Source organism: Malania oleifera, chromosome 11 (genome assembly GCF_029873635.1).
Source record: "Malania oleifera isolate guangnan ecotype guangnan chromosome 11, ASM2987363v1, whole genome shotgun sequence".
NCBI classification, from domain to species: Eukaryota; Viridiplantae; Streptophyta; class Magnoliopsida; order Santalales; family Ximeniaceae; genus Malania; species Malania oleifera.
Genome location: NC_080427.1, coordinates 31,748,478 through 31,813,428, shown reverse-complemented (window position 1 = coordinate 31,813,428; position 64,951 = coordinate 31,748,478). Strand labels below are relative to the sequence as shown.

The following is a 64,951-nucleotide window of genomic DNA, read 5'->3' as shown; positions in this document are numbered from 1 at the left end:
GCGTTAATCGATATCTGTTACACAGAAGACACGCGTCCCCCCCCTCTCGGTTCTCACGACACACACGTTCTCCCTGCGATTTGTGCAAAATGCGGTGATGATATCCATGACACACGTGTCGCCCTCGGCTTGATTCTCGTGACACATAATCGTTTTCTCTCTTCCTCTCTCTCGATTTGTGCAATGCGTTCTCGATATCCGTGACACACGTCGCTCTCTCTCGATGTCCACAACAAAGCGGCGCCCCTTATAAAAAGGGTACGCCCTCCTCGAACTCTAAGCTCACACCAGTTTCATCATCGTGAACAATCACATTTCGGTTTGTATGAATTAGCTCTGCCCAACTTGTCTCTTAGTTGTCTCTTACTCGAAAATGTTGTCCAAATCACCCAACCCCCTAAGTTGTGAGAGCAGCACTATCGTTGATTTCAAAGCTGGAAACCCGGTAAGGCACCCATGCTGGAGATTCTAGAGGAGGTCTTCCACAACACAAGGGGAACTCCCTTCAGTGGAGCAGACTAATCTGCTTGGCAGCACAACTCCGACATTATGGTCCCATCGAGCGAAAAATACGCTTTTTTGGTTTTGAGAACCGTAGCGTAGGCGGGATATTTGAGAGCCACTATCTCAACTACTGCCCCAACAATTCTCCTATTACCCCCCCAGTCTTCCGCCACTAACCGGGGTAACGCAAGTAGTGCCCCTGTCATTCTTCCAACCCTCTTCCCTACGAGAATATTCCGGCTGTGAACTTACAACTAATATCTCACCAATGAGCCCTATCCCTTACAATGCAATTCGCAGTCACCCACACTAGGGTTTGCGGATAATCTGGCCTACTCACACCATTTCACAATCAACCCGATTCGCCATGAAGACTCCATATATGGCACCAATAACTCGGAGAGAGCATTCTCTTCCTCCTTCACCGACCAAAGGAATGGGCGTCCGCTCCGCTCTCCCTTTTTTCCGACCCAAGCCGGCGACATTATAAGAGGTCACTCTGGCCAAGAAGGAACCCAAGCGGTTAGCCGTGACACCGCTAGTGACTGGCCCATGATGTTGACGTTGATCTAAGGCTCTAAAGGCCAGCTCTCGTAATTTTTTTTATATTTATGTTATAGGCCATGAACTATAAATACATATATAGATTATCCTTTTTCCACATCTTCTTAATTTCTTTCTTTTCCATTTCAAAACGCACTATTTACCGATGAATCACCACTCAATTTCCCAAAATAAAATACTGGTCGTCACATGACTCTTAATCTATTCTACGACTTAAGTAAATCATTAATCGATTTACTCTTTCTTATAGCGCAAACCAATTTACCAGTTACTCATTTTAAATTTAGCAAATTTTCGAGGACGAATTTTTCTATAAGGAGGGGAGATTGTGATGACCCAAAAATATTATTTGATGATTAAAGTACAAATAATAAAAAATAATAAATAGTCATTAATTTAAGCAATACAGCCAGACGTGTTTTTCTGTAGGATCCTTGATTCCATGTTTGATGCCTCGAAGCCTGGTCTTATCGCGTAGCTCCACCAGAAGACCAATTGTTGCGGCTCAGTCGCCCCTGGAGGTCGGACCTGGTCAAAATGAATTTTCATAGGATAAACAGGATAGCCGATTTTGTAACAACGTAAATAGTATATATACATAAAAATCGTTTTGACAGACCTCATTTGTAGAAATACATAATAAGTTATAATAATACTATGGTATCATATGTGGGGCCTCACAAGACTATTTGGGGTCCCACGAGTCCCGAGCCACAAGACACTGTTATGTAACTAATAGTACTAAAAATATGTTTTTAAACCTGATATTAAGTTGGAGACAGATTGATCAAAATAATAATAATAATATAGGTATCTCTATGCGGGGCCCCACAAGACTGTGTGGGGCCCACATGTGAGTCCCGAAGCCGTAATGGAGGTTTCACAAGTCTCAAAGTTATGTAGGATGCATAAAATCGTATAAGAATTATATCGAGTTACGTAGGATCCATTCGGGTCTCGAAGTTGTGTGGGGCCCACAGACCATGTGGGGCCCACATGAGTTTTCAAATTCAAATTTTATTCTTATTCAAAAATAAATAATAAAATAAATAAATACTAAAAGTAGTTTAAAATTAATAACAATGAATAATAATGATAATAATGATTAGAAAAAAAAATAATAATAATTAATTAACTAATTGATTAATTAATTAGGTAAGTGATTAATTAAAAATTTATTTAATGGGAATGGTGGCAAGCACTCCCCACATGGCCTCCATCCCCATTCCCATACTCAACCCAATACCTTGCCATCCCCTTGCCCATTCTTTAATTTTAAAAAAATTATAATTTCACCCATCTCCCAAACTTTTATAAATTCCATTTCTTCCCCAAAATTTTCCTATAAATAGGGAGCTCTCAACCTTCATTTTCACAACAATTTTCCAGGAAGAGAAGGATTAGTGAGTGAAAGAATTTGGTGGAGAGAGAATTTTTGAATAAATTCTCAATCACCCACTTTTTCCGATCTCATTTCTTAAAGATAACTATTGTGTTCGTAGCATACGGTAAAGAAGAAGGTAAGTAAATTTTGATTATGTTAGTTTCTTTTTATTTTAAATTCATACCCGAGTTTATTTTGTACATAAATTTTAATTATGTTACTTAGTTCCACAAAATTCCAATGAGTTTATTTTTAACGCATATTTAATTATACTAGTTCTATCTTTAATATACTTGCATCTATTTTTGGGTTAAGAAATGTTCCAATCCCCTCGGGTAAATTTTCCGCATTTCTTTCTATTCAAAAATAAAATTATATATATTTTTAACACAAAAATTGTGTGGCATGAGTTATTTCTATGTTGCATTTTTATGAAAATATGAGTAAAGATGAGATTTTCACGATATTATTTTTAAATTGCATAAATTATAATAAGATGAGTTTAAAAACCCCTTATGGCAACGAAAGTTCAAAGTTACAGATGCTCGGTACCGCAGCTTAAAGTTTATACGGATCAGAGTGCACCCACACTGTTTACAGAGTGGTTATTTATGTTAGTGGATTTCTCCTGAGTGCACACCTGGTTTAAGTCCAGGACTTAATAAGGAAAATCTCACTTAAAGTTTACGTACGTTGATTTAGTTTGGTCGGCCAGCCAGCTAAGTCCAGTCTTCGGACCGCACAACCCAGTTATGGGGGTAAACATGACTTACGGCAAACAGGCCTAAGGGTGGGTTTACAATATATGTTTATACATATTTAATTACGTGTACAAAGTTACTGATGATTGAAGGAAAAGTGTAAGTTTACGTGAAAAGGATCATTTTGGTGGCTTAAATGACGATCTAAGGAAAACGTATAAGGAAAAGTATATGTATGTTTATCATTAAATATTTTTACAGTTTTAAAGTTAAAAGTTTAATTTAACAGTTATAGTATATGATTGTAAAAATTTACTGTTAAAATTGATGACAAAAGTTTTATGCAGGAATTGTTAAATTTATGTTTATTCTAAAAGCAGTCTGAAGTTATAGTATTAAATATTATTTTACGAAATTCTTTAAAGCTCATTTTGGCCACACACTAATAATAATCTTATTTACTTACTGAGCGTCGTCTCACCCCAATCATATTTTATTTCAGATAACTCTGAAGGACATGTCGGAAATCAGGCTTAGCAAGCATGCGGGTGGGGATTAGAAAAATAAAGATTTACTTAGAAACATTAGTATGATTTCAGATATTTACGTTTGTGTAATTTTCTTCTTTTGAAATAAATGATTGTAATATGGAATATTAGTGCTCTGGTTTAATAAAAATTGAGTTTATTTGCTTCCGCTGTAAATTAGTAGTAAAAAGTTAATATCCCAGGCCCCTCGGGGTCGGGGTGTTACACCTACATTGAAATTATGGCCAATTTAGTTGCCATATTGTCACTGAGCCACCACATAAGGTCATTTCTGCCACCATTGCTAGTAGTGTTGACTGTGGTGGTTAGCAACCATCATGCATAGTTGTGATGAAAACATACACACAATTGAGGGTGAGGGGAGGGGAGAGGTTGACATAGTTGCGGGTATTGGGTGATGACAACCCGTCCTCATTTCCCATGGAAAATGAAGACAAAATTCAACGACATATGTGGATGGTTAGGGGCAATGAGAAGAAGAAGACCATGATCATTGCTATAGGCGACGCCAAACAGAGAAGGTAGTCATTGTTATAGGTTGGGGGTGTCGAAGAAAAACGTGATTAGGAGCAAATGTTGATGAAGAAAATGTGCGGGGGGGGCATCCTTGTCCCTTTTATTATATTTCCTCCTTTTTTGGACTGTGAAGATGGTTAGTCCTATCTCATATAAATGGGTTAAGTGCCCCTCTTCTTAGCCAGTCTTATTCACTATTGTGTTGTCCTAAATAAGGACCATGGATCCATAGTCTAAACTATTCTAACCTATCCACCAAACCATGCACCCTTATGGTTCCAATAAAGAGCAACAAAACTATATAAATCTTAATCTTCAATTTCATCTTGAGCTTCACTCCTAGAATTTTTAGTGATGGTGAATATCAAAATTTTGGATTACAAGACTACCCAAAATAGGTAGCTACTAAAAAAAATTTTAATGTCTCATTTCAGTTACAACTATTGTTTCCCAAAACTGTTTGTCACATGAGTACAAGACACTTGCATAACAACACCAAAGAAGAAGAGACTACAAAGTTTAGGAGGGAGAGAGTAGAAAATGAGAGTCTCTTGTCTCCTACTTGCCCCTTTATATACTTGATCTTTTTTCTCCCTTTGGAAGGAGGGGGTGGTGCTAGCCATCAAGACTTCATGTTTCATAAAGGGTGTGTTAACAATTTAGTTTGGGGGGCAACACTTTTATCAATGCCACGTGAGAGTCATGGATTGAATAACACGTTATCATACTCACGAGTGAGTAGAGTCAGTAGACTCCCTTGCGTTGCGAGAGGGCACATCCGAGTTGAACTCTATATAGGGGGTACCCTATCTGGGAAACACATGGCTAACAGATTTGTGACATCTCTTTGATTCATTCCCCTCAATCATGTCATAGGCATGGGGCTGACGTGACACGTGCCTCTCCTCGATGCACTCCTATGTCATAGGCAATCCTATATTTGAATTGCAACACTTGTTGGGTAGGTAATCATTCAAAAGACCAAAATATTCATTCTGGATCTAGGTTTGGAATCATGACTTGAGGGTGCCTGAATTGAAATTATGGCCAATTTGATTGCCATATTCTCACTGAGCCACCACATAAGGTCATTCTTTTTTTTTTTATCAGTAAATGTTAATGTATTCCACACTAAAATATGTACAATACACTGGGCATCCCCAGGATTACATGTTTCACAAACAAATCATGAAAGGCAAAGCCTACCTACAATCTATCCTGGGCATACCCAAGGCCAGAACATGCCTTCAATCCATCATACTTCATTTAAGAGAAATGAATCTACATCAAGGGAAAGCCCATTCCTACTCAACCCCTTAACTCCTACAGGTATGGGAATTTATCATCAACAGTTCTATATATATGCATCTGGATATGTTTTATGACAGCTTCAATAGGAGTATCCTTCCCCTCAAATTTTTTCATGTTCCTAAAATGCCAGATCCCATAAATAGTAGAGGCCAAGCATGCTCTTTTTGCTACAGTTTGGAATCCAGACCCTTTGACTTCCATATGCATCCATTTCATTACTGCTTTCAAGGATGACATGGTTCTCCTCCATCCAAGCCATCTTCTCAAATAATTCCAAACAGTGCTTACCTTGCATCTGAAAAATAAATGATCCACTTTCTCCAATTCAAAATTACATAGAACATAGGGCTTGTCTTTAGCTTCGCCCGTGAATTTGTCACTTGTAAGTAGCTTGTTTTTAGCACTCAACCATAGGATGAATGAATGCCTTGGAGTACACCCCATTTTCTAGATCAAGGCATGCCATGGTCTTTTGATTCCTTTAGCTCTCCAAAACTGGTAGGCTTTCGAACAAGAAAAATGATCACCTGATGTCCACAAGTTAAGTTGTTGTACAACACCCCCACTGCCACTGCACTGTTGCATTAGTATGTTTTTTAGCTCCACCACTTTCTTAAATAAGGGGGAGTCATCATGCCTAGTCAAGGCATCCCATACACTCCCCCATTTGAGGTAGACCTAATTTATCCATTTCAAACATAGGGAATCCTTTTTCATATGGATGTTCCATAAAGTCATTCTTGCCATCATTGCTAGTAGTGTTGACGTGGTGGTTAGAAATCATCTTGCATGATTGTGATGAAAACATACACACAATTGAGGGTGAGGGGAGGGGAGAGATTGCCATAGTTAGGGGGTATTGGGCAATGACAACCCGTCCTCATTTCTCATGGAAAATGAAGACATAATTCAAGGACATATGTGGATGGTTAGGGGCAATGAGAAGAAGAAGACCATGATCGCTGCTATAGGTGGCGCCAAATGGAGAAGGTAGTCATTGCTATAAGTGGGGGGTGTCGAAGAAAAATGTGATTAGGAGCAAATGTTGATGAAGACAATCTGCAGGGGCATCCTTGTCCCTTTTGTTGGCACTGGAGGAGTTCATGGGTGGGCTTGATACGCATGAGTGAGCACCAAATTGACCCAAAAGTTTAAACATATTGGGTGTTGGGCCCAACCATGTATATAAGCACTATCCACTCAATTTTTTCAATGTGGGACAAACTCACGAGTAAAATTCTCAACAATCTCCCCCTCACTTGTGAGTCGCAACTACTCCTCCTTGAACGGAAACCGTCTCCCTTATGGGATTAACCTCAATTCCTCAATAGTTGCTCAAGTGGGTCTTACCACCGGCACCTTAAGTGTCTCGAATTGCATTCCACATGCCTCCAAACCAATCCTACCTCCCACGTCTTGACCATATTCGGATCCATCCCAAACCTAGATGATCCTTATTGGCCTCGACTACACACTTGGTCCTCCAAGTATTAGCACGTCAGAAGAATTAACTCCACGTCTCAACTTTTTTACAACGTTGCTCACCCAGAGTTATGAATCGTCGGTTCTGATACCACTTGTTGGCGCCGGAGGAGTTCATGGGTGGCCTTGATACACATAAGTGAATACCAAATTGACCCAAAAGATTAAGCCTATTGGGTCTTAGGTCCAACCATATATATAAGCACTCTTCATCTACTCAATTTTTTTAATGTGGGTCAAACTTACAAGTAGAATTCTCAACACCTTTTATTATAATTCCCCTTTTTTGGATTGTGAAGATGGTTAGTCCTATCTCTCATAAATGGGTTAAGAGCCCCTCTTCATAGCCAGACCTATTCACTATTGTGTTGTCCTAAATAAGGACTATGGATCCATAGTCTAACCAATTTTAACTTATCTACTGAACCAAATGCACCCTTATGGTTTTAGTAAAGAGCAAAAAAACTATATAAATCTTAATCTTCAATTTCATATTAAGCTTCACTCCTTGACTTTATAGTGATGGTGAATATAAAAATCTCGAATTACAAGACTACCCAAAATAGGTAGCTAATGAAAAACTTTTTGATGTCCCATTTTAGTTACAACTATTGTTGCCCAAAATTATTCGTCACATGAGTACAAAACACTTGCACAACAACACGAAAGAAGAAGAGACTAAAGAGTTTAAGAGGGAGAGAGTAGAAAATGAGAGTCTCTTGTCTCCTACTTGCACCTTCAAATACTTGATCTTTTTTCTCCCTTTGGAAGGGGAGGGGGGGTGCTAGCCATCTAAACTTCATGTTCCATAAAGGGTGTGTTAACAATTTAGTTGAGGGGCAATGCTTTTATCAATGCCATGTGACAATCATGGGTTGAATAACAATTAACTCATATTCACGAGTAGAGTCAGTAGACTCCCTCACCTTGCAAAAGGGCACATGTCTGAGTTGAACTCTATAGAGGGGGGTACCCTATGTGGGAAACACATGGCTAACTGATTTGTGACATCTCTTCGATACATTCCCCTTAGTCATGTCATAGGCATGGGGCTGACGTAAAATGTGCCTCTCCTTGATGCACTCATGTTGGTAATGTGAAAAGTAAGTGACTGACCTAACTTGCACCTTTCCTTCACACATTTCTCTTTATTACATGGGAGTCAATTAGTTGTTACATGTGCCTCTCCTTGATGCACTCCTCTTAGGCACATACTAGCCATGTTTTGGGCTTGTGGGAGGCGTCTAGTTGCCGTGATTGGGAGCATTGGGTCCCATTCTCCCTTCTTCAAGAACTTTGATTGGAGAAATTACATACCATTGCTAAGGCATCCCCTTCCAAGACACTTTAAAGTTGAAATTTAGAAGAGCAGTAATTTAGATTTCTTGATATCTATCTTGAAATTATATTCATAACTCATAAAAAGTCAAACTTAAAATAAATCCATGGGTGTGAACAACAAAAGATGATGAGCCACATACACCTCCCATGCACACAATAATAATTGACAATGATACGAGAGAGAGAGAGAGAGAGAGAGAGAGAGAGAGAGAGAGACTAGCTAAATGGTTTTGCAAAGCATACATGTAATAGACATGGTAGAAAACCGGAGACAAAAAATAAAGTCAAAGTCCCAATTTTGACTTTGGACATTGTGATTCGATGCGATTGAACACAAGCTGACAATCTATAACCAAAAATAACCAAACATGGGCATTGATAACTCACATTTCCAGGGGGTTCTTGGCAGCCCTTATCATGCCACTTATCGATAGCCATGCACATGAAAGGGAAAAAAAGTGCTGATCCAAAGGTTTTCCTTAGTCTTCAAAGTGACTAAAGTCTGGTATAACTCTACTTCAAACTTTCTGATGTCTCCAATATTTCTCGTTAAATGCCTGGGTTGTACTTGACCCATAAATGCAACCACCTGAGATCATTTTGCAACAATCAAGGCCAGCCAAGAGTTAAGAACAGTAGTTTTTAAGCACAAGGATTGACAAATTGGCTCCAACCATCCACCTTGTCCAGCTCCCTAAACTATATGACACGCTTTACTTCAAGGCATCAAAATCCTAAACTTGATCTCATACCCAATTTGTCGATGTGATCTCCCAAGGGCACAAAACCTGCTTAGCTTGAGACAGTCCCCAACTAGAACCATTCATACAGAAATTTCACCATTGTTAAGTTCAAAAACAATTCGCCAATTAGGGACTTCACTTTTTTGAGACTTCTGCATATGTTGACTATTAATATCCTTATTCTTCGTCTCGATACTGTTGGGTCAATAATGGAACTATTGACCTGTGCGAGATTTTCATGCTAAATATCAATCACTTTGTATCTAGATCATGGTTCATCCCTCCAAGAAAAAAGAAACATTATCATCTATCAATTAAATTGGAAAAGGTTAGTGCACCAAGTAGAACACTGCCAACACAATAGACAATTTTGTAGTGGATAATAAAATTTTGCAGTGGATGATAATAATGGAAATACAAAGTAAGAACATAATTATATTCCAAGGACACAGGAACAACCAAATGAAGCTATAAATGATTACTTATAATGCTAAGAAAAAAAAAAGCACTTCATATTCCATCAAAATACAAGAACAGACAAATGAAACTAAGTGAAATGAATGTGCGTGTAACGGAGCAATGAAACCGGTAATGAGCAACCAAAATTTTTTGCAAGTTTCTACTCTGAATAGATAATAAGCCATGAAAAGGTAATGAGGCAAAAAAGTTTATCTTTATTCATGGTGCTCAGGTGGACAATGAAGAACAGTACCAACTGCTGAACCATATAGACAAATAAGATAGATAAATGTTTCAAACAAAACTCAAAATAGATAGAGATTCATGGCATTACAGAAATGGCATTCATTGGAAATTCTTGCAGCAAATGCTAAAAGATGTCTCTAATCAGCAGCAAAGATGTCTGTGATCACTGATCAGCAGTATCACTCAGGAGCAGCACCCGGGGCACCGAACCAAACCGTTCTCATTGCATTCAGGGCATCTTTTCAATTGTTCTTCTTCTTCCTCGAACACCTTTCGACTACCATTACAATTTGGGCATGGCATGAATCTTGCATCCCCACAGCCCTCACAAACAAATTTTGGATCCCGAACCGGAAATCCTTCCAAAAGTTTCTGCAATTCTCCAAGCTCATGAAGTTGTTTAATCTCATCTGCACCTCCAATATGCTTCCCCCTAATAAACACCTGCGGCAAGCTCACCATTTTCCCTCCAACCGCACTCTGCAATTCCTTTCTATATGCCGAATCCATTGAAATATCCCTCTCATCTACTGCAACTCGAAATCCCCTGAGGATCATCCGAACTGAACTACAATCTTCATGAGTCTTCCTAATTCCTCTCAAGCTAGTGAAGTACAAAACAATTCTATCTTCTGCACCGGGCAAATGAAACCGGTTAATGGAAAATGGAGAAGGCAAAGTAGAAGACGGCACTGATCTACTTGGTTTAGACTGCTTAAACCCGAATTGCCTGGACGACAATGCTCGCAGATAACTCGAAACCACGTTTGCGTCCATCTTCGCAAGCATGGATTCCTCGGACAAGTGCTTCCACAATGGCTTCGACGGTGGTTTCTCCGGCAAATCTGAAAATTTCGCCGATTCAAACGAATCGCAGAGTTTCTCCACAGACACATTACGATTCTGAGGCTGAAACGAAGTGGGTTTCTTCAGGGGTTCAATCTGCTCCGAACCTAAATCGAGGTCGTCGAGGCCATCCATGAGTTCCCAAGTGTTGATGACAGAGTCTGGAGACAAGGACTCTTTTGGGTCTGTCGCGGATAGGGTTTTGCCGGCGACGCAGCGGGATGGAGACGGAGAACGGTCCTGCCCGCTCAAGCTAGGGTTAGGGTTTGTGGGGTTGAGGAGGAGGAGAGAACCGTAGGTGGTGGAGGTGAGGGAAACAAGGTGATGGGTGTCGCCTTTGCAGAGGGGCGGGTGGTGGACTAGAGGCGTCGGAAGAGAAAATGTTCTGGTGACTGGTACTGGAGACTGCTGTGAAGAAACATGCGAACAAGAAGAAGAGGAGGAGGAAGAAGAAGAAGAAGAGGGTTGCTCACTGATTTCCGCGACAAGCGTGCTGGGTCTTGAAGCAGAGCAACCCATGAATGAAGCAGACAGAGGAATGTGAAGAAATGATTTGTTCCTCTTTTTGTCTGTCTCTCTTTCTCTATCTACACAGCTTCCTATTCCCTCCCTCCCTCTCTGGTCTAAGGCCTTTAGATGATAATGGAGTGCGCTTGCAGATGTAGATGGTAAGCGAGACAGAGAAAGAGGATAAGAGTATAGACTCACTGTATAGTATAAATACACAGAGAGAGAGAGAGAGAGAGAGAGAGAGAGAGAGAGATGGTACAAGGGAGCTATCGCAGGGGTTGGGAAATTAAAGATTAAAAACGAAAATCAAGGCATTGAAAATTTGAAACCATCCCTGCAGTTAGCTAGGGATATTTCATCGTTATTTATTTTATTTTAAATCAGTATTTTTCACTTTTTTGATAATTTTTTTTTCATTTTTATAAATTTAAAATTCAAATGAAATTCTCACTTAACAAATAATTTTATAAATTATTATTTGTAATCTTAAAAGTTTTTTTTATCTATATAATTTCTTTATTATTCTTTTAAATTTACGACATTGAGTTACATTAAATAAATGTGGCCGTTAGTTTTTGACAACAAATTTCATCTAACTTCTTTCAATGCAACAAAAAATAAATAGTAAAAAATTTTAATGCATTTACTAATTAATATGCATTAATTAGTACTTCATTAACTATTCATTTAAATATATTATTTAATTTTTTTATTTTTATATCTATAGTAATTTATTTTTATCTGTCTGCCCTTTTAATTTTACTTTTCGTGACAAGCATACAAAATTAAATAATAAAATCTTAGTTAATAACAATTTTTTATCGAACATCTAACTATTTTTATATCTTAATTTCTAGAAAAATATAGGTGCCTATAGAATTCTACTTTTAACAAGTGCAATTGTAGGTTTGTTCCTATGCTTTTAAGAAAAACTTATTTAGGTAGCCCGTACTTTCTTGAAAATGTAGGAGTAAAACAAACATTTCACGTAATGTGTATACCTATAAATAAATTTATAATTTTGGCTTTTATGTTCGTAGTTGTTACACACATGTTATACAATTATAATGTTATACATACACACAAATATATATATATATAATTTATTCTTCATGTTTGTATTTATTATTTTTTTATAATTTAGTTAATTCTTTACGTTACTAATATTTTACTCTTTATCCCACCATAAACTATTTTAAAAATTTTATACGTAATGGTAAAGTTATCGCCGTGTGACTTGAAGGTCAAGGATTCGAGGCGTGGAAATAATCTCTTACAAAAATATAAGATAAGGTTTCATACTATAGATCTATTGTGGTCCGCCCCTTCCTCGGACCCCGCATATACGAGAGTTTTGTACACCAGTCTGACCTTTTTTATAATAATTTTTCGCTATGTGTTAATTACAAGCTAGTTAAGATTTTATATATATACACTCAAAAATGAAGAGTAATAGTGAAGTGAAAAATTCTTTCTATAGTAAGAGAAAAACAAATTTGAGTAGTTCTAGGGATATTTTAAAAATAAACTAAAAAAATTGTTATATAAAAAACCCCCTTCATAAGAACACACACACACACACACAAACATATATATATATATATATATATAATCGAGTTGATTAAAATTTACCAACAAATTTTATTTTATTAATTAAGAGGGTATTCATAGCTTATGAGACATATAATATTAGAATTTAAAAGTTCTATATTCAAACTTAGAGGGAGTGAAAAAAATAAATGATATGTAAATAAGCTATCCCCGACATTATTTAAACTCAAAAAAAGGGGAGAAAAATCGGTCTGATTTAAATGAACTTAATTAAGAACAATCTAGCTTTAACTTTTGTCCTGCATGTTTTAAGAATGTACAAAACCCTAATTTTCTTTTTTTTTTTAACATTTTGGAATACAAAACCCTAATTTTAATTGATTCCTACAACCACCACTCAATTTTCTATAGGAGAAAGAGGCTTCTTTGTACAGGCTGGTGAAGAAAACTGAGGACCACCCAAGACAGCACATTTCTTTTTTCTTTTTTGTCTTATGTATTAAGTACACTACTGATTTAAAAACTGTGTTGGCTCTTTTCCTAAGTCAAAGCAATAAAAGTACCAAGAAGAAAGTGAAAACAGAAGCACACTTTTAATGTTTTTTTTTTTTTAGATTTGGAGTTTATTAAAGCAACTCCTTTCACTTGTCAGCTAATCAAAGTTTCTTCATGGTGGGTTCCTTCCCTAACATTCTCATTATTAAATTTAAACAACAATGAATAACCCATGTGCAATTCAAAAAATAATAATATTATTAATAATAATTGATGAATAAAGACAATTTCATTTAGGTTGGGGGGAGGAATGTGATGCTAGTGCATAGGCACATGCATTAAGCCGTATAATGTGATTCTACTTTATGCAACTTTTGTTTGTGATTTCTCCACAGAAAAAAAAAAGTGTTATCACTTTTATTTTGAAGGGTTTAAGGTTGTATCTTGAAGAAGTGGAAAGAGAATATGAGATAGGAGATGAAAATTTTATGATTGTAACATTTAGAGTTGATGTATATTTATGATTAACCAAAAAAAGGTAAATATTATGTGTGGAGAATGTTATACGGCAAGAAATTAATGAAATGCTCCTATCAATACTACGAAATTCCATCAGGGTTTGTTGGTAGGGAAATGTAAGCTTAATTTATCTCTCTCTCTCTCTCTCTCTCTGTTGCTTTTAAGAAAGTGAAAATAAATTAATTGATGTTGTTGTAAAAATTATTTGGTCGCTTAATTTGTTGTGTAATGTGCGACAATTATGATGAATAGTATAGAAAAAATATAGAAATAAAGTAAAAAAAGCACACAGGTTTAACATGATTCGGCAATATGCCTACATCCACAGAAGTGAGTGACAGCTGAATTTCACTGCTTCAAAATAGGGTTAAATCATATGTATTTATACTAACCCTAGTCGTACAGAGGTATTAGAAAAATTCCTCAAATACTCATGTACCATACAAGTAGGGGTGTTGCCCCTGCACCCCCAACCCATTAATCGTCCCAGCCCATAAAAAGATAAATTACAAGCCCAAAAAACTGATGTCGTTGTTATGCTCTATTCTACTTCTGACATTAGTCTACTTTTTCTTTATACGTGTTCCACTCAATATGAGTCACATACTACAAATACGCTTGTAATTAAAAGGGAGTCGTTATAGTGAAAAATTTTGGTCTTGACTATTTGATGAAAACATTTCAAATAGGTGAATGTTCAAAGTATCGTTTAAGAAATATAATTGATATATAAATAATTTTGTAATATTTGAATTTTTTAGGCTTAATTTGACTATCGTATATTTTGTAAATAAATTTTTAAAAATGAATTGATAAAATGAGTTGATTGAAATTGTTGAAAAATTTTTTGATCCGAAAAAGGAGTTACTATAAAGAAAAAACTAATCTTGAGCATTTGGTAAAAAGGTTGGAAGGTGTCTCTAAGTATTGAGAATCTCTTTGTTAAAGAATATATTAATGTATTAATATTTGTGTAATATATATTTGAAAAAAAAAACTAATGACACTCATGAAATAGATTAATTTGTTAGAACAAACTTAAAAGTTTCAAATTTGTAATTTTTAAAAACTCCTCAAAAGGCTAACAATAACAATTTTATTTTTAAAATATTGAAACAGCAATTAACCAAACTCATTGTTCAACTCTAAAAGAAAAGGTTTCTCAAAAAAAGTTTGACGTCAAGTTTTTAAAACTTAAAATTTTGCTTTCAAACTAGTTATATATACTTTTTATTTTTAAAATAAAAAATTCATCCAAATAAGATAGATTAATATAAAAGGAACTCTTCGATTAGGATAAGGATAATTTGGAAAAGAAAATAAAGATTGGATATCTAAGTCATAAAAGCTGGGAGATTGATCCATAATGTATTGCATGTTAAAAAAAATTTGTAAAGAAGATCTTCAGCTTATTTTATGACCTATAATCGAGAAAGAATAAGGAAAATAATTCAAAATAAACCGTATGTCACTTCCGTCAAGTTAATCGAATTTCGACACAATTAACTCTTCTTTCCTTTTATTCCTTTGATCAACTTTCTATTATGCAAAAAACTACTTGATCTTCTCTCCCCTTAACCATTCTTATGTTTGACTTATTAATAGAGATTTTATCAAACTTGATTGAGTGGTGAGAGGGACCAAAACCCTTTATATAGAATTTTATAAGTGATTAAATTCAGCAAAGAGTCATAAATACATTTATATGACTTTTCCTTCCTCCAAGGTCATTCATTACGGATACATTAGTTATGAGATTGTATCTTTATTTTTACCGGTGTATCTTAGAAGACTCTTCGTTAACCATTAAGGATACATGACTTTGGTCATTGTATCTTCTTCTTTTTTTTTTTTATTACATAGGAACTCCAGCCACCAACGAGTCATTCGGACCCCCTAGTACAACACCAAACCTACGGATCAGCGTCCTCCGCCCCAGGTCTCGCTAATCAGGATAAAGTCCAACTGTGGACACGGCCTCTGTGCATTAGTTGGATGTTCGACCAACCCGACCCTCAGGATACATCTCCATTACTATCCACGGTCCCCGCTGGCTCACAGAAAACTCTCACCATCCACGGTTTCTGCTGGCTCATAGAGTGAACTCTTATCATCCACAATCTCTACTGGCTCACAGAGTAAACTCTCACCATCCACAAGGACCGCATGCTCCATAAGTGTATCTACCTGAAATTGAATCCCCGATACTCCTTCTTACTTACTAATGTCTTTCCACCGCACCATTTGGTCATTGTATCTTGCCACTAATAAACGAGATACTTGACTTTGGTTAGTATACCTTTCTATATTCATTAATAAATTAAAAAATAAAGTTTAGTCTTTAATTAATTCTTCATTTGTAGACATACACACTATGTGATTATGAAGATCACACACACACACACACACACACACACACATACACTATGTGATTATGAAGATCACACACACACACACACACACACACACACACACACACACATATATATATATATATATATATATTTCTAACATTCTCTCACTTGATCGAATGATCACATCAAGAATCACATATATATCTTTTAGTTTGATTTATACTTGAGCTATACACATAACAAATTAGTGATATGGATCACAATGGTTTTATGTCAGTTATCTAACATAATTCCTTCCATGTATCACATGATTAGCATTTATTTAGATAAGTCATAGTCAGGAAAAACATAAACTATTCACTAATTATGTTCATATCGTAAATTGGTCTCATAATAATGTCAAAAATACCATAATCTTTCATTTTCAATGTGCACATATATAAATTATAAAACATAAGGCAAACCTATTGAATTTACATGCTCATTATGCATATAGGCGCCAATACTTAAATCTATGGGTCTACTTATCATCTTGGCGCTTAATATATTTAGTCAACACATTTTATCTCGCACTCTATCTCCAATAATAAGATATTTTAACTTTATGTGTTTTAACTAATTTGAACACTTGTTGTTTTTATAGAAATAATAATAATCATTTAATGCTTTGATAGACCTTGAAATAGAATCTATTATTCAAAGTTGCAAATGAAATTCCTCAATCAAATTACTTGGAAGGTTATGAAATAATTTTAGCTTCCAATGCATAACAAAAATCAGATGTAACTACATACATGAGCATAATTTATGCTTCCAATTGAGAATGTAAATGGAATAATTTTCATTTTCTTTCATTCACTTTAATTGGTAAAATTTTGATTTTCAATTAATCTGTATTTTTTCACAATAGGGCTATAAATATTAAACTTCTAAATAATTTTTTTTTTTCAAATATAGGTCTTTAGAGATAAATCAAATATTCTCTTAAATCTATCACGATAACTTTCAACACCTAGCATAATGATGCATCTCCTATATCCTTCATTCCAAAGATTTTAAAGAAAACTCATTAGCTTCATTTAGTAAACCAATATCATGACTAGTAAATAATATAACATTCATATAAAAAAATATAAAATACAAACACGCTTCCACTAATCTTTAGATATATATACATTCCTCAGCAATATTTACTTTGAACTTAAAGGAAGTATAGTACCATGAAAACTTAAGATACCATTTGTACAAAACTTGTTTAATCCCGTGTATAGAATTCTTTAATTTACATACAAGTTGCTATTATGTGCTATCGAACTATTACCCCATCCTATTTTTTAATTGTTGAATTGTAAACTCATTTCTAGCATTCAAAGTCCAACATAGGGGTTGTACTATTCATATGGTGGCTACACTATTCAATTGGTGGCTGCATAGGTTTACAAAGGTGGCTGCATTATTCATTTGCTGGTTGTACTATTCATATGGTGGTTGTACTTAGGGGTGTATAAAAATTACCGAAAAAACCGAAAATCGGATCGAAACTGAACTGAAACCATAAACGGTTCAATTTTTTGATTTTCGGTTTCGGTTGTGGTTTTCAAAAATAAAAATGTTCGATTTAGGTTTCGATTTTATGTTGAAACCGAACCGAAAAAAACCAAAAAATTGATTTATATAAGATATATATATATATATATATATATATATATATATATATAATATGGCTAGTAAAAATATAGCATGCAATATAGTCATATAGCCACTATAGAAAATAAAAATTTTCAATAAATTTCTAAGAACTTTATGTAAAATAAAGGTTAATTTTGTTAAAAGTGCACAACAGATTTTATTTTGTTAAAATTATGAGTCCCTATAAAAATTAAAATACTCAAAAAACTTTCAACAACTTTATGAAAAATAAAGATTCTTTTTTTTTGTAAAAAAAATCGGTTTAAAATTGAAAAACTACAACCAAACTGTCACATTTTTAGTTTTCAATTAAAGCATAGTTTCGGTTCGGTTTCAGTTTCGGTTTGGAAATCCCAAAATTGAAAATTTCAGTTCGATTTTTGGTTCTGGCCAAAACCAAACTGCACCGAACCATGTACAGTCGTAGTTGTACTATTTATTTGAAGGTTTTGAAAAAGAGGCTTACAAAACCCTTATAAATAGGGAAGTGGTAGTGAAGGAAGACATCATCCCAAGCATCTCCAACTCCACCTTTAGAGAGATAAATCAAATACTCCCTTTTTTTTTTTTTTTTATTACACACCCGGTATCCACATGTCCCTTTTACGGTCCACGTGACTAATCCTCCACCCCTTGAAGTTGACCCCACAACTCCAAAGGGAGGGTAAATTCAGGAGTCCAGGGACAGAAACGAACTCGGGAGGGTTTGAACACCTGACCTCATGAGAGGCACTCCCGCAGCCTGTACTACCACCTGAACCACACCCTGAGGGTAAATCAAATACTCTCTTGCAAAGTGTTCCTGTTGTAGCCTGTGTTTCTAATTTTTCCTAATTTTAGAGAGAATTGTATACTCCTAATTTAAGAGAAAGGTATCATTGTTCTCCTCTTGTAATTAAAAAAAAGTTGTATCATTATTTTTCATAATGGATTCCTTCTATTCTTACCCGTGATTTTTCCCTCGATTTGTTTGGGAGTTTTCCACATAAATCTTGATGTCAATTTCTATTTTCTCATTTCTTATTTTAACTATGTGATACTGTTCTTACCTATTTTTAATCAACATACTTAGAAAACTTCTAACTTTCATAAGACCTATCTTCTAAGTCAAACTTGTCAATCGTCTTTTTAGTTTCACTTGAGACATAAATTTAAGTATAAATATTCTAACATAATGAGAATTTGTTCATTCCAATTTGGAAATTGGAACTCTCAACTTTAAAATATTAGACAAGTTTAAAAATGAATTTGAAGCAATAACTTAAAAACACATAAAGAGTAACCTAAAAACGTGTCGAATCACTAAAAAACTAATGTAGCATTTAACTATACTTACATTAAGCAATCCATGCATTGTCATATCCACCCTTTGGATTGAATAATGACATGACACTGTAATACCTTATGACTTTAATGTCCTAATTATTTTTTTTAAATTAAAGCAAAATACATAATGACATAACTCCTTTCACTTGTCAGCTAATCAAAGTTTCTTCATGGTGGGTTCCTTCCCTAGCATTCTCATTATTAAAGAAATGCTACCCTTTTTCTATGGTTTAAGCCATGCAATGTGCTACTACTTTATATGCAACTTTTGTTTCTGGCAGTTGGGCACTTGACTTTTACACAAAAAAGTTTTATCACTTTCATTTTGAAGGTTTTAAGTTTGTATGAGTGAAAAGAGAATATCATATATGAGATGAAAATTTTATGACTATATAATTTAGAGTCGATACTAAGAAATTTAATCAAGGTTGTTGGTAGGAAAATGTAAGCTTAATTTATCTCTCAATGTTGCTTTTAAGAAAATAAAAATGAATTGATTGCTGTTGTGGTAAAAATTATTTGGTCCCTTGTAATTAAAAGGGTGCCGTTATAATGAGAAAACTTGATCTCAACTATTTGATGAAAAAATTTAAAAAGGTGAATGACCAGAGCGTCTTTTAAGAAATATAATTGATATATAAATAATTTTGTAATATTTGAATTTTTTTTATGCTTAATTTGACTCTCGTATATTTTGAAAATAAATTTTCAAGAAAGATTTGATCAAATGAGTTGATTGAAATTGTTGAAAAATTATTTGATCTCACTCTGAAAATGGAGTTGCTACAAAGAAAAACCTAATCTTGAGCATTTGGTAAAAAAGTTAGAAGATGTCTCAAAATATTTAGAATATAATTAATGCATTAATATTTGTGTAATATATATTTGAAAAAAAAAAAAGGTAATGAAACTCATGAAATAGATTAATTTGTTAGAACAAACTTAACTTTTAGATTTAAAAGTTTCAAATTTGTAATTTTTAAAAATCCTCAAAAGGCTAACAATAACAATTTTATTTTAAAAAAAAAATTGAAATAGCTATTTACCAAACTCACTATGTTCAACTCTAAAAGAAATTTACAAAAGGATGCTAAAGGGTTTTAAATTTATCATTTTTATCAAAAAAAGTTTGAAGTCAACTTTTGAAAACTTAAAATTTTGTTTTCAAACTTGTTATATCAAATTTTTATTTTTTAAAATTAAAATTTATCCAAATAAGAAAGATTAATATAAAAGGAACTCTTTTGACTAGGATAAGGAAAATTTAGAAATGAAAATAAAGATTGGATATCTAAGTCATAAAAGGGAGGTTGATCCATAATGTAATGTGTGTTAAAAAATTTTCATAAAAAAGATTTTCAGCTTATTTTATGAACTATAATTAAGAAAGAATAAGGAAAGTAATTCAAAATATACCGTATGTCACTTCCATCAAGACAATCAAATTTCGATACAATTAACTCTTCTTTCCTTTTATTCCTTTGACCAACTTTCTATCATGCGGAAAACTACTTGATCTTCTCTCCCCTTAACCACTCTTACGTTTGACTAATTAATAGAGATTCTATCGAACTTGATTGAGTGGTGAGAGGGGCCAAGAGCCCTTTATGTAAAATTCCATAAGTGATTAAATTCAGCAAAGAATCATAAATACATATATATGACTTTTCGTTCCTCTGAGGTGTTTGTACTTTGATTAAATGTAACACATTCATTACGGATACATTAGTTATGAGATCAATGACATTGACCAATGCATCTTTATTTTTGCCGGTGTGTCTTGAAAGACTCTTTATTAACCATAAAGGATAAATGACTTTGGTCATCATATCTTGCCACTAATAAATGTGGTACCTGACTTTAGTCAATGTTTCTTTGTATATTAAATAATAAATTAATATAAAATTTAATCTTTAATTAATTCTTTATATGTAGACATACACACTATGTGATTATTATAGACACCCCAATTTTAACCAGGTCTTTCCGAGAAGACCTCATGTCAAATCCTCTCCCACGCTACTTGTGGGCCCCACATGTTAGGAACCTGTGAGCATCCAGATCAAAGTGACACCAAAGATTTAACGTGGTTCGGTCAATAACGACCTACGTCCACGGAGCACACACCAAACATTCACTATCTCGCCGGAAAATATTACAATTCTCTCTCTCTATCTCTCTCTCTCTCTCTCTCTCTTCCTCCCTTCTCCCTCTCTACTCTCTCTGAGCTTTCTGTGCTCTCTCTGCACTGCCTCTATACACATCATTACAATTTCCACAGCCCTCAATTTATAGGCTTGGAATTTAAATCATAATTAAATGAAATCAATTACAATTGAAAGTTATAAAGAAGAGATTAATGGAGAGATAAATTCCAACGCGTTTTCTAACTCAGCAACGCATCTCCAGCTGTCTCCTGGCTCCATCTCTAACAATCTCCCACTTTGAGACAGAGACACCTCCTCAACCAGAGTATCATGAATAAATGATGTACTCATAATATGTGTCTTCAAGCATGAAGACCAACTGAAGTTGAACACAACTTCAGTTTCTCTATAGTCACCATCTTCCTGTTTGCTCGATTCCTATGGACTAATCTGATGGTTGTCATTTTCACAACTGGTGTAAAAATGTTGGTGTAGTCAGTCCCTTCCTTCTGCTCAAAGCCTTTGACTACCAACTGAGGCTTGTACCTTTTAGAGCTGTCATGCTCCTCTTCGATTATGTACACCCACTTGTTGTGAAGACCTTTGGGCAACTTCGACATTCTGTTGGAGGTGAGGGACTTCATCTCATCCTTCATTGCAAGCTCCCACTTGCTCGTATCTACCACCTGACATGCTTCATCATAGCATTCGGGCTCTCCTCCATCTGTAGGAAGTAAGTAATCAATATACCTTCTGTCTGGTATATGAGACCGAGTAGATCTCCTAAGCTTCGAAGCTGGAGTAGGAGATAGTGGTGCGACGATTTGTTCCACTGGTTCCTCCACCTGAGGATTCTCGGTATTCTGCTGATGTGTCCTAACACATTCTGAGTGGACCAGTTCTAGTCCCTTCTTCTTTGGGGTATGGGTGTTTATCTGAAAACTAACCCTCTTCTATTTCCTGACTATACAATCCTCACACATGTCAACCTACACTGACTATAGACCACTCAATTTTTCCTTTGAGTACATCACCCTGAGTCCTTTCTCGCTCATGTGACCAAGTCGTTGGTGTTAGATGTTGCTGTCATCATTTCTTGCAGCAACTGAAATAGACATGGAGGCATTGGAGGTTAGAAAAAGTGTTCTTCTTTTCTTACCTCGCGCAATCATTAGTACATCCTTTGAAACTTTCCATTCATCGCCAATGAATTTCATTGTGTATCCCTCATCTGCCAATTGACCAACTGAGATCAAATTCTTTCTTAGGTCTGGAATATACCTGACATCCTTCATCTTCCATACTGGCCCGTTTATATTGATCTTCACAACTCCCTTACTAGTTACGTCGCAAGGTTGATCGTTGCCAAGGTACACCTTACCAAAATTACCGGATGTGTACTCTTCTAGGCAATCTCTACAATATGTGGCATGAAATAAGGCTCTGGAGTCTAAGACCCAAGACTCCTGCTTGCTCTCGAAAGAGCATATCAACATCTCATCATTCTCAGAAGCAATATTTGCTTCTGTCTTTGCCCTTGTCTCGAATTCTTTCTTCTGACTCCTGTATTGGTTATTGTAATAACCAATCTTTCCACAGTTCCAACACTCTTTTGTGCTCTAAGAACCTATGTCCTACGTACCTCTGGAATTTCCAGATTTAGACCATCTGGACCTAGATCTGCCTCAGTTGTTTGATCGTCCATGCCTGTTTCCTCTGCCTCGACTCTCCATGTACAAGGCTGAACTCGAAATGGAGCCATGGTTCAACTGCATTCTTATTTTCTCAATCAAAAACATGCTGACGACTTCATCGTATACAAGCTTCGATTTTCTTGCGGAGCTACTGATGGCAGTAATGACACCATTCCAAATTTCAGGCAATTGACTGAGAATCAATAGGGCCCGAATTTCATTATCAAATGTTATCCCGACTAAGACGAGTTGATCAGACAACTCAATGAAGTTATTCAAATGCCTGCTGAAACTCTCGCCTGTAGACATGTTCATCGTAAATAGTCTTTTCATGAGATGTACCTTATTTTCGACTAAAGGCTACTCATACATATTAGAGAGTGCATCCATCAAAGACTTGATAAATGTTATATGCTTGATATTGAAAGCCATAAATTTTGACAACGTCATTCTGATGGCTCCAAGGGCTTTTCGATCAAGCAACTCCCACTCATCCTCGTTCATGGATGTTGGCTTACCCTTCAATGGTAAGTGTCATTCCTTCTCAAACAACTAATCTTCTATTTGCATCTTCCAGAAACCAAAATTGTTCCCGTTGAACATTTTGATTTTTAAACTCTTTTCATTTGATATCTCGATTTACTAATCTAGAGATGGAATTAGCTCAAATGAATAGCGCGGTTGGATCCGGAATGATCGAAAACCCTAAAAATGGTTCAAGTCGCTCGAAAAACGAACCCAAAACGACTTTGAAAAGCTCAGTTAAAGTTTCAATCAAACTTGGTCAAACTTGCTGACGTGGCGTGCTAACTTGTGCATCTGCTGACGTGGCGCTGGCATGGCAGACTGTTGTGGCATAGGTGGGGCCCACTTGATGACATGGGAGTGGTGGGCCCACTTATGAAGTGTTAGGATGGGGCCCACTGATGGCGTGGCAGCTGACATGACAAGCTTGATGACGTCACACCTCTGCTGGCGTGGCGCGTGGCGTGGCGTTGACGTGATGCTGAGGCGGAGGTCAGACCCAAGTCAGGAACTGGATCTCGGGTTACCCCAGGTCTAAGTAAGTTTCCAAGTCGGGTCGAGGCGGATCAAGCGAAGAAGATGCATGCGGCGCGTTGAGCGCTTGAGGGACTGGTCTCTTGCACGTTGCCAGCGTGTGGAGAGGCGTTCTGCTCCGGCGTGGTGCGTGATGGCGTGTGCAGCTTCTTCTGAACTCCTTTCGAGCTCCGGTTTGCACCCTTGTCTTCGTCTCGGCGAGCTGAATGCTATGGTGGCCTCAAAACACAATTTTGATCTACTGGAAGGAGCTCTGAATTTTGGGATCACTTCCAATCTGGCTTTTCTACTCCAACCGGTCTCTGATACCACTTATTAGGAACTTGTGAGCATCTAGATCAAAGTGACACCAAAGATTTAACGTGGTTCGGTCAATAACGACCTACGTCCACGGAGCACACACCAAATATTCACTATCTCACTGGAAAATATTGCAATTCTCTCTCTCTCTCTCTCTCTCTCTCTCTCTCTCTCTCTCTCTCTCTTCCTCCCTTCTCCCTTTCTGCTCTCTTTGAGCTTTCTGTGCTCTCTCTGCACTGCTCTATACACACCATTACAATTTCCACAGCCCTTAATTTATAGGCTTGGAATTTAAATCATAATTAAATGAAATCAATCACAATTGGAAGTTATAAATAAGAGATTAATGGAGAGATAAATTCTACCGCGTTTTCTAACTCAGCAAGGCGTCTCCAGCTGTCTCCTGGCTCCATCTCTAACACCACACATCTTTGTAGGGCCTAGGATGGTTGTGAACCCCAAACATCTTTGTAGGGCCCACGATGGTTGTGAACCCCAAACATTCCTCTGGGCCCTATAATGTTTGTGGGCCCCACATCTGTCCAAAATGTGAAGGAAGCTAGGATTCCGTGGAGAGCTGCGCGGCTCTTTGAGACAGCTAGCGTTGTTTTAAAGGAGGAGATCGTGAAGAGTTAGTGGACCGGGTGGCCTTTTTCTTGTGTTGGACCTGACCCAAATAATTGAAAAAGGAGGTATGTCTCTCTCGTCTAAATCAAAATAGTAGCAGGTTAGTTTTGAAAGAAGATTTTGATGTTAAAGATGAGACTAGTGTGGAAGAGCCATTAAAAGGTGGGTTGGAAAGGAGTGAAAAATTAAAAGCTCTCTTGGGGGGAATTCTGATGTTTTTTGTCCAAATTCTCATGAGGAGGCAGCTCGTATGGGTGGAGAGATGAGGAAGGTGTTTGATGATAATAGAGAAAAATCTAGTTGATAAGTGCCAAAGATATTAACGAGATATTCTGAAAGAGAATTTAGCATAGTAAAAGATTCATGCAAAGAAGGAAATTGTGGGGGTAGCAATGGGGCAAGTAAAGGAAGGAGATAAAGAAATGGGGGGATTTTTCAAATTCAGTGAGTGACGATATCAGTGAGTTCGATTGCAATGGTGGATTGATGTTGGATGAGATTCGACAACAATATGGTTATGTTTCTGATTTTTGTAACGATTGATGAACTAGGGGATTTACCTTATCTTCATCCTCCCCTAATTCCTTTTGCAAACTGCTAAATTTAGTATTGTTGGATTGCAATCCTTTCAGACCTCTAGAAAATGATAAGTCGACTTCGTAACTGCTATGTTTCTCAAAGAAATGTTTTGAGGCTGGGCTGCACCTCAGAGTTTGTTGCCCTTAGGATGTAGTAATCTTTTTCTGAAGAAATAAAACACCTCATATCCCTTGAATAATTGTGTATCCTCGAATGTCCGAGGCCGTCTTCATTGCCCACGTTGCGTGAGAGACGCGAGAGCCCTTGAGTTGGATGAATATTTGAATTAAGACCTGGATGAAATTTTGGAGGAATTGGATAGCTAAGGAATGAATCAATCTCTTCAAACTCACTGCCTGAACCAAATCTCCATCCTTAGCGACTTCCATCCCTTGGTTCATCAGTTGGTATCTTTTTCTTTTAATCAGGTTTGCGACTCCCATCACGTTCAAACTTTTTGTCTGAACTTACTGTGTTAAAGCTCCTTACGTGTGGGGTTACCCTTGCCAGCTATTTTCAAATCTAGCTTAGTGAGAGAGTGGTAAGTTGGGTCAGGTATGATGGAGATGCCATCTTAAACTGAGATTATCATGTGGAATGGTTAACATCATTTCAGGCCACACTCCATTACTGAAAATTGAAAATTTCTCATTGTGTTGTTAATTGTTGTATTGTTCAAGATTCTATATTGTCTGTTGAATTTAATTTGCCCAAAAAATTTCTTCGGCTTGAGGTGCAGTTTTCTTTTCCTCCTCACTGGGCTTAGTATTCATGGAGATGAACTGTATTTTTTTTTGCATCTTGGGATAACACATAATGGTGATGCTTTGCATGTGGATTTCACAGGCCAAAATTGACCTTCGCTATGTTCGTGATTTGTAACATATTCAAAATCCCTAGGCTTATATTGTGATCAAATGGCGTTTTGAAAGATTACATGTTCTGAAAGAAAGACTGCATATGCTCTGAAAGTAAAGATTACGTGTTCTCAACAGTAATGAACCACGAGTTCCTGTTTGTTTTTGGGTATGGATTTTTAATCTTTGTTGTAGAATGAGCTTTAAATTGTGAATTTTGATTTGTGGATTATGTCTCGAACATAAAATTGTATTGAAAAATTCTCAAATTAATACATTTAAGTTCAAATCTGAAAATTTATTATTTCAAATAGGGCTTTTTATATTTTTGGAAAATTTTAATATTTTTCTTCGTAATTATTTTGGAAAATTTGAAAAATTAGAAAATAAGTTGAAATTTAAATAATTTTCACAACTAAATGGACCGTAAGCTTGTTTGATGAGGTTTTAGAATCATTATTATCTCTCTTAGGCAGTTTTAGAACTAATCCGATAGGTTTACTTTTGGTTTGTTTAGGGATGCCTCTGATTTTCTTGTAATGTAAAATAACGTCAAACTCCTAAATTTCTTACTCCATTGAAACCACTCTAGGTACTTCAAAAATGTTTTTCAATGTCTCTCAAACAATATCAAATTAATTTGATCTACTTTTTACTTTTTTAGGGTTTTTACAAAGTATCTATTGTTTTAGCTGTTTTTTTTTTTTTTGGTCAAATTGTATCAAAATTTGGCACCTTTTGATTAATTTATATTGAAAAATAGAGGTTGAATTCTTAAATTTCATTTTTCAAGAATATTGCTCTAAGCTCATTTAGATAAGGGGGATAGAAAAAAAAAAAAAAAAAGAGGAAGTAGTTAGGAAGAACTCAAAAATTTTTAAAGGCAAGACATGATTGCAAATAAATAAATTTGATCATTTTAATTTTACATTTGACAAGTGATGGACCAAAAAGATATACTCCTCCTCTCCCTTTTGGTTAATAAATAATTAAGCTGAAAATCTTCATACCCTTAAACGGCATTGTAGATGTAAGTATATATACATTTATAGATGTTACAATATTTACAAATGCAATGACAAATGTATTTACAGATGCCATGGCATACATTTATAAATGCAATGATAGAAGCATTTACAAATTATGTGACCAATGTCTATTTTAAACACTTGATTATAGTAAATTAACTTTACTCTATTTAGGCTGATTTGATTATATTTCCTATACTATACTATTATTACAATCTTGATCATATTTCTAATTTAAACTAATGACAAGATATTTAATGATCACTTCGTATCTTGGGAATTCATTGAGCACAAGCATTGCATCTTTCGTTGATTCGGCATTTATTGCAAAAAAAAAAAAGCTATTGCTCAAAGAGGCATTGTGTTCTCTATATATTGAACTCAAATGACTTGAAGGAAATAAATTGAAATACACACCTTGAAGGAGATTTTCCTACTATCCTATTTGATATGAATTTCTTGTATTTCTAATCCAATTGTATTTATTTCTATATCTTCCTAAAAAAATAAATCATAAATTGCAACCATGGTTAAAACTTAGAACTATGTCCAACATTTTGACCACCGTACAAATAAAAATAATTACTGATTGGCCTTGCGCGCCATTATTCAAACACAGCAGCAGCAAAGATTTACTTTTTCTAAATAAAAATATGAAAATAAATTGTATTACGAGTCTTAAAACTGTGAAATATTCTTGATGAACAAGCCGTTAATTTTTTCCTTAAGAAGAAAATAAAAAGTGCAATATGATATCTAGAAAGAAAAAAAAAAAACATACGGATGTTGTGTTAATTAACAATTAATGCAAGAAGTCAGAAGCGTGTTGGACGCAGAGCAGGAAGTTGGTGAGAATTGAACAGGGCCGGGGTGGTGGCAAGAAGATCTGAAGAAGAAGCAGAAGTGAGTGGTGGGGGATTTGGATCACAGGCATTAAATTAAAGAATCAAGGGAAGATTTAAAAAAGAACCGACGTGGCACAGGAAAAGTGAGAGGCTGAGCACCAATCACGCTCCTTTTTTAATGTCTATGCTTCAGAGTCTCAATTGGAGAGCTGACAGCAGAAGCTCCTGCTTGATTCATTTTTAATTAGAAGGATTTAATATATAATTTTTATATTCTATACTATATTTGAGTATATTAATTTAAAGTATAGAGACCAGAGGAAGAAGTTGCTTATTTATGTTAAACTTTGAAGATCTGAGGAAAGCACAGGTCATTGATCCTAAGCTAATAATGTAGTTGTACTCAAGAATGGTGAAGTAAGGCAGGGTGACCCAATTTTTCCATATATATGTTTGTAATGGTAATTGAGGTACTTATAATATTATTTAGTTTTGTTGAATTATCACTTTACCTAAAAGTTTAAACGGTTAGGTTGTGCCACTTAATAGCAAGTAAAGGGACAAATAAATGATAAATAATAACATTGAATAAAAGCGGGTAACAAGATTATGACACAAGACCTCTTGGTAATCAGAGTTGTGATACCATGTTAGATTACCATTTTACCTAAAAACTTAAATTGTTAGGTTGTGAGTCAATAATGTACATGAAGTTTTAACAAGTTTGTTGTAACACTGTCTTTGTAAAAAGAGTGGAATCTCACTACCATGTAAGTGGAGGGAGAGAGAGAGAGTACAAAAACAATCCGTAGAGGTTTACAAATTACGACATGGTGAATACAAATAAGAGATTACAAAAAATTATACAGTTACCTATATTATGGCTTTGTGTGTAATTTGTGGAGAAGGTCAATAATTGATTTGGTTTATTAATTTCATACTGAAACCAACCCAAATAAAACAAATCTCATGAGTGCTTTGAGTGACCTTATTTCATAATTGATAATTCTCAAAAAAGTTGTTTAAAATTAGAGATTGAACACATAAATAACAATAATAATAATGATATATTTAGTTAGTGTTTTCATAGTATATAGTATATTTGTAAGATTTACAAATCTACACACAGCTTCACATCCCATTGACGTACACTGAAGAATGCCCAACCATTCCTTCCCCGACTCAGAAGTCAGAATGAATCAACTAAGATGACGATACATGTAAAAAAATAAATCACGATGCTCTCTGTTTCTTCATCCTCCTGGACAACACAAAATCGTCATCTGAATCATCTTCGACACAGCATCGGGTTTTTCCTTTGGCTTCTTCTTCTCTGAAGAAACCACAGAGGATGATGTTTCTCTCTCGACGGTAACGGACTGGGTGGCTTTCTTCACAGGCGAACCCAGCTTTTGCAGCTGATTCCTCTTCCGTTTCTTCTCGTAAACTTTCTTTGCCCGCTCCTTGGACACACCCAAATGCATCTGCGGTGGCATTGGTATCCATCCATATCCCATAGACTACCATTTTGCCCCACATCGACCATTTCTAAAATTTACACTTTCTTTGTATTTGCTTCGCCCCGACCTCACTGGGCACGACCTTACTTGAACAGGATCTGTTCTATAGGCTCGTACCTCTGTGTCCTTGATCACAAAGGAGACAGGAACCAAAGTTTGGTAGATGACTCGTGATCGTGCGATCAGAGCGTGATTGATTGCCGCATGGTCTCCCTCCAGAGAACGTTGCGGCAGTAGAGGATCGTTCTCCGTTGGCTTGGTCCGACCGGGGATGGTCGTGCGATTGTCTGACAAACTCCCTCCCTCTTTTTATATGAACTTGTTGACGATCACAAATTGCTTGTCGTGTTTTGCTTGGGTGTATTGTGTATATAATAAATAAATGATACCAATCTTGTTGAGTGGAAAATATTTGTCAGTTCTTTAAAAAAGTTTCAAACATTTAATATTCAGATATTTTTCATATTTCAATTTTTACTTTTGCAAAATATTTTAAACATTTTAGCATATTTTTCAATATCTGAAATCAAGAATTTTGGGACTTGGGTTTAGATTTGTGTTGATTTAAAAAAATATCTATACATAATCCACACAAATAAATGATTCCCGCAACAACAATCTATGGGTGGAAAATGTTTTCATTTGCCAATTTTTAGTTTTTCAAAAAAAAATTATAAACATTTTAGCATATTTTTCAAATTTTCAAAATTCGCATTGATAATGAAAGAAACTAAAATATTTGCCGTCCAAAATAATTTTTTATTTTCTATTTCTAGATAAATAAAATATTTGTCCTCCAAAATAAATTTTTTTTTTCTATTTCTAGATTTTAAAATTGTCACCAAAAAAAAAAAGAAAAGATAACATGATTTCTAATCTTTCAAACTTTTTATAAGGTAATATTGGAAACCATGAATTTTGGGGCTTGAATTTAGATTTGTGTTAATTTAGAAGAATATCTATACATAATCCATACAAATAAATCATTCCTACAAAAACAATCTTATTGGGTGGAAACTATTTTTCATTTTTCAATTTTTAGTTTTGCAAAAAATTATAAACATTTTAGTATATTTTTTAATTTTCAAGATTCGCATTGATAATGCAAAAAATGAAATAGTTGTCCTCCAAATAATATGATCAAATACCAACCCTTTTTCTTCAGTTGATTTAATCAAAGATTTAAAAACTTTTTCTATTCTGAATATTTAATCCAACATACAATTAGCGAACTATAGGAGTTCTTGTTTCAATCAAACAATTAATTTCTAATCATTCAAAAAGATTTTTGTCTGAAAATATGGGATACAAAGAATAGACTCAATTCATGCTCGGTTTAGATGTTTTCAAAAAAGTATTTTTGAAATTATATTTGAATGCTATCCCTAATTTTTACTTTCAAAAACAAGGATACACTTTTTTGGATCTTTAACTAAATGCACCATATCTTCCAAATTTTCAAAATTCATTGCCAAGTAAAATTGGGAGAAATTTTCAAGGAAAATAAGCAAATAATGAATTTGAAAAGGAGGATGGTTGTAGAGACTCGAAAAATTTATTCATGGATGATAATAATAATAATATTAATAATAAAGGGAAGAGAAAGGGGAAGGAAATTTAAAAGGGAGAAAACAGGGCTTCGTAGACAAATGTCCCATAGATTTCGGCAATGAGGTACACGTGTCATGTTGACAAAAGATTACCGAGAGTTTGGAAATTTCAGGAAATTTCAAGTTTGTCAACGAAATAGCTTCCTCGTCGACGAAGTTCTTTCATGGGTTCGTCGACGAACCACTTGAATTTGTCAACGAATGACAGGTTATAAATATTGAAAACCCTCAGCGTGCATTTTCTCTATCTCTATCTCTCTCTCTCTCTATCTCTCCTCTCTCTCTCTATCTCTCTCTCTCTCTCTCTCTCTCTCACCCACTTTCTCTCTCTAGACCCACAGTACCCTCTCCTTCTCTCTTCGTTTTCGGCTTCATTAAAGCCCAGATTGACGATCGGAAATCGCCACGAGGTTCCTGGGAAGATTCTCTGCAACATAGGCAGAGTAGATTTTCAATTTGAAATTCCAAGGCATCATCACAAAATCAGGGTAAGTAAGAGATTTTAAAATTTAATGGTTTGTTTGAAGTATTTGAAATCTGGGAGTATTATACAGAAATTGTTGTGGGAAATGAGTTGATTGATTTGGTAAAATTGTGATTTTTAGGCTTTTGAGCTGTGAACGCTAAGGAGTGTCAGATTTTAAGGTGTTAGTGGACCTCTCAGTAAGTCAGGTAAAGGAAATAAATTATAATAGTTTTTCTGAAAATTATGGGTTGAGAAATATGTGAAAATGGTACTATGTTATTTTACTTGAAATTTATTATGATATAAATATCATATGAAATTTGCGTGGCATATGATTTATATTGAGATATGTTTAAAACTGAGTTAAATGATTTACCTTATGAAATTTGAGATTATGAAATGTGTATTGATATATGGGAATTGAAATGTGGAAAAATGATAAAAGTGAAATGTACTGCAATATATATCTTCTAAGAAATGATGAAACGTGAAATATGGAAATATGTATTGAGAAACACTGAATAACATGAAATGTAATATGTATATATTATTATGAGATGAAATGAATTTTGAACTGATGAAATATCATTGAAGTGATGAAATGAGTTGAGAGAATACTGAAAATGTGAACATTGCAAAATAAATGCTGCAATACTAATATTGAAATGTGAATATGAGAAATGAAAAATATTGCAATGTAAAATTCAATATGAATATTGAATTGTGAGAATTGAAATGTGAAATTCTGAAATATGTATATTGAAATATGAATATTGAAATGTGATTGATGAAATACTAATATAGCATAATAATTGCGGGTATGTGGTAGTGAAATCCTGATGGATGGATATGGAAACCCTAATGATAGGTAGTGATATTGAGCACGGTACTGTTGCTAGTGGTGTTAGTGAAACCACACGAACTCGTGGAGCGTGTGGCGTGACAGTCGACTGAGCTGTATAATAAAGTTCTTATACCCTCTGAGTTCAGATCAAGGCTATAGGCTGGCCAGTCGTACTACATATACGGGATATATGATATGATATTGTGATCAAATCGAGTCGGCCAACCAGGGTTAGATTCAGCCTTCGGGCCGCACAACCTTATTCATGAGGGAAAGCATGACGTGGAGAAAATTCCTCAGGGCAGCCATGAGCTACAGACACGGGTATATTGGTTACCAAGTACACTCATGAGCTAGATGAAAATGGAAAGGAAATGAAAATGGAAATGAGAAATGAAATAGCGTGAATTAATAATATAAATAATTAAAACGAAGTAAAACACACCACTTGAGAGCTTACTGAGTAGGGTAAGTCACCTAATAAGTTAGTTGTTGTTGAACCCTAAGAATACAAACGATATCAGGGCAGAGAGAAACTACTTGTATGGGTGGGTAAGCTTCCCTATTCTCAGGAACTTCGCTGGTAAACATGGGTTGTGTATGAACGGATTTTTGGAAATGAAATTAAAAGCTTATAAAAGCTTGTGTTGTATATCTATATGACTGTAAATGTGGAAATTGTATATTTTCTCAGAATATACTATCACTGATATGTATATATGTTATGATATAATGAAATTCGTACTACTACACACTGTAAATAATTTAGTCCGTCTTACTAAGATGTGTCTCACTCAATCATTTAAATATTTCAGGAAATCGAGATAGGCATTGTAGTAACTTGGAAAAAAATTAAAAATTATTAAATTAATTAATCAAATAAATAAATAAAAAGGAATAGTATAAAAGAAAAAAAATTGGTATATATATATATAAATCTATTAGTAAGCTTCTGTAGGAAGCTTTTCTTTATCTTCAGAACTGCAGCGCCTCACTTCTCTCAGGCTCTCTGCATCTCTCCTCGTGTAATGACCCGGAATTTAAAATAATTAAAAAATATAATGAATAAAATGGATTAAAGGAAAATAAGGAGGAAGAAAGGAAGAATTTTTAAGGAAAAACAGGTCTCGTCGACGAATGTCCTGTATTCGTCGACGAGTGTCCTCCTATGTTCGTTGACAAAGGTATCTTCTCATCGACGAAAATTCTATAGCGCCTCGTCGACGAAGCCCTGCCTATAAATTAAAATTCTTTCATTTTCAGCGTGAAAACTCGGCACTATCTCTCTCTCTCTCTCTCTCTCTCTCTCTCTCTCTAAAAACGATCCCCCAGCGATTTTGACCCGGTTTGATGATCCGGAACCGCCACGAGGTTCATGGGATCATTCTCTTCAAGGCTGTAGGAGCTGATCGTTAGGTTGAGGGGTTTGGGAAACATCCCAAAATCAAGGTAAGTGAGTTATTTTGGGTTTTCCTTAACGAATAATGTTAAATGGAGCCTAAGAAGTAGTAAATAAGCATTTTTCTTAAGATTTGAGTTAATTGGAATTTATTTTAATTAAGTTAGGATTTTTGGATTCAGGGTCCAGGTGAACGTCGTGTGGGTATCAGTTCGGGGATCCTATAGGCGTAGTTGAAAGTCAGGTAAGGGAAAAATTTATATATTAAATCAGGTTTTTCATGAATTAAAAATGGATTATATGTTATTTAAGTATATATGTTTACATGTGAGTTTAAAATGGCAGCCATGAAATTTATGTTTTCTGAGCTTATGAATGTTTATATAATCATGTATATGTGAAAATGAATGAATGGAAGTGGAAAGGAATTTTTCCAAGAAATTAATTAAGAAATAAAATGTATTTTCAATATATCAATGTTAACTATGGGTTGGTTTATTTTGTGAGGAATGTATATGGATTTTACTGCTAAAACTGTGTGGCATGAGATACCGTGCAAATATATGTTAGATATATGATATGCAAGTTAAGTAAATAAAGTTTATGAATAAAATGTGGTATGGACAATGATGTTTGTGTATGTTAAATGCAACCATGTAAATGTAAGACAGTTGAAAGACAACCACGTTAGCAAATTCTAACGCATTTCTATGTGGAAACTAACTGTAGCAAATTCTAACGCATTTCTATGTGGAAACTAACTGATGATGGCTAAAGACCAGTTGTACTACGAAGGGATGAAATGAAAATGTTATACAATGAAATGACAAAGGAATGACAATGCAATGAAATGACAAAGGAATGACAATGCAATGAAATGAAATGTGAAATGTGAATGATACAAATGGGAAAGAGTCACTTAAAGTGAAACGAAATGCAAAGTTAAGTTATGAACAGGAATGAATGTGTATGAATGTATAATGACAGAAAAGAATGATGTATTACAATATTAGAAGTATGTATGTACGTAGAACATGTTACGATTGGGTAAGGCGAACTCTTAACCTAAGGGCTTGCTGAGGAAGGCGAGTGCACTAGTAGCTTCAGATGTGGTAGTAGCTGCATAACGTACTAGGGCAAAGGGAACCTATTTGTATGGGCGGGTAGATTTCCTTATCCTTAGAGCCTTTACTGGTAAACTATTGTTGAATGCGTGAGTACGAGATTAATCTCACACTTGAGGGCTTACTGAGTAAGGTAAGTGCCCTGGTATGCTTTAGTTGTGACCTTAGGGTTACCTATATATCAGAGCAGAGGGGTGCTACTTGTATGGGTGGGTAATCACTCTTATTCTTGAGTAATCTCGTGGGTAAAACTTTGCATGTGATTGTTTAGGTTCAAAAAATGATTTCAATGTTATATGATGATTTGCAAATGTATTTAAAAATGATATCTATACACCTCATGTTAGTCACACATTGTTTTAATATGTATGTTTCTTCTCTTACTAAGATGTGTCTCACCCGAATATGAATGTTTCTTTTTTAGGACATCCTCGAGGGTATTTGAGCATTTTGAGGACTTTATAAGAAAGGGTATACGTTAATCATATTTTGGGGATGTATATATTTTATGTTTTATGTCGTTATGTTTTAAGGATGTTGTGAGAGAAATGGTTACGAACATACTGAAATGTTTTGGAGATGTTTATATATATGGAAATGCAGGTGATGGTTAAATTTTATGGATTTCTAGTTAGGATATAGTAAACTCTGGTATATTACGGTATTATAGAATGTCGGTGTTATGGTATATGTTATATGGAGATGATTGTTAGAATTGGTGTATTCCCAAGAGGGGGGGTGAATTGGAATTTTAAAATTTATCACTTAGGTTGAATCGGATAAACAACAGTATATACACAACCTAGGGTCTGCCTATTCAATTTCCAAATGCGTAGATAAGTATAACGTGAAATTTAAGTCATACGCATCATTTACCCATAACATACATGTGCGGTAAATATAAAGTGCGGAAATATAAATGAACACACGATATGTTATCGGGGTTCGGCCAACCGTGCCTACGTCCCCGCCTCAAGCTCGCAAGCTAGAGGATTCCACTAATAGCTCACTTAAGGGTGGAGCGGCACCGTTTACAACCAGGTCAAATTAACACAGGGCTGACCTCAACCTTAACCAGGTCAATTAGCGGGGCTGACCTCAACCTACACGCCTTAACAGGACGACGCACCTAGCTTTCCTAACCGGGTCTAAGCCAATCCGGGACTATTCCAAGGCTAGTCTCCCTCTTCAGGCCCGTGCCTGGAAATACAACCAATGTGTATTATACTGAAATGGTACAGTGATTGTGCTTTCAAGTAAAGCAGATATGTACCCAAATTCGCGCAATAATATACACCACAAATATGAAATAATTTGTAAGCTCAGTGTGGTCTAAGATGTCAACTCTCAAATAGATTTACTATCAGTGTAATGCGTACGTGAGAGTGCAAACCTAAATGATCTTTGTATCACAGGATATTCAATCTAAGTGCTCAAACAAAGATATCATCCAGACTTCATATATTTCAATCAACAAGTTTTCTCAATACACATATGTATATGAAGCTCTAGCAACGTACAAGTTTGGTTTGCAAAAGGATATTCAATCTTTGTATTTAGCAAGAGATATATGAGTTAACGAGTATTGCAACAAAGATTTTATCACACTAGCAAATATCTCATCAAGTATTTTCAAGATTAATAACGCAGTAGATATTTGAAAATGTTTTGCAACCAAAATACAATTACACTCTTCTTAAGATGTTGCAATGGAGGTGCAAATCTTAGAAGATCTATCAGAGTTTTCTTAGGATAGACTTATTAATAAAGTCCCCTTAGAATGCTCAAGGTTTAGCTCTCAAGGATAATAAAGCAATCAAATATGAATGGGAGAGCAAACCTACTTAGACTAGCACTCAATCAACTTACAAAGATTTCAATTTGTATGAGAAGGTAAGTATGAGTGTAGGAGGCTTAAGAATGAGTATTATAGGGTTTTGTATTTTCAAAGAATTTTCCCTAATCAAAGTGGCTAATCCTCCTTAACCTTTGCAAATGAAGACATATATATAGGCAAGGGAGAAAATATAACCGTTGGGGACCTATAGGGTATTATTAGAAAAGTTTAATGGAGTTTAATGCATTTTAACCCTGTTTAGAAAAATATTAACCACGGTAAAAATGGGAACAACCCGAGAGGTCCGGTCGACCAAAAGTGGTTCGGTCGACCAGGACTCAAGTAGCTCGGTCAACCGGGAGCATTTTGAACTGAGTGGTCGGTCGACCGGAAAAAGGCGATTTTCAAAAATACCGCGGTTCGGTCGACCGAGGCCTTTTTGAACTGCTCGGCTCGGTCGACCGGGTTGTTGGGAATTTTCCCAAGACCCTTCGGTCGACCAAGTAGTTGGAGTACAATTTTGGTCGGTCGACCGGGAGGTCAAAATGTTGACTCTCAGGGTGTTCGGTCGACCGAGGTCAAATGACTTATAAGGGGTCGGTCGACCGGGACCGGGTCAAATAGTTGACCCGGACCGGTTTCAGTCGATCAGGCCAATTTGAACTGAGTTGGCCGGTCGACCGAAGGTGCACCAAGTGTGCATTTCGGTCCCTTCTTGCAACATAAAAATCTTATTCAAGTGCCTATTACATACAAGTGCAAAGGTGAGTGTCCTAAAGTCACTTTGGGTCCAATTTTGAAAACACCGAAAAAGTCCAGTGTCGGTCGACCGAAGGTACACCCTAAGGTCTTTCTATGGTTCGGTTTGAGCTTACAAAGTAAATCATTCATGTGATGTGTGTGAGCTTATTACAAACCGAAAAACCCTAATTACTATTACAGACAATTTCACTGGAAAATATTATAATTAAGAGTTTATGAAATTGTCTTCAAGCCTTTCTTGCTTTGTGCACATCTTGATCTTATCATTCTTGATTCCTGCACAAAAACTCAACTACTCATTAGATACAATGAGTATTTGTCATAATCAAAACCGGGCGTGACCAATAAGGTCAACAATGATGTTTATGTTTTCCGCTGCATATGTATGTTAATTATTTATGATTTAACAGGTTAATATCAGGTATAACATACCGGACCCGGGTTTAGGGGTTCGGGGCGTTACAGTCTCTTCGTTTCTCCTCCTCTCTCTCCTCATTTTTCTAGACAAATATTTGGCCGATTAGAAAACGGAAGATACCGTTCGGTTCCTAACTCCGCCACCAACATTCCTACCAGAGCGGATTTTTCGTAGAAGCGACGTAGGCACCACTCCTTGGAAAAGGTATATTCCCTCTCTTTCCTTAATTTCTCCTTAAATCTTCAACTAAATCGACGATCGGGTACCACCACGGGGCCCTAGTCTCAATTGTCGTCATTTTGGTTAGAGCAAATTTTCATTTTGGGAGTCCTTGGCACCACTCCAAAACAAGAGTGAGATTCAGGGAATTAAGAAAAATTAGTTATTTTCGATAGTTTAATTGTTATTTGATTTATGGGTCTAGGAAATGTTAAAATAGTATTTTATTTATGGTTGATTTGATTAAATTAGGATTATTGAATCGAGGTTCGGGTGAACGTTGCAGGCATCGTTTTAGGGTCCCTTCTGGCGTAGTTTAGGAAATCAGGTGAGGGGGATATATTAAATCAAGATTTTTGAGAAAATAACTGGTGAAAAATGAAAATATTATGTATATATGTATATGATTTTGATGTGGATTTTGAAATGTCAACCATTTGAATTGTAAATTTCTGAGTCTAAGGCTGTGCTATTAGATATTATTTGTGAAAATAGAAAGTTAAATGGAAAATTTTCTAGTTAATTGTGTGAGAAATTAAATGTATATTTTCAGTATATGAACGATGATTATGGGTTAACTTATTTTTAGTGAACGTATGAAATTTGTTGTTAAATTGTGTAACATAAGTAAAATGAAGTTTCTATGTCGAACTATGGTATATGTATGAGATGATGGAAATTCCGGAAATGCATTGAGAATTAAATGAGATATGATTTATTTTGCATGTGTTTGGTAATGTTAAATTACAATGTATGATTTGAAAACTCCGACAGACCAGAATAGGCACAATATTTGTTGCGAATACGTATGGAGCGCTAGTGTACCCACACGTCTTAGATAGAATGTGGAGATGGGATGGTCGATTGTGTTGGCGAAGGGTAGTGTCCCCCTGGAGTCTAGACCAGCGTGAGAACAGCCAATCGTACCTACAGTGCAATGCCTCGGAAAATTATATGCATGGAAGTGTAAAATAATAATAATAATAATAATAATAATAATAATAATAAATAAATAAATAAATAAATAAATTATTTATTTATTTATTTATTTATTTATTTATTAATTAATTATTAAACTGGATTAATTTTATATATATACACAAGGAAGTGAAAACTTCCTGAAGAAGGCAGAAACGTTTTCTTCTTTTTCTTTTCTCTTTCTATGTATCTCACTCCTCCATTCCCCCTTACCCCTCTCCTCAATTTCTTCTCCAATACTCGACCAATTAGAAAACTAAGGATACCGTTGAATTTCTAGCTCCGCCACCAACATTTCTATTGGAGCATATTTGTCGTTAGAGCGGCGTAGGCACCACTCCTAAGGAAAGGTAAACCCTCACTTTTAACTCAATTTCTCCTTAGATATTCAGTTAAATCAACGATCGGGCACTACCATGGGGTCCTAGCCTCGATCGTCGTCGTTTTCACCAGAGTAAAATTTTAATTTGGGTATCCTACACACCACTCCAAAGCAAGAGTGAGATTTTGGAAATTAAGTAAATTGGTTTTATTTGCAAGTTTAAATGTTTATTGAGAATTTATGGGCCTAGGAAATGTTAAAATAGTATTTTATTTATGATTGATTTGATTAAATTAGGGTTATTGAATTTAGGGTTCAGGTGAGCGTTGTGGGTATAATTTTGGGATCCCTGCAGACATAGTTCAAGAAACTAGGTAAGGTGTTATTTGGGTATTTTTGGATTGATTATTAATTTATTGAAGGTATAAGCTTAGATATGAATGTGTTTCTGAGGTTAAATTGAGAAATTGAGATTTTATACAATTCAGGGTTAGTATATACACGGCAAGCAGACTAGGTTTTTAGTGGGCATTCTCAGGAATTTAGGTAAGAAAATAAATTGTTTATAATTCGGGAAATGTGAGTATGAGATTATTCTACGAATTCAATTATTTGATAGGAATATATATATGTAGGATATTTTCAGGGAAATGGAATTATGAACGTCGTGGGTATGAGTTAGAATCGATAGACGAGTTCAGTTAGCCAAGGTAACGGAAATATGCTATGCTAGAAATTTCAGAAATATTATCAGTAATGTATGTGTGTTTTTGGGATATGCTTTATGGGGTATAAATTATCTTTATTATTAGAAAATACAAATTTCAGTACAGGGAGTTTTTATTTAGTTGTGTGGCATGAGTTAATATCAGGACAGTTCAGAATATATGCAGTCTTTCAGAATACTATGATTTACAGTATTTTTTGCACAAAAATATGATGTACCAGATTTTACAGAATTATAAATTATAGTATATATAGATATATATATATATATATATATATATATATATATATAGACAGATATTTTACAACATTTATAGAATTCCATGATTTCCAAAACCATAACACTAAGACATTACAGATTATTCAGTTACATATTATTCAATCTGATATTTTAGTCAGATATTTCAGCATTTCAGATCAGATTTATAGTGTTATGGTTATTTTGGAATCATGATGAAACAGCAAGATAATTATACATATTAGTATTATACAATATTAGATCCCTGATGAATTATTTTAGACAAATTCAGTCAGCAGAGTACGGTACCGTTGCAATTTTCATATCAAAGTACAACCACATATCTCAGATAGTGTGTGGATTTCGTCAACTGTGCCTATGGAGGGATTGCAATCTCCCCATTATTCTGGGTTAAGGAGGCCGGTTCGACGAGGTAGATACTAGTATCATGCCTTTGGAGGGATTGCAGTATGGTCAAACTAAGGATTGATAGAGTATTCAAATGACTTATCCTAATAGGTCAACTAGAGTTAAGTCTAGCCTACGGGCCGCACAACCTTGTCATGAGGGGTTAAGTCATGACATACAGATTTTTACGAAAATTTATCAGTTATTTATATATGTATAGATTTACAGAAGAACGGCAGATATATTATATTCTTATGAGTATGGATAAATAGAAAACTCAGATAATAGAATTGTATTTTAAGCCATGTAGGTGTGAGTTGCACAATTTTTATGTGATATCTCAGTTCAGTTATTTATCATTAAATTATTTATGTTGACTCAGTTGCCACACACTAGTAATAACATATTTTTTCTTATTGAGCGTTGTTTCATCCCAGTAAATTAACATTTTTCAAGTGATCCAACTAGATGAGCGGATCAGACTCGTAAGTAGAGAAGTCGTCTACACTACCATGTCTAAAGGGTAAGTGTTATCAAGGGATTGTATTTTTGAGTAGTATTCGGGGGTGTTGGATAGAAGGTGCTGTGATGATGTATGATTATGCATGTATGCTTTGGGTTAATATTGGATTTTGGTATTGTAATTATGGATGTATAACTTTATGTTTTTCGCTGTATAAGTGATTTCAGGGATATCAAAGTAAAATGATTATCAGTATATTTTATATATTATAAAAAAAAAGTGGTATAAAATTTCAGGTCGTTACATTTTGGTATCAGATACTAGGTTGTTAGGTTCTGTAAACTTTAGTAAACAACGAAATACAATACTAGAGTATAGGAATGGATTGTGAAGAGAATAGGAAATTGGTAGATTGAGATATAAGTCAGCTATTGTTAGAGGATGAGATTGGAATTTAGGGTTCTATCTTACAGCATCGAGGCAGGAAATTCCGTGATTGTTTCTGTGATTTTCCTGGGGTGACGACTTTAGGAAAACCGTAGTAAACTATCATTGGGTCTTGTTTTTGAGGGGTACGATTGAATCCTAAATTGGGATTGAGGATGATAAAATTAATGGTCATAGAAGATTATTTTTGGATCCTAGTGTGTTAAGTGTATTAGTGGTATTACGTTGCGTCACCCAGCAAATGATGGCAAAAATGGCTAGAAGTTTAGGGAAAATAGTAGATATATTTCAAAATAAATATGCTTAGAAATATAAAAAGATAAGGGAAAAGAGTGACACCAGATTTTTTACAAGGTTCGAAAATCATACCTACATCCTTGGCTCAAGCAACTCGCTATAAGGATTCACTATACCTCCTTTAATAGGCAGAGAAGCCTCTCTCTTTTGGTAGGCGAACATGCCTTTTACAAACCTCCTTCAATAGGCGAAGTCGCCTCTCTCCTTTACATAGGTTGAGTTACCTCTCTCCTTTGCTTGGGCGGAGTACCCCACTCCTTCACTAGGCAAAATCGTCTCTCCCCTTTACTTAGGTAGAGTTACCTCTCAAGCGAAAACACTCTTCCACTTGTCAACAACTCAATACCAGAGTCCTCAGTTCACACAAGAAAATCAAGAACTGATTTGTACAATGAGAACGAGTAGATTCGTACACAATAAGCACTTCAATACACTCTTAGAAAGTATTTTCTAAGAATCTCAAAGAGTGAGGCTAGGTTTTCTGGGTTTTGAAAGTTGTGAACTTGAAAGAACAACTCAGAAACGATTTTCAGCAAGGACAGCGCGAAACACAATTGATCAGTGTAAAATCATTATGTTCAGTGTCCAAAACATGATTAGGGTTGGCTATTTATATGTACGTTTGAATTATCGCCATTTGTGCGTGTTTTGGTAACATTATATTTGAAAATCGAAAAAATTTCTTACTGTTTGCGAAAATTATCGCAGCGCTTTGATTGACTAAACAAACAGTTCGATTGCCCGAACCAATTTAAATCTGAATTTCAAAACTAACAATAGCTATTCGGTCGATAGAACCTAAGGTTCGGTCGCCCAAACTAACTATGTCTGGAACTTTACAATGGCAGTACCAATTTGGTCGACTGAACATGAGGTTCGGTCACCCGACCTATCTCATGCCAAACCAATTTGTTCAGAAATTCAAATTTTTTTATATTTTAAATTCCAAAATTGATTTTATTCTTTTGAAATAACATTTGGACTTTGTAAAAATATTTTCCAAGACTTTAAAAGGTATCTAGGGTCCAAATAAATAACCTAAGAGTTTCGTAACAAAAACCAATTGAGATGTACTTCCACGAAACCTAGTTTACAATATACATGATAAACTAAATAGGTCTCCATGCCCTTAAGTTTGATCTTCATCCAAGCTTTTCTTAAACAACCATCTTTTATTTACTTGTTTGCTTTATGGCTTTCCAATTTGGATCTTTCATTGTGCTTTTATATTGTAATATCTGTATACACACTTAATAACACAATTAGATGCCTTGGTTTGTCATTATCAAAACGAGATTAAGTCTTATTAGGCAAACACAGTCCTCAAACATTCGAATGAATGTAGTCCAGTACTCCCTCCGTCTTGTGCGTGGATGTCATGAACTGAACTCGATTTTGCTGAAAGGACAAGCGACTAATGATATTTCATCAGGTGAATGAGGTGTTACTGACTTTGAAAATATGCAAACAGAATAGACATAGGTGACTGGCCTATCAGGACCAATCAACTGACCCCATTTTGACTTTCAGAATGCGGTATTTTTAAAAGAGCACAGGCGACTGACCCTTCGAGTACAATCGACTTATGCGTATGTTTAAACGATTTACAGTGCTGATCTTGTTTCCAAAATTAGCATGATTGGTTCCCAAATTGAGAGAAAATTTGAGGAAAACTTTTTGAAACCCTAGTATACTATTTAAACGTACTATTCTTGCACATTAGGGCAAGAGAAGAGAGAACGACACACACAAACTCTCGAAAATTTTCTGGTTATACTCTTCTGAAAGACTGTTGTGTTCTTGTTGAAAACTCAAGTTGATCTTATTAGTTCTTTCAAAACTTACACTCATAAATCATATTTATGGTGATATACTTTCGAGCTTCATCTTTCATATTATTTTATTTGAAGTATTTTTTATTCTAACGTGTACTAATCTGCTCATTTGAGGAGCTTTCTCTTGTACAAGCATTTTTGCTTTGGCTGTATTGTTTTGACGATTTAGGTATTGTGAATCGTTGCCTAGTGAGAGGATTGTTCTCGTTAGAGAGGCGAACTCCACCTTGAACGGAGAGAGGTTTTACTTCACCTGGCAACGAAGTTGGAAAGGAAATCCTCACAGCGGGTTGCTTAAGGCAAGGACGTAGGTTGCGACCGAACCTTGTAAAAATATGGTGTTTAGCTTCTTCTTCCCTACTCTTTTAAATTTCTGTAAGATATCAATTGCATGCATGATTTTATATTCATTAAGAACTTGGTGAATATTAACACTTGCTGAATATTGAATCTTGTTGAGTATTTGAGAATGTGTTGAACATTGATATTACTGAATATTGAAAAATCTTTTGAATGATTGGAAATTAATTTTTTGATTGAAACAAGAACTCCTATAGTTCGCTAATTGTATGTTGGATTGAATATTCAGAATAGCAAAAGTTTTTTAAATCTTTAATTAAATCAACCGAAGAAAAAGGGTTGGTATTTGATCATATTATTTGGAGGACAACTATTTCATTTTTGCATTATCAATGCGAATCTTGAAAATTTAAAAATATACTAAAATGTTTATAACTTTTTGCAAAACTAAAAATTGAAAAATGAAAAATAGTTTTCACCCAATAAGATTGTTTTTGTAGGAATGATTTATTTGTATGGATTATGTATAGAGATTCTTCTAAATTAACACAAATCTAAATTCAAGCCCCAAAATTCATGGTTTCGAATATTACCTTATGAAAAGTTTGAAAGATTAGAAATCAAGTTATCTCTCTTTTTTTGGTGACTATTTTAAAATCTAGAAATAGAAAATGAAAATTTATTTTGAAGGACAAATATTTTATTTATCTAGAAATAGAAAATAAAAAATTATTTTGGACGGCGAATATTTTAGTTTCTTTCATTATCAATGCAAATGTAAACTGAAGGCCCAAAATTCATGATTTCAGATATTAACTTACATAAAATTTGAAAGATTGTAAATGAAGTTACTTGAGACTTTTTTGAAATCTAGGAATAGAAAATGAAAAATTGTTTTGGACAGCAAATATTTTATTTTCTGCATTATGAATGCGAATCTTGAAAATTTGAAAAATATGGTAATATGTTTAAAACATTTTGCAAAAGTAAAAATTGAAATATGAAAAATATCTGAATATTAAATGTTTGAAACTTTTTTGAAGAACTGACAAAATATTTTCCACCCAACAAGATTGTTTTTGCAGGTATCATTTATTTATATACACCCAAGCAAAACACACACATAATATGGACAAGCAATTTGTGATCCCTCAACATGTTCAAATTAAAAAAGGTAAGGAGTTTGTCAGACAATCGCACGACCATCCCCGGTCGGACCGAGCCAACCGAGAACGATCCTCTGCTGCCACAACGTTCTCTGGAGGGAGACCGTGCAAGCAAACAATCACGCTCTGATCGCACGATCACGAGTCATCCACCAAACTTCGATTCCTGTCTCCTTAGCGATCAAGGACACAGAGGTACGAGCCTATAGAACAGATCCTGTTCAAGTAAGGTCGTGCCCAGTGAGATCGGGGCGAAGCAAATACAAAGAAAGTGTAAATTTTAGAAATGGTCGATGTGGGGCAAAATGGTAGTCTATGGGATATGGAAGGATACCAATGCCACCGCAGATGCATTTGGGTGTGTCCAAGGAGCGGGCAAAGAAAGTTTACGAGAAGAAACGGAAGAGGAATCAGCAGCAAAAGCTGGGTTCGCCTGTGAAGAAAGCCGCCCAGTCCGTTACCGTCAAGAGAGAGACATCAGCCTCTGTGGTTTCTTCAGAGAAGAAGAAGGCAATGGAAAAACCCGATGCTGTGTCGAAGATGATTCAGATGACGATTTTGTGTTGTCCAGGAGGATGAAGAAACAGAGAGCATCGTGATTTATTTTTTTACATGTACTGTCATCTTAGTTGATTGTTTCTGATTTCTGAGTCGGGGAAGGAATGGTTGGGCATCTTCAGTGTATGTGCAGAAGAAGCAAAGAGTGGTTGGTAATGGTAATGGTGGGTGTAGGGATTGATTTTGCCTTGCCACAAGATGCGCACTACTGCGCTGTGTCCCTTCAAATTCAATGGTATTCATGTTAATGTAAATAGCACACGGGTGGCATCCAAATCCTGAAGAACTTGGAAAACACTAACTAAATATATCATTATTATTATTTATGTGTTCAATCTCTAATTTTAAACTTCTTTTATGAAAATTATCAATTATGAAATAAGGTCACTCAAAACACTTACGAGATTGATTTTATTTGGGTTGGTTTCAGTATGAAATTAATAAACCAAATCAATTGTTGACGTTCTTTACAAAGTATAGACAAAACCATAATATACGTAACTTGATGCCTTTTCTATATTATTTTTTGTAATCTCTTATTTGTATTCACTGTGTTGTAATTCGTATGATTCGTAAACCTCTATTGCTGCATTTTGGAGTACGGATTGTTTTAGTAATCTCTTCTCTCTCTCTCTCTCTCTCTCTCTCTCTCCACCCACATGGTAGTAAGATCCCACTCTTTTTATAAAGACTCTTGTCATGTGTAACAACAAACTTGTTAAAATTTCATATACATTGTTGGTTCACAATCTAACAATTTAAGTTTTTAGGTAAAGTGATAATCTAACATGGTATCATAACTCTGATTACTAAAAGGTTCTAGGTTATAATCTTGTCACCTACCTTTATTCTGTGGTGTTATTTATTATTTATTTGCCTCTTCACGTGCTATCAAGCGGCACATGCGAGTGATTGTTAAAACTTCATATACATTCTTGACCCATAACTTTAAACTTTTAGATAAAGTGATAATCCAACAAAACTAAATAATATTGTAAGTAACTCAATTACCATTACAAACATATATGTATATATATATATATATATATATATATATATATATATGGAAAAATTGGGTCATCCTGCCTTACTTCCACCATTATTGAGTACAACCACATTATTGGCTTAGGATCAACGGCATCCGGTAAAGTCTAAAACAATAAAAATACCAAATGTAAACTCATCGGGTTAGTTCTAACACCGCCTAAGAGAGATAATGATTATGCAACCTCGCCAAACAAGCTTAAGGTCCATTTAATTGTAAAAATTATTTAAATTTCAACTTATTTTCTAATTTTTCAAATTTTGTATTAATAAGTTAAAAAATAAACAGCTTTTTTAGTTATACAAATTTTTATTTTATTTTAAATTTCAAAATAATTACAAATAAAAAATTTAAATTTTCCAAAAAATATAAAAAGCCGTATTTGAAATAATAAATTTTCAGATTTGAACTTAAATGTATTAGTTTGAGAATTTTTCAATAAAATTTTATGTTTGGGACATAATCCACAAATCAAAATTCACAATTTAAAGCTCATGCTACAAGAAAGATTAAAAATCCATACCCAAAAGCAAATAGGAACTCGTGGCTCATTATCAATGTCAATTAGGAACCCTAGCTTCACAAGAACTTCAAAAAGAACAAATAAATAAAAACAAACAAAATTACAAGGAATACACCTAAACATAAAATTATAATACAAATTTCACATGTAGAAGTGCATTGGTTTAATAGGCACTACACTCGATCCAGTTGAGAGGAAGTAGAAAAGGATGCCACGCGGCATCCATTTACGCACATCAGCATCTTTACTTTCAGAACATGTAATCTTTCAAAACGCCATTTGATCACATTATAAGCCTAAGGATTTTGAATATGTTACAAATCACGAACATAGCGAAGGTCAATTTTGGCCTGTGAAATCTACATGCAAAGCATCACCATTATGTGTTATCCCAAGATACAAAAAAAATACAGTTCATCTCCATGAATACTAAGCCCAGTGAGGAGGAAAAGAAAACTGCACCTCAAGCCAAAGAAAATTTTTGAGCAAATTAAATTCAACATAGACAATTTAGAATCTTGAACAATACAACAATTAACAACAGAAATTTTCAATTTTCAGTAATGGAGCGTGGCCCGAAATGATGTTAACCATTCCAAATGATAATCTCAGTTTAAGATGGCATCTCCATACCTGACCCAACTTACCACTCTCTCACTAAGCTAGATTTGAAAATAGCTGGCAAGGGTAACCCCACACATAAGGAGCTTTAACACAGTAAGTTCAGACAAAAAGTTTGAAAGTGATAGGAGTTGCAAACCTGATTAAAAGAAAAAGATACCAACCGATGAACAAGGGATGGAAGTGGCTAAGGATGGAGATTTGGTTCAGGCAGTGAGTTTGAAGCGATTGATTCGTTCCTTAGCCATCCAATTCCTCCAAAATTTCATCCAGGTCTTAATTCAAATATTCATCCAACTCAAGGGCTCTCGCGTCTCTCACACAACATGGGTAATGAAGACATCCTCGGGCATTTGAGGATACACAATTATTCAAGGGATATGAGGTGTTTTATTTCTTCAGAAAAAGATTACATACATCCTAAGGGCAACAAACTTTGAGGTGCAGCCCAGCCTCAAAACCATTTCTTTGAGAAACATAGCAATTATGAAGTCGACTAATCATTTTCTAGAGGTCTAAAAGGATTGCAATCCAACAGTAACTAGATTTAGCAAATTTAGCAGTTTGCAAAAGGAGTCAGGGGAGGATGAACATAAGATAAATCCCCTAATTCGTCAATCGTCACAAAAATCAGAAACATAACCATATTGTTCTAGAATCCCATCCAACATCAATGCACCACTGCAATCGAACTCACTAATATCGTCACTCTCTGCATCTGAAAAATCCCACCCATTTCTTTATCTCCTTCCTTAATTACTTGCCCCATTGCAACCCCACAATTTCCTTCTTTGCATGAATCTTTCACTATGCTAAATTCTCCTTCAGAATCTCTCCTTAATATCTTTAGCACTTACCCAACAGATTTTTCTCTTATCATCAAACACCTTCCTCATCTCCACACCCATACGAGCTGCCTCCTGATGAGCATTTGGACAAAAAACATCAGAATTCCCCCCAAGAGAGCTTTTAATTTTTTACTCCTTTCCAACCCACCTTTTAATGGCTCTTCGACACTAGTCTCATCTTTAACATCAAAATCTTCTTTCAAAACTAACTTGCTACTATTCTGATTTAGAAAAGAGAGACATACCTCCTTTTTCAATTATTTGGGTCAGGTCCAACACAAGAAAAAGGCCACCCGGCCCACTCACTCTTCACGATCTCCTCCCTTAAAACAACGCTAGCTGCCTCAAAGAGTCGCGCAGCTCCCCACAGAATCCTAGCTTCCTTCACATTTTGGTCAGTTGGTTAACGCTGGAACCTGTCTTTGAGAACCCATAATCCTTCTTCTGTATTGTACCTCCTCACCTACACCACTGCTCTTCTCTTCCCACCTCGCTATCCTGATTTTCAGATAGATCTTGACTTCTGCAACCTTCACCTTCCCAATTTTTACCTTCCCACGGCACCTGACTCGACGATCTAGGACAAGAAGAACCATCTGCAGCTGCACCTCCAAAATCCTTCTGAAATTCCTTAGCCAACTCACTGAAATCGCTTGCAAAGTGACGCCAACCCTCGCCCTTCACACCACCAGGAATAAATACTGAAATTTTCTTATATTTCCACTCCAACCCTAACTCCAAAAACTTCCCCACTTTCCTCCACCTAGTAGACAGCCAATACTGTGGAATACCCTTGAGCATACATCGAAATCCAATGTCCATCCGACTGAAAATCGACAATCTATCAGCAAACCAGGATGCAGCCTCTTGCGAAAACCTAACCCACCTGTTTTGGACAACATTATTCTCAACCATGAGCAAAGATGAACCCCCACCCCCCCCCCCTTTTTCGTCCAAACGCAGGTCAAAGGATTTTGCTTCAATATGTAGCATTTGATTCAACATGCCCTTCAGCAATAAGCTTTATAGTGGCATATAAAGATTGTTTTGTGAGAGAAAAAAGAAACAGAGACATCCCTGACCTCTGAGCCCTGAAGATGACCTTCAAAGAAGAAGCCTTGACCTTGCTAGGCCTTCTGCAAATATGAAGCTACGAACTTGCAGCCTTCCACGCGGTAGGTTTCCAATACCTTCTAAAGAGCTTATTGCTATATCAACTGGGAAGTACCAGAGCCAAAGGATCGAAAAATAAGAAAAATCTTCCTCCAATGAGTTACTGCTTCTGGTCTATCTCTGCTGCAGAAACTCCTCTGGTCGTCGAAGCAGCACTGCCTACCTTTGAAACACTAGGGAGAGGGAGGGAGGGAAAGTCGTTTGCCAGAGAAAGAGCCCAGGAGCATGGCTAGACCAGCATCAGGACATAGCCAGCTACCTTCGAAACCCTAAGACACTTAACATCATATTCAAAATCAATGATGCTTGAATACAAAATTATCGTGTCGCTGCCACTGCTGCTGCAATCAACAAAATTTCTCAATTCTATCCACCTTTGCAGTTGCTCACTCCATTCATCATGCAGGAGAACTAAAAATTTTTTAGAACACAATTCATCTCAGAGTTGATATTGCAACTGCTCCATATCATTACTTGCAGAGTTCCAAACTTCTCCAGTAAGCTTTTTATGACCAAAATGCTTTGATACACACACATACATTTATTCAAAATTTTAAACCACCATATCATTGTTATATACCAAATTTGCAAGTGCAATCTTCCTAGGCCTTCTCCAACTATAGGTATAACTGAAACATTCAGACCACAAATTTTTTAAATCCTGACCAAATTAGCTGAACCAACCAAATACACACCCTCTACCTAAACAGCAAAACAAAAAATAAAGTGGCTGAGCATGTTGGCAAGGGAAGATAAAATTAAATACCCATTTGTACATCACTCTCCGCATATCTAATGGCAAGCAACAAGTGCCAATAGATTCCAAAGGTCAGTGACAAAATACCAAGAACCAAAGTTGAAACCTAGAACTTTAGTTTGATGACTGAGATTATCCTTAATTTTCATGTGTCTGATGTGTATGTGGCATGTGCTATGCATTTAGTGTATACGACAAATAAATGTAAAACCCAGTGCACAAGGCATCGACATCATATTGGGCTTTGGGAGGCATGATGCATGCAGCCTTACTTCCGCATTTGAAGAGGCTATTTCCATGACTTGAACATGTGACCTTCAGGCTTGAGTGTGATGCCATTAAGATTGGTTCAAGTCTCAGCCTCAGTGTAGGTAGTAAGTCATTACTAAAATATATGATTTCGTACAGCTTGGTTCAAGAAAAAAGAAACACCTTTTCCTTTTGCTAAGCAAAGAAAAGGAACACCTAGCAATTAGCACGTAAGACAGCTTAGAAGAACCAGCATGTAATTTCATGTTACATCCTTTCAAAAAGTATAAATAAACACACACTGTGACAACTAAAAATAAAAACACTCAAATATGTTTAAAAAAAAGCACAAACAAAAACAAAATGCAAACAAAAAGAAAAGGCAAAAACAGGCATAAACAAGTCAACATGGACAGAATTACATAAGAACAAGCACATTCTAGCAATACTCAAAAAAGGTAGCTAATAAGGCACAAGCCTCAAAAACTAGCAAACACATTCTTGCAGATTGCAGTTCATTTATACTCCCAGTAATTCACATGAACATCTCACAAACAATCCACAATTGGGTATACACTATACAGAGATACAACAAAAAAAAACTTGAAATGAAAAACCCAGATCTACAAATAAATACAAAGACAGGAATAGAATTCAGGTAAACTCAATTCTCAAAGCAAATAAAGCCAATTAAACAAAACTGTTTGTAAATAAGAATATTTTTAACAAGTGATTATCATCCAATGATCTATGTGATTTTTAAATAATTAAAGATCCATTCATTATTTGAAAAGACAAGAAATCAACAGCTATGATAATGAATTAATTTAGAAAATAGAAGAAGGGATTAACCAGAGAATAGACAAAACAGAGCAGGCAATCGGATTGACTAAATGTACAATTCCGTCATCCAACATGGAAAGGGCTGATGTCGCCAGTCCGGATAGAGCTGGCAATATCATCAGCAACAGTCAGGCATGACGAAACCCAGCCACTCAGAACTATCCACACCATCCTGGCCATCCAGAGAGTCATGGCCCATGGCATTGCCATGTTATAGTAGCCCTTGAGCGTGATTCTCGTGCTTTCCTCAAACTGCAATTATCTTCCTCAGATTGATCGAATCATCAATGCCCAGCAACACATTTCTGGATGAAGGAAAACCCATTTCAAGATGAACTCTTCATATATGAAAAGCACTGCTGTAAGGTGAAAAGGCTATGAGTGACTAGGCTTACCAAGTTACCAGTTGAATCTCTGCTCTAATATGCTATATTTCTTTGTCAATCTTTTATTAAGACGTGATTTAAAGTATAGAATAAGTTTTGCCTATACTTCCAGCTGTTTTTTTTTTTTCCCCCATTTTTTAACATTTTGACCCTTCTAGTGTCACATTGAACCCCAAATTTTCAATATTTCATCAATGTTGCAGCCCGTTAAATCTTTTATGTCCATTTAGACATTGATTGAGATTAGGCAGCACAATAAATGAAGTGTATGCTCATTCCAATATCACTTCATATCCTATTCCAAATTTTGAATTTAATTTGTTTCTGATCAATATGTGTGTTCCTCTAGGCCAAAAGGAGTGTATAAGGAAAGAAACTAAATTATCTTGCAAAATATGTTTAAACATTTTTTTTTTTTTTATTCTCCTCTCATATACAGTATTAAAACTCAAATGATAAAATCCTTCTCCAAATCTCAAAAATATGATTTTCTTTGACTTCTCCTTTAGTTACCTAACCTTTTATCCTTTAGCCAATTCTTCTAAAACGTACTATAATGGCAGTAACAAATTACAATAAGGCATATGGGAAAAAAAATTATAGCAAAAAAGAATATATTAAGAAAGAAAATGTAAAATCATAATGAGGATACTAAATTCTCAAAAAAATAGAAAAAACAAAATAAAACTCGGAAAAAGAAAAAGAAGAAATAGAAGCAAAATAAAAGAAAATGCTAATATCATCTAAAGCATCCCCTCTTTAATCCATTCCCATCATAGTGCACTGAACAATTCAAATTAGCTAGTTCCTTTGGACCCTTCTTCACCTTTGATTTCCCCATCAAGCCTAACTTCATTTCCTCCTTAATCAGACAACTAAAGGCCCAACTCATCAAACAAACACTAAGTTTCATTGTCTTTCCCAAACATTTCTTGGACAAAAATAGGTAGAATTCCATCCTTAACCTTATGTTCAACTTTAGTAACCTCATCATCAAACATATTTTCCCTCTAAGCCTTTTAAAGGAGAATCAGAGGAATATCCATACCGATCCCGAATATGATCCAAAAGTATACCTTTTTCACATTCAAAATCACAACTACACTATCCTCATCAGTAACATCTTCCCATCTATTACTATCCTTGCAGCATTTGCGCCCTCTTAACAATTGGCTCCTCCACAATACTTAGAACACATTTGGAATCTCTCTTCATAATTTTTTGTCTTTTGTCACCTGAAAAATCTCACAAATCTCCATTAAGTTTCCTCCCTTCAACACCAGTTTACACTTCCTTACGACAAGTATAAAACGTTCCACTTTTCAAATTATCCATAATGACTCCCTTGCCATCAAGATTTCCAACTAACCCAAACATGAGGTCCTGGTTTTCAAACTCCCAAGAATTAAGATTCTTAGAACCAGAATTTTCCCCCCTTCATCCCTGAAACATCCCTCATTATCTTTCTTCTCCTGCCAAGGAGAGGCACCATGATTTCCTACTTCCATTGCCTGTTCTTTGATGTTACTGGAGCATCCCTCCTGATGCCCTCCAAGGATATTGTTCAAAAAGGAGCACAGCTTAGGATCCTTACTTATCCTCCTTTGCCTTGTTTGAAGATGAACACTGATCATCTTGCTTCTGCTCTAAAAAACTCCAAACTCCTGTAGCCTCCCTAGATTTGGGTTGAAGGGCTTCCTTTTGGTTTGGGACCTGTAAGGACTCGTGGGCCTACTCATATAATTGACATGTCTGCATTTTATCCCTGCCCAAGCCCAGTGTTCAATCACAAGACTGCTCTTGAGCCTCCTTAATCAGCAAGCCCAGCAAAGAGTTTAAAAGAGATTTATTCTTCTCTAACAACTGGTCCAAGTCTATATTAATCTTTAGACCAGGCCCAGCCCACTCAACCTTCGTCAACCCATCATACCACCAGGAAACCTTAGCTGCCTCTGATCTCGGCAACTCGATCAGAAGCAATGCCTTTGCAGGGGTGTTGATTGGTTGAGCGATGCTGACAAGATGAAGTTCCCATGCAATCTATCCCCACAACAAGCACAAACTGCCTCCTACACACTCTTAGGGATCAAACGACCTCCATCATCACTTGCACTGCCTGAAACAATCTGACTCCATAAAGAATTATCATTTTTCTTTTTATCTGCTGCATTAGATCCTGACAGAAAAGCTCTCCAAAGCAACAAAAGCATTCCCTTTCACATGCCATCCATCCCCTTTCAGTCCTTCAGAAACAAAAATGGAATACCTTTTACCCCTCCACCCATGCCCTATTTCCATGAACCTCCCTGCCCTGGTCACATGAATCCCCATCCAGTAAACTACGTATCCCACTCAGACTCTTTGAAAACCCTTGCACAACCTACTTACATGAACCAAGAATCCCTGAGAAAGCCATGAAGCCACAACTGAAGAGAGACGTGCGCTCCGATTGCACTTACGGTTTTTCTTAAGAACAAACAGAGCTCCAAACTAACCTATCTTATCCAATTTAAGATTGAAGGACTTCCCTTCGATCTGTATTGAACAAACCCCCACCATCAGTTTGTACTAGCATCATGATTTTGAGCGACAAAGAGAGGTGCAAAGAGAGGATTTTTTGCATCACAAGAGGCATTGTTAATCGATAGGGCAAATGGAAAATTAGCATTTAATAAATATTTACTCATTTCCTCAAAGATTTGGATTTAGAAATTGGCTCTGACATTGCTAATATTACTTTGATAACATGTTTGCTCTTTAATGGATTTGGTTTTTTTTTTTTTTTTTTCAGAGAAAGCACACATAAGACTAGGGAATAAGAAATTCTTCTAAACGGAATTAAAATAAAAAAATATAAAAAAAAAAAAAATATATATATATATATATATATATACAACACACCAATCACACTAAACATCCTGAAAGGACAAACCCTTGAAATAGGCAGCAGACCATCATGAAGCCAAATACTGAATCTCATCCCAAACCAAAGACCAAGAAGTCTTCTCTCCCTTGAAAACATGATTGTTCCTTCCAACCAAACACTCGACAAAACAGCATACAACCCACATCTCCAAAAGGTTGATCTGCTTGTACTCCTTTCGGAACCTAGAAAACAAATGGCCACCATATCCTCCACCGACTCTGGATAAACCCAGCTTTCCTCAATAAAACCAAAGAGTAAAAGAACAGTGCAAAACAAATGAGAGGCAGATTCAGAACTATCAAAACAAAGAATACACACATCCAGGGATAAAGCCTTAGAAGGCCTTCTGCTCTACAAATAAGTATTTTCTTAAAAAAAATATTTTCCTGAAAAAGAAAAAAGTACTTATCTGAAAAAGTACTTGTAATAAGTAATCCCATACTACTTTTATACAAGTACTGTTTCCAGAAAAGCACTATTCTATAAGTGGTTCCAAACGATCCATAGCCTTAATTTTAAAGAAAACCCTAGCCTTCTATACTATGATAATAATAAAATGAAGAAGAAAAATTCTCCAAATTTAAAAACTCAAAGAAAGATTTACAAGAAAAGTCCCCTGAAGACCCCAACAAAGGAAGACTCCCATAATCCTCTATATAGACGTAGCAAACGTCACATGATCTTTAAAAATGGACAAAAAATACAAAGTCAGATGCTAGAAATACAAGATTGAATTAGTGTAACATGACTGCCTAACAGGAAAAAAGCATAAGCATTTTCCACTCATCTCAGCCATATTCTCTACCATAGGAGCTCAAAAACCTACCGACCTAGGATTACCAACCAAAGGAATCCTTAAATACATCAAGAGCCAATCTAAAGTACCATAGCCTCTAAAGAAGCTGACTCCAAATATCTATTCACCCCCTAGTTAATACCAACTAGCCCACCCTTCCATAGATTAACTTCTAACCCAGAAAGCCATTCAAAAATGTATAAAATGGTAAGCACATTTAAAAAAGATTCCCTACGACTCTTAAGGAAAAAAGGTATCATCAAGAAGTTGAAATATGACCCTCTCACTAACCACCCCAATACCCCTCACAAGCCCTCCATCAACCACCCTATTTGTCATCCTACTCAACAATCAACTACTAAAAGAAACAATAATGGAGGCAATGAATCTCCTTGCCTAACACCCGCCAAAGCCTTAAACCACGATTTAGACACCCCATTGGTAGATAATAGAGAACTACAGCCCCTCATCCAAATGTGTGCCAACTATAACCAAAACCATTCCTCTTCATAACCTTATTTAAAAACTTCCAAGCCTTTTTAAAATCAAATTTAAAAAATAATAGCTCTCTCCTTATCCTTCTCACATCCTACAGAACCTTATTAGCCACTAAAATGGCATCCACAATCTGCCTTCCCCCGCAAAAGCAATTTGAACCTGAGAAATCATCTCTCCTATTAATAAAATCAGTCTATTCGCTAGCACCTTTTCAATAATCTTATGCATACTAGTAACCAAACTAATAGGCTAAAAATCAGCAACACTGAGTTTTGTTATTCTTATGGTTTGGCATTTAGGTTTTATGATTTACATGTTGAATCAACAATTTCATATGGATGGAGCGCTCGCAAAATATTGAAGATGAAAAATTAGTATATGAACGTAGTAAAGTTAATGCTATAAAGATAGTTAAGATCAAATAATTCATTGCTATCTATGATTCATATCAATATTTTTAATAAATAAAATTTAACATAAAAATTCTTAATATAAAAATAATATACCCAATCATAAGATAATAAGTTAATAAGTTCATTAATTGCAAATAAAACCTAATAGAAATAAAAAATATCTGAGATTATATTCTTTAATAAGTCTAGTGCCGCCCACCGTCTCACAAAATCCTGCAGCCACTAATCTATAAGAGCGTATTCGGGTGCATGGATTTAGAATTGAAATTTCATGGATTCTTGTTGGAATTCAATGGCATGTGAATTCCATAGTTTGGATAAATAACATAATTGATATGACAAATCCAAATCCAATTATTGTGTGATCTGTTGCATGCAGTAGGTGAAAAAGAGGGCAGGAACATACAATAATTATTTGACTTTAGCTGGGGAGAGGTATATGCTTTCTCTTGTAGTGGATTACAGGCCACTTTTACCGCCATTTTCTTCAAGATTCGCAAATTGCTTTCTAAACTATGAAAGTTGTAATTAGAGTGGCATTAGAACTCAAAAGGCTTTCTAAGATTTTACTTGTCTTCAAAAACATAATGGCACAATCAGACCACAGAGAAATAACAGTTTCACTTCAACAGATAAAGAGTAGTAGTGATTTGCAGGGCTTTTCCCAGATAGTAGAATATGCAGTACCACAATAGGTAATGGAGATAAAGTGACCTCTGACCGACGGTGGCAGAAAAGCTCCGAACTACATTAAAACACGTCCAGTGCACATATGCTATTTAATAGAAACTAGTCATGGACACGCAGTGTTCCAGGCTCTCTATTTTTTAAATTTTAAAAAAAATTATAAAGAAAATAACAAAAAATTAAATAGTACATGGATATTTTGGAATAATTGTAGATAATTATAAGAGCAATTTGGAATAATATAAATAGTTACCGAGAAAATTTTAACATAATAATAAGGGTGTTTTGGAAATGTTGTGGATAGTTAAATGAGTATTTTGAAATAATGGAAATTTCAGCTTTCACTTTTCAAATTTTCAAATAAAAAAACGAAAAATAAAAACTGATGGCAGCTGATCATGAAATTCTGATGCGATCCGAGTCTTAGATGATAGCTAGAGTTTAACATGTGTGATTTTTTTTTAAAGGAATTACTGGATATTTCAGGTTTATGATTCGGATTTCAGAGTTTCAAGGGAACACAGAACCACCATGTCGGCTACCGAATTGCAGAATTTTCTATAGCACAACTGAGCAACGACTGGTTACCTCTCTCACCTGTATATAGCGGCGTATCGCTATTTCTCTCCGTACCTCTGAGATAGTGCGATCGAATCGGCAGGGGCTTCTCTTAAAATCAGCGAAAAATGAATCAATATATCGAAAAAGAAGGAGAGGGACGAACAAACGCTCTAACCAACAAAAAAAAAAAAAGCCCAAAAACAAAAGTAGTATTCTCGACTTACAAGGAGATCGATCCAGAAGAAAGAGCTGCTGCTTGGGCATTGGGGATAGATAGATGGTTACGTCAGGAAAACTATACTGAATTATTGTGTAATCTCTACTCTTTTCTACTTGATTTGATTTTTGACTACTTCACAATCTATAATTGCTCTCACTAATCCCTCTTGTCCTCTCTTTGGCAATCTATAATTGCTCTCACTAATCCCCCTTGTCCTCTTTGGCTGCTCATTTTGTACTTCTTATTGTGAAAATCATAGTGTTTTAACGGCTGTCACCCTTCACTTTTTCACTCCAACAAATGGTTCCTATAAAAGGATACCCTCTCTATCTCATTTGAAATATATTACATACTTGAAGATACGATTGAAGGAAATAAATACATAGTAAGGATAATAGTATATAAAAAATAAAAAGAAGAGAGATATTTTATAACTGGTTCCAAATCATCTTATAATTTCTTTCGAGATAGTGCAGTGTTTGATCTGATCCGCCCGTGAAGTAGGCATAACTAAACCACGTAAATTTATGTCTCATCTTTATTTATTTTCCTACATCTTCATGACATGTTATCAGTAAGAAACTCTAACTATCTAAGATGTTTCTTTAAATCTTATTTAATTTATTTCTTGTAAGTTTTACTACAAACGAGTATAATATTCTCGAGAAGAGAATATATCTTTTAAGGTTTAAAGAGTACCAATGTCCAAAAGAGATGGTAAGATAGTCTTTTTGAAGAGACTATATATTTAAATATCTCATTTATATATTTAATCTCCTAAAAAGATAGACCTCCTAAAGAGGATATATTTTTAATCACTTGAAGACATGTTAAATTCGACATCTTGAAGATGTGAAACGTTTATCCTCCATATGAGTTAATATATTTAACTTCCGGAAGAAGTGGTAAATTATTAACCAATTTAATATTGAAAATTAGAATCATACTCCTAAAGAGTACAAATTAAGAAAAATAATATAATGTTCCTAAAAAAACATATTTAAGTATCATCGAATGATGGAAATAATATTATATTATTATCTCAATTTTATTTTAGTTTTTACATTTTGTTTTCTAAATTGTTTTATTATTGTTAATTTATTCATATGTCAAATCTATGTAAAGTTGAATTTGTTCCCCTTGACATCAAAGGAAACAATTATTTATCATGAATTCTTAATATTGATGTCCATCTAAATGCAATAAACTTGGAAAATATTATTTTAGATGAAAATACCACATCCCTGTAGTAATGGTAAGAAAAATTTTTACAGTGATTTTGACTTTGGATATGAAAATCAAGTTGAGACCATGTCGTTTATGGCTTTTTTTATTTTTTTCCTACCAATTTTAACTACACTGAGTAATATGGAGTAATTCAAAATGGTAAGATAGAGTCATTCGGGTAATTTTACCATCCGACATAAAAATTGAGACAAAAGCTCCATTATTTTTGGATTCTCGCCTCAGTTTTCACCAAAGCTAATTACATCAAGTGATCTAGAGCAATCCAAAATAGTAAGGAGGGTCAAATCTCTATTTTGGCTTTTACATGAGAATTAAGGTGAAATTCTGACTCTTCTGTAATTTTCTAGCATTTTTTGACACTTCTACAATTTTTGGTCATTTTTTGGTGGATCCTACATTTTTCTTTAATTTTATAAAAAAATTTAATTTTTTAAAATATTATAATACTTAAAATTTTAATATTCAACTTTTTAAAAAAATGAAATGAAAATTCAAATAAATTTTCAAAAGAATAGGGCTAAAGCATATGCGCACATGCCGATACGCCCATACGTGGCACCCATGTGCAAGCACTTGTGCACACACCCCCCTAACTAATTAAAACAATATTGTTTTGGTTTGAAATAAATAAAAAAAAATAGGGAGAAACGATGTCGTTTTAGCGTGTTCCGCCCTTCTTCTTCCTTCATCTTCCGTGCATGGCCAACCACCCTGCCATTAGCGCTAGCGAGGGCCTCTTTCCCTTCCTTTTTCTCTCTCCTTCCCCTCTTTTTATTCCCCTGTCGCACTCTTGTGCCTCCCACAACTCCTCTGCCCCTACTTCCCTCTTTTTCCGTCTACCAGCTACACTCCCCCCCCCCCCCTATTTTTTTTTTTAAATAATAATCATTCTTTTTTTTTTTTCTTCTTTCTCTCTTTTTTCTCTTCTCTCTCTCTCCCCCCTTTTTCTCTCTATAAAAAGCCCCAAAGGGGGGCTGTAGAGACCCGAAAAATAGTAAGTAATGAAATAATCAAGGAACAAAGGAAATTTGGTTTGCGATAGGCCAAACCGTCAACGGTTTCCCCTACGCCAGCAGGCCTATATAAAGGCTTTAAGTTCATTTTGTGTGAGAAAAATAAAACTCTCCTCTCTCTCTCTCTCTCGGGTTGCGACCAATCCACTCTCTCTCTTCGATTTTTCCTCCCGAAACAAGACCGAATCAGCTAATAAACACCATCTGAGGAACCTGGTGACATTTCTCTGCAGTTTAATCGGGGCAAATTAATTGGTTTAGGATTCTAAGCACCACTCCAAAACTAAGGTAAAGAAATTGTTTTTCCAATTTAATTAGTTATTGGAATATAAGGGCTTAGGAATATTTAAAATAATAAATATTTTGGGGTTGAGCTGATTGAGTTGGGATATATGGATACAGGGTTTGTGTGAGCACCGCAGACATAATTTTGGGATCCCTGTAGGCATGGCTCTAGGAAATAGGTAAGGGAAATAAGTTATGTCAGTTATTTTAGAAAATTGTACCGACTAAAATATAGCATGTGATTATAGGATTATAGAGTATGATTGTCTAAATGATACAAACTATGAAAGTTATGGGTATGGAAATTATAGTTTTACATATATTGTTGACTTTTTGAGTCCGATCCCTGGTTTTGATAATGACAAACCACAAGTTTTTTATGTGTGTATCGAGCATTTGAGCGGGCTTGATATGTTAGCGCAAACATAAGGATACTGAAAATGTAAGTCAGAAAAAACTCGAAGGACATGTACATCAGCTGACGTATTCCAAGGAAGTCACAATAGCAAAGAAGATTGAAAACATTTAAATTTCACTTGTATAGCATTTAATTTTTCTATTTGGTCTGTAATATTTGCATCTGCATGCATGATATGAATAAAGCTCAACATGACCATAAACTGACCTTAAGACTCCCCTTACTTCATAAAAATATGCCCTATAGTCTTAACATTAATCATCATATGAATAGGGAAAATATTTTAATAAAGAAAAAGACCAAAAATGCCAAAATTGGCATGTTCAGTCGACCGAACTCAATTACATTGAGTTCCTCGGTTGACCGACCAGATATATATGGGGAAGCCCTGGTCGACCGAACCTCCCTAGGTCAACATATTAATCCCTCGGTCGACCGACCAGAAATATGTGGGCAATGCCCTGGTTGACCCAATCCCCATGGGGGAGATTTCAACCGCCTGGTTGACCGAACTTCATAGTTCAAAATAGACTGATCGATCGAACCGTGCGCATTTGGGAAAATCGCCTTTGAAACCCTCAAGTTGGTCGACCATCCTTCTAGTTAAAATTTCACCCAGTCAACCGAACCCAGACGCTCGGTCAACCGAACCTTAAGTACGGTCGACAAGTACTCTCGGGTTGGCGAATTTTACTAAGGTTAAAAGCACTATTAAATTTTATTAATCTCACTTAAACTTTTACAAAAATACCTAATATGTCCCTAATGGTCAAATTTTCTTAGGAATCTATATATACCCCCTCATAACTCAAAATTAGTAAGATGATTAGTTAGAAAATCCTCTCAAATTTTTATATCATTTTTTTCATCTTCCTAAACTTATTTTTCATCCTCTCTTTGTTATATGTTCAAAAAATCATTTTCAAAAGAGTATTCTTTATCTTGGGCATTTTATTTTTACAAATCATATTACTTCTACTCTCATATTCCATTATTTTCAAAATCATTATTTTGAAAGTGAATCCTAAGTTTTCTCCATATATTTTCATTGATTAATATCTTTGGAGAAAAACTTGTTTATTGCTTGTGAATTTTGCACACATATTGCAAGACTTCAAAGGCTCATATATTATTCATTGCAAAATTATTTTTGAGCAAGAATCCTAATTCCCCTAAACTTTATTTGAAAAACTAGTTTTTGAGAAAACTCCTAATATATTGAAAAGAGTACCTTGAGCATATTTTTATTTTAATATCTTTACTTGGAAGGTCTCTTACCCTTGTTAGTAAGAAAATCATTTTTCACACTTGGTCTTTATTGAGAAATAAATTTTTAGTAAAAAATACACATTTTCACATTGAACTTTAATTCATATCATATGTGAATGCATTGCTTTTTTTTTTTTGAATATCGCCGGGTGTCCACAACCGTCAACGACGTCCGTTTTATGGTCCGCCGCACCGGTCATGACAAATCCCACGCCCCGTGATGGCTACCCCACACCACCACGAGGAGGTATATGTGAGTGCATTGCTTAATTGAGCATATCGGCGCAAATTTTCTTAGAGTAAGAAGCACTTTACTTGTCCGCAATTTATATTAAATTTGTTGTATTCTAGGCATGAGCCTAAAGAGGGAGATTAGCTCTGGTAAATAATCCTGGATTGACTGAGACCCGATTAGGAAAGTTAGGTGCACCATCATGTTAAGGTGTGTTTAAGTTGAGGTTAGCCCCGCTAATTGACATGATTGTAACCGGTGTTGCTCCACCCGTTAAGTGAGCATTAGTGAAATCTTTGTGCTGGTGAGCCAAGGCGAGGACGTAGGCACAGTTGGCCAAACCCCGATAACATATCCTTTGTCGGCTCTCTCTTTCCCTATACTCTTTATATTTCTGCCATTTAATTTATGCACATGTATGTTTATATATAAATAGTTATATGAATGTTGTGCATGCTTTAAATACTGTGAATAGTTTGAGAATACAGAGTTTACTGCATCTGTTTTATATATCTGCTCAGTATCATTTTGTTGGGGTATTGGTATGTGCTTAAATAGACCCTGGGTTGGGAATTACTAATTGTGGAATTGAAATCAACCTAGGAAATTTTAATTATCCAATTCACCCCCCCTCCTTTTTAGGGATACACCAAAGCGAACAATTGGTATCAAAGCCTCATTGCACTAGACTTAAACGTTTTTTGCAAAAAGATCGCAATGGCTCGATTTGGTGTATCCCCATTCGGCGAGGGATAGTCACCTTCCAATCCTCCTTTGTTGTGTGGTGTAAATTACACCCATTGGAAAATTCAAATGAGCATATTTGTAAAATCTATGAATTTGAGGGTTTGGAAGATGATTGATAAGGGAATTTGTTTGCTCTTTGATGAAAATGATACTAATATGCATGCAAATTCATATGTCATGGATTTATTATACCGTGCGTTAGATTCTCATATTCTTCATGAAATTATGGCATGTAAAAATGTGAGGGATATCTGGGACAAGCTTGAAAAGAAATATGGAGAGTCCTAGGAGAAGGAGACCACCACTTTGATAGTATCAAGCTAAAATGATCTAGAAGTGGTAAATCACGGAGTAAGTACAATAACATAACGTGAGGTATATGATTCTCTCTCTAGCTCAATGAATGATTCTTGTGTTGAATGTTGTGTTGCTTCATATGCTGAATCATCTATTGAATATTGTGATAATTCTGTTATTGATCCACTTGATGATTCTCACGTAAAATACAAGAATATATTATGCATAGAATCATCTGTTGAAAATTATGATTATAATGTTGGCATTGCATGCGATGATTCATATAACATCTATGATATATCTTGTGATGAATCATGTACTGAATTGAAAAATGAAAGCATGCCTTTGTATGAAAAGCTAGATAAGACTTTATTGAAAATGAATAAGTTTCTAGCAAAGTTATCTAAGCAGAAATCATTTCTGAAAAATGAGAATAAAATGATAGCAAAGGAATTAGACGAATTAAAAGATCATCATGCCATCATTGAAAAGAAAAAGATTGAAAATATATTGAAAGTTTTCTGCTTAGAGGAAGAAACAGTCGATTATTCTAGAGTTATGATCAAGGCTGAAAATGAAAAGAATAATCATAATAAACCCTTAAGAGACAAAGGAAGTAAAACATTAAAAAATAGTTCATATCACAAATCCCACCGTCATACCTCGTCAAATAAAAATAAAACAAGTAAGCATAATCTGACACATGCATATAAAATTTGCTTGTCTTGTAAAAT

The 64,951-nt window shown here is 35.3% G+C and overlaps 2 protein-coding genes and 2 non-coding genes across 14 annotated transcripts; 1 reads left to right on the top strand and 3 right to left on the bottom strand.

Moving 5' to 3' along the window:
- Window positions 1-9,748: 9,748 nt before the first annotated feature.
- Window positions 9,749-11,462, bottom strand: LOC131168692 (uncharacterized protein At5g39865). Its single transcript, XM_058128318.1, has one exon. It carries the CDS (start codon window positions 11,162-11,164, stop codon window positions 9,983-9,985), a length of 1,182 nt encoding a protein of 393 aa, XP_057984301.1. The 5' UTR covers window positions 11,165-11,462; the 3' UTR covers window positions 9,749-9,982.
- An 18,360-nt stretch (window positions 11,463-29,822) lies between these two features.
- Window positions 29,823-30,042, top strand: LOC131143624 (small nucleolar RNA U3). Its single transcript, XR_009133609.1, has one exon. It is a non-coding gene; the product is annotated as a small nucleolar RNA U3 (small nucleolar RNA).
- Window positions 30,043-45,618: 15,576 nt separating this feature from the next.
- LOC131143625 (small nucleolar RNA U3) lies at window positions 45,619-45,839 on the bottom strand. Its single transcript, XR_009133610.1, has one exon. It is a non-coding gene; the product is annotated as a small nucleolar RNA U3 (small nucleolar RNA).
- Window positions 45,840-47,733: 1,894 nt separating this feature from the next.
- LOC131168229 (uncharacterized) lies at window positions 47,734-59,058 on the bottom strand. 11 transcript variants are annotated; one of them, XR_009140262.1, is made up of 4 exons: window positions 58,713-59,008; window positions 58,525-58,591; window positions 52,231-52,526; window positions 47,734-48,089 (listed from the first exon to the last, which is right to left on the bottom strand). XR_009140262.1 is itself a non-coding variant. In XM_058127530.1 (3 exons), exon 3 carries the CDS (start codon window positions 52,429-52,431, stop codon window positions 52,285-52,287), a length of 147 nt encoding a protein of 48 aa, XP_057983513.1. In that variant the 5' UTR covers window positions 52,432-52,526; window positions 58,516-58,591; window positions 58,713-58,907; the 3' UTR covers window positions 52,069-52,284. The 11 variants fall into 11 exon arrangements, 3 of the variants coding, with proteins under 3 accessions (XP_057983513.1, XP_057983514.1, XP_057983512.1); XR_009140263.1 differs by having other exon boundaries at window positions 58,516-58,596; window positions 58,713-58,923; XR_009140258.1 differs by having other exon boundaries at window positions 58,525-58,596; window positions 58,713-58,898.
- Between the last annotated feature and the right edge of the window lie 5,893 nt (window positions 59,059-64,951).

Bases quoted from the DNA above. Each gene is read 5' to 3' on its own strand.
- LOC131168229 (XM_058127530.1), bottom strand. From the start codon at position 52,431: ATGGCAATGCCATGGGCCATGACTCTCTGGATGGCCAGGATGGTGTGG.
- LOC131168692 (XM_058128318.1), bottom strand. From the start codon at position 11,164: ATGGGTTGCTCTGCTTCAAGACCCAGCACGCTTGTCGCGGAAATCAGT.